Source organism: Rhinolophus ferrumequinum, chromosome 27 (assembly GCF_004115265.2).
Source record: "Rhinolophus ferrumequinum isolate MPI-CBG mRhiFer1 chromosome 27, mRhiFer1_v1.p, whole genome shotgun sequence".
NCBI classification, from domain to species: Eukaryota; Metazoa; Chordata; class Mammalia; order Chiroptera; family Rhinolophidae; genus Rhinolophus; species Rhinolophus ferrumequinum.
This window is the reverse complement of record NC_046310.1, coordinates 26,051,128-26,121,729: the sequence shown is the minus strand read 5'-3', so window position 1 is coordinate 26,121,729 and position 70,602 is coordinate 26,051,128. Positions and strand designations below refer to the sequence as shown.

The 70,602-nt window shown below is 47.2% G+C and overlaps 2 protein-coding genes across 2 annotated transcripts; one reads left to right on the top strand and one right to left on the bottom strand.

The window, feature by feature from the left end:
• The first annotated feature begins 12,046 nt into the window (after nt 1–12,046).
• Nucleotides 12,047–51,568, top strand: COG2 (component of oligomeric golgi complex 2). Its single transcript, XM_033099720.1, has 18 exons — nt 12,047–12,230; nt 18,731–18,892; nt 19,972–20,037; nt 22,195–22,275; nt 23,832–23,935; nt 26,346–26,454; nt 27,026–27,205; nt 29,035–29,159; nt 32,496–32,622; nt 35,981–36,115; nt 41,821–41,887; nt 42,922–43,073; nt 44,994–45,191; nt 45,986–46,058; nt 46,343–46,485; nt 47,922–48,061; nt 49,282–49,462; nt 50,965–51,568. The coding sequence occupies exons 1-18, from the start codon at nt 12,159–12,161 to the stop codon at nt 51,064–51,066; spliced, it is 2,217 nt and encodes a 738-aa protein (XP_032955611.1). The 5' UTR covers nt 12,047–12,158; the 3' UTR covers nt 51,067–51,568.
• A 7,011-nt stretch (nt 51,569–58,579) lies between these two features.
• On the bottom strand, nt 58,580–67,914 carry AGT (angiotensinogen). Its single transcript, XM_033099716.1, has 5 exons — nt 67,777–67,914; nt 64,973–65,830; nt 61,647–61,914; nt 59,797–59,941; nt 58,580–59,279 (listed from the first exon to the last, which is right to left on the bottom strand). Exons 2-5 carry the CDS (start codon nt 65,799–65,801, stop codon nt 59,088–59,090), a joined length of 1,434 nt encoding a protein of 477 aa, XP_032955607.1. The 5' UTR covers nt 65,802–65,830; nt 67,777–67,914; the 3' UTR covers nt 58,580–59,087.
• Nucleotides 67,915–70,602: the final 2,688 nt, after the last annotated feature.

Sequence of the window (70,602 nt, the reverse complement as noted above, 5' to 3'; positions counted from 1 at the left end):
TGACGTCTGAATTGGGGACAGCCTTGTCAGCTGAGCTAACTGCAGGTAGACAGCGTCGGGATTGGGTGAAACTGGAGCACACCCCACACATGTGGCAACCAGAATTAAGTGTCCTGAGTGTTAACAGATTATTGGGAGCAGAAAATTTTGTGAGTAGACAGAGAACAATGGAGCTTTTTCTTTACAGTGTGGTTACCAAGTCACAATTCTTACAATGGCCCTTGAGCATAACAGGAGTGATAACAGTGAAGGGACCACTCAGATGCAGCAGAATTGCCTAAAGGCGACTTGAAACTGCAGACATTTGAAACACAGCAGATGCAGAAAGCTTTTCTCAGCTTCCTGTGTCTGACTAAAGACAGAGCCTTCCCAGAATGAAGCTGCCATCAGAGCCCCTTCTATCCAAGGAGACTGACCGTTAGCGCTGGGATGAGAAACTGTGTAACAAACTTTACGGAAACTGTCATGCCTTCCCTCTGTGCCCCTAGAAGCCCATTTGTTCCCACAGAGCTCTGTCTCCCTGCCCCCTCTCCCCATTAAGCTGACATATAAACCCTTACTCCTGGCTGGTCAGTGAGTCACTCATTACTGAGTGCTCCTGTGTGCACAAAATGGAACTTTATCTCTTCTCCTGTTCATCTGTCAGTGAATTCATAGTCCCCCCCACCCACCCACCACCACCTGGATCTAAATTGGTAGAGCAAAAGCTTTCCTCCCAATAGTGATATAGCCGCTTTGAGGAAGACCACAGGTGGTAAACTAAATTAGAAGAAATGAAGAACCAGCCTCATTAAGTGGGATTCAGAGAACCTGAGCTCTGGATTCCATTTCATCAAATGCTGTGATGGCATAATGCAACTTCTATAGGATGCTGAGCAGGACCCTTCTGTCACCCTGAGAGAAGAACTGTCACATACATGCTTGATCCAATAAAAACTATTTCCTGTAACAAGAAAATTTTCAGAAAAATTCTTCTGAGCCAGCGTCTGCCTGCTGCCTGCTCTTACCTTTGATAGCAAACCAGCCCCTCTTGCTTCCAACTTGTGCAAAACCAGGTCATAAATCTATCACCACTCAAATCATAAGCACTCTGAATATCACCTGCCCAGACACAGCAAATTTAGTCTTTCTCGCTTTGTTCTCTGGTCTAGGTAGTCCCAAGGACCCCAGTGTGCCTACGCTGGTTCCAGGAATCTGCCCTTCTCGTCACCTTCCACCTGCTATTCCTGCTGGTGATCACAAAGCTTTCCTTGGGGTTGCCAGCCCTCCAGCCTAGAGCTTGAGAGAGGCCACAGCCCCAGGAGAGGCCCAGTCAGCACTGGAGCCATGTCTCTGGGCTGGAATGAGACCTGTGGAGCCTGAGGTAAGCATACTGGCTACAGCGTGGTTGGCAATGTGGAAGAGCCTAAGCGCCATGCTGGGAAAGACTCCCCACATTCCCTCCTTGGGAAAACAAAGTCCTGTTGTTATCAAGGGGCAAAAGTCCCCTTTGGAGGAGAGGACCCCAAACAGGGTTCTTTTCCCATTTGGTACCACAAAGCCAGTGACAAGACCAAAGATGAACATTAACAGTGCAAGCTTTTATTCTCTGGCCAGAGAATGGAGAAGTGGAAGCGCAGCTCTCAGATCCATGTCTTGTCCCTTAGTAGTCCAGACAAGGCCGAAATAGGATAGTAGAAGTGAAGGGGAGGTTTAGGTAAAAAGGTAGGAGGAATATTCATGGATTATTCTGAGAAAAGGGGTACCAGCTTTCTCCAGATCAGGGTTCCACCCTCTTTTTATTCATTTATGGTCTCTTCCAGCCATTGTCATGGTGATTGTCAAGTGTCAGAGCCCTGGTAGGTGTGCTATTTGGCATGCAAGTCTATTATAATGCTCTTTAAAATCTTTTGGAGGTCAGTTAGTCATCTTAGTTTCAAGTGGTTTCAGCCAGTCTTGACGAGTTCTTCACTGCTGACTACAGACCTCCCTGTTCTCAGAGACACTTGGAGTTAGAGCTGGAAAGAGGTTCAGTCAGGCCCCTTAAACCTTCAGGCAGGCCCTGCAGGCCTGTCATGGGGTAACACTATGCTTAATAAGACCCACCCTCTTTTTTTTCTTTCCTTTAAAAAAATGTGGAAAATGTACATATAGGTAGATCCAAGTTGGCAGAGTAGATGAACACTGTGCTTACCTCCTCCTGTGACCACATTAAAATAACAACTAAATTATAGACCAGTAAACCTGGAGAATCACATGAAGTCTAGCTGAACAGAAGTCCTATAATTAAGAAAATAAAGAAGAAGCCATGAGGAGACAGCAAGAAGGGGCAGAGATGTGAAACGGGCCGGTCCCACACCCATGTGTGGCAGTTGAGATGAAGAGGGATATTTCAGCCATGGAGATTCCCCCCAGAGGAGAGAGGGACCTCAGTCCTACACCAGGCTCCCCAGCCCGGAGTACTGTTGTGGAGGAGCCCCCACAACATCTGGCTGTGAAAAACAGAGGGGATTCTGGCCATCCAGGTGGGCTGGAAGGCTGCGGGAAACCTAGGTGTCCCCTTAAAGGGACTGCACACAGACTCACTCGCTCTCAAGCACTCACCTCGGGCTCCAATGGAGAGACAGTAACTTGGGGGTGTCAGAGACATACAAAGGACAGACTGAGTTGTGTGGCTTCCGGATGAGTCAGCATTTTCCCTGTGCGGGTTCCTGATCCTGTGCAGCTGACAGGCTGGCGCCATCTTTGCTGCATTGAACCCAAGCCCTCCCCCTATGCTTATAGCCAAATCTGAATCTAATCGGTCTGGTGAGCTCTGCAGCTCTGTTCTGCTGACTCACTGGGATCCTGACCCACCCAATTCCCCCAGTGTGGGAGGTACTTTCTCCAAGAGCAGCCAGCCCCACCCACATTGCACTCTTTCTTGGAAAACTATCAGAGTCCGACAGACCACAAGCAGGTGGCAACTGGCCTCAGTGTGCTCTGAGACTTTTGCTGAGTAGCTTCAGGCTCAGCACTGGCACCAAACCGCATTTACATTAACCTGGTGACCACAACTTTTCCCACTCTAGTGACTCCCTGAGAGGCTGTTTCACCCAACTTCCATGCTGCCTGAGGTTTTATCAGAGGCTGAACCTTAGGTTGCTGGCAGGTGGTAACAGGCCTCGGGATGTTCTGGCATTTTGTGAAGCTACCCCAGGTCCAGTACTAGTGGCAGACATCCTTGGTTTGCAGCATGGCCTCTCCCACGCACCTCCAGGGTTAGCACAGGTAGCAAACAACTGGTGATTGCTTTGTCGCTCTTACCAGGTAGTCCCCAACCGGTCACAGGCAGTGGGTGACCTAGGCCTGCACCGGAGCCCTCCCAAGAGGCCCCAGAACCAATGCTTGGAGGTTGGCTTCAGACCACAGCACAGCACTGCCCAATCAGCTCCATAAGCAGCACACCCAAAGGACAGTCTCAACAGGCACCAGAGCCCACTGGGGTGGATCCCACTCAGTGAGGTAAGCCCTCCACACAACAGCCATAAGCTGTGGACATGGCCAAATCCCACAGCCAGTCAACCTGAGAGTCAATCCCACCCACTGATATGCCAACAGCAATCAAGGCTCAAATCTAACAAGAGGGCACTCACAACCCACACAAAGGACACTTCTGGAACACCCAGTGCAGGTGACCAGGGAGACTGTACAACTAAACCTCACAGGGCACCAACTACATAAGCCCACCCAGCAAGACTGGGAGACATAGCAGATCTACCTAATACATAGAAACAAACATAGGGAGACAGACAAAGTGAGGAAAGAGAAATATGTCCTAAATTAAAGAACATGAGAAAACTCCAGAAAAAAACTAAATGGAGTGGAGGCAAGTAACCTACCAGTTACAGATTTCAGAACAATGGTTATAAGGATGTTCAAGGAACTTAGTGAGAACTTCAACAGAGAGATAGCAAGCATAAAAGAGGACATAGATACTATAAAAAGAATCAGTTAGAAATGAAGATTATAATAACTGAAATGAAGAATTCACTAGAAGGAATCACCAGCAGACTAGATGAAGCAGAGTATTGAATCAGTGATTTGGAAGACAAGGTAGCAGAAAACACCCAATCAGAATAGCAAAAAGAATACAAAAGAATACAGGATAGTTTGAGACCTATGGGACAACATCAAGCCTAACAACATTCGCATCATAGGGTTACCAGAAGGAGAAGAGAAAAAAGCAAGGGATTGAGAACCTATTTGAAGAAATAATGACAATAAACTTCCTTAACCTGGTGAAATAAATAGACATACAAGTCCAGAAAGCACAGAGAGTCTGAAACAAGATGAACCCAAAAAGACGCATGCCAAGACATGTTATAATTAAAATGCCAAAAGGGAAAGGCAAAGAGAGAATCCTAAAAGCAGCAAGAGAAAGGCAACTAGGTACTTACAAGGGAGCTCCCATAAGATTGTCAGTTGATTTCTCAACAGAAACTTTTCAGGGCAGAAAGGATTGGCAGGAAACATTCAAAATAATGAAAAGCAAGGACCTACACCCAAGACTACTCTACCTACTACTCTAAATGAAGGAAGGCTATCATTTAAAATTGAAGGAGAGATAAAGAGCTTCTCAGACAAGGAAAAGCTAAAAGAGATCATTACCAGAAAACCAGTATTACAAGAAATGTTAAAGAGAGATCTTTAAGAAGAAGAAGAGAGGGGGAAAAATAAATATGTATGTATCAATAATCACTTTAAATGTAAATGGATTAAACACTCCAATCAAAAGACATAGGGTAGCTGAATGAATAAGAAAACAAGACCCATACATACAAGGGACCCACTTCAGATTGAAAGACACACACAGACTGAAAGGAAAGGGATGGAAAAAGATATTTCATGTGAATGGAAACAAACAAACAAACAAAAAAAGCTGGGGTAGCAATACTTACATCAGACAAAATAGGCTTTAAACCAAAGGCTATAATAAGAGACAAAGAAGACATTACATAATGATAAAGGGATTAATCCAAGAGGATAAACCCTAGTAAACATCTATGCCCTCAACATAGCATCACCTAAATATATACAGCAAATACTGACTGACATAAAGGGGGAACTCAACAGTAATACAGTCACAGCAGGGGACTTCAACACTCCATTGGCATCAGTGGATAGATGTTCCAGACAGAAAATAAACAAGGAAACAATGGCCTTAAATAACACACTAGACTTAATTGATACTTATAGAGCATTTCACCCCAAAGCAGGAGAAAATACATTCCTTGCAATTGCCCATGCAATATTTGCCAAGAGAGACTACATGTTAGGCCACAAAACAAGTCTCAATAAATTTAAGAAGATTCAAATCATATCAAGTGTCTTCTCTGATCACCATGGTATGAAACTAGAAATCAATTAAAAGAAAAAAACTAAAAAACACACAAAGCCTAAATAGCATGCTACTAAATAATGAATGTGTCAATCATGAGATTAAGGAAGAAATCAAAGACACCTTGAGACAAATGAAAATGAAAACACAATGACCCATATTTATGGGACACAATGAAAGCAGTCCTAAGAGAGAAATTCATAGCGATGCAGGACTACCTCAAGAAACAAGAAAAATCTCAAATAAACAATCTAACCTTACATGTAAAGGATCTAAATAACAAATAAACAAAAAAACCCCAAAAATCAGCAAACAAAGCCCAAAGTGAGTAGAAGGAAGAAAATAATAACGATCAGAGTGGAAATAAATGGAATAAAGTCTTAAAAAAAACAATACTAAAGATCAATGAAACCAATGGCTGGTTCTTTGAAAAGATAAACAAAATTGATAAACCTTTAACCAGACTCATCAAGAAAAAAAGAGAAAGGACCCAAATAAATAAAATCAGAAATGAAAGAAGAGAAATGACAACTGGCACCACAGAAATACAAAGGTTTATTAAAAAAAAATACTACATACAATTATAACAATTATACGCTAAGAAATTGGACAATCTAAAGAAATAGATAAATTCCTAGAAACATACAATCTTTCAAGACTAAATCAAGCAGAAACAGAAAATCTGAACAGACTGATTACTACAAATGAAACTGAATCAATAACAATAATAATAATAATAACAATAGTAACAATAATAATAAAACTTTCAACAAACGAAAGTCCTGGAAAGGATGGCTTCACAGGTGAATTTTGCCAAACAAAGAATTAACACCTGTCTTTCTCAAACTATTCCAAAAAATTCAAGAGGAGGGAAAGCTCCCAAACTCATTTTGAATGGCCACCATTACTCTGATTCTTAAACCAGAGAAAGACATTACAAAATTAAAAAAAAAGAAAATTATAGGCCAATATTCCTGATGAACATAGATGCAAAAATCCTTAACAAAATATTAGCAAACCAAATTCAGCAATACATTAAAAAGCTCATATACCATGATCAAGAGGGATTTATTCCTTGGATGCAAACAGGGTTCAATATCCACAAATCAACATGATACATTACACAAACAAAATGAAAAATTATATGGCCATGGGGGGCCGGATGGCTCAGTTGGTTGGAGCATGAGCTCTGACCAACAGGGTTGCCAGTTCATTTCCCACATGGGCCAGTGAGCTGCACCCTCCACAACTATATTGAAGACAATGAGCTGCCGCTAAGCTTCCAGAGGGGCGGTTGGATGGCTCAGTTGGCTAGAGCGTGAGCTCTCAACAAGGTTGCCGGTTCAATTCCCGCATGGGATGGTGGGCTAAAATGGCAACTGGACTTGGAGCTGAGCTGCGCCCTCCACAACTAGATTAAAGGACAATGACTTGGAGCTGATGGGCCCTGGAGAAACACACTGTTCCCCAATATTCCCCAATAAAAAAGAAAAAAAAAACCTTAACGTTAAAAAAAAAATTATATGGTCATATCAATAGATGCAGAAAAAGTATTTGACAAAATCCAGCATCCATTTATGATAAATAATAGTTGAATAAATAATTTAAAAATTAATTAAAAAATTAATATAGATTTGATTTGATGGTGGGAAGATAAGGGAATTCATGCATAAATTTTCTTTTATTTTCTCAAAGGGTAACACTAGGGCACGAGCTGAGAGTGAGGGGATGTTGTTGGGAAGAGGTGGGGTGTTGAGACAAGTCTTGGAGGTGTGAAATGCTCATTTCCATCAGAAGGATTGCAACCCATTGAGAGACAAGCGAGTCTGCAGTCAGTGATGAGTATCCATTTGAGGTTTGCAGTACAGTGTTTTAAAATGTGACAAGTTGGCCCAGTTGTGATTGATTCCTGGGTTTCTGGCCTGTGCAACTGCAATTCGGTGGAGCCATTTATCAAGAAACAAAATGAAGGAGGATAAGCAGGTCTTTCAAAAAAGACGATGAATCATTTTGGACATGCTGAGTTTGGGGCACTGGGAGGCCATCAAACTGAAATAATACAACCAGGTGGTTGCTTACATGGTGGGGAGGAAAGAAGCGGATGGTGGAGATGCAGTGGGAGAGGTGTTAGCGCATGGATGGGAGCTGAAACCAAGGGCATTGTAGAGATCACTACAGGAGAGGGTAGCATGGAAGAGTAAGGTTAACTGAACCCTGAGGAACACGGATGAGTCACACATGTGTGTCATATGTAACAGTGTCTAAGCAGATTATGGCTTCTCAGAGCCAGATGTCAGGTCTGGAGCTCCATCCCTTCTCAGCCTCTGGTATAGTGCTGGCCACACCGAAGGTAATTCTAAAATTCGCTTTGACTTGATGTCGCTGCACTTTCATTCACTGGACTCCTACCATAATTTGTTAATTGAAGTACTGCTGGCAGGTAATTTATTTAAAAAATAAATTTTATTGGGGAATATTGGGGGACAGTGTGTTTCTCCAGGGCCCATCAGCTCCAAGCAGTTGCCCTTCAATAAAGTTGTAGAGGACGCAGCTCCACTCCAAGTCCAGTCTCCGTTTTCAATCTTTAGTTGTAGGGGACGCAGCCCACCATCCCATGGAGGGAATTGAATGGGCAAATCTTGTGGAGAGCTCGCTCTCTAACCAACGGAGCCATCCAGCCACCCCTGCAGAAGCTCAGCAGCAGCTCGTTGTCTTCAATCTAGTTGCGGAGGGTGCAGTTCACGGGCGCATGTGGGAATCGAACTGGCAACCCTATTGTTCAGAGCTTGAGCTCTAATCAACTGAGCCATCTGGCCGCCCCGCAGGTAATTTTTTAAACATGGTAAAATCATGACTTCATGCAACTACAAAATATTTTATTTAATTCATTAATTAATGAGGGAACCAGGAAGATGTTATCACCACTTCAAGGGAGAATCCAAAGAATAGACACATATGTGATCAGTAATGCACAAATGAATTTGGTTTTATAGATGCAAATAGATATGCAAATAAAATGTAGGTAGATGTACAACTGGCTTCTGCCAAAGGACAGAGGGGGTCAATTGTAGACAAAACTGCAGACAAAAATTCATTTCCATGTCTATAGACAAGAATCATTTGCATTGCTGTTAATTATCTATCCTTTACAGAATTGTAAGATAGCTCCAGACAAGAAAGGCACAAAATGCTCCTCAGAATCAGATAGCCCAGAGGATGCAAGACAACCTTTGAAGTCTCTGTAATCTTTTAGGTTCATTTCAAGGTCTTTCCCAATAAGGCTAAAAAAAAAAAAAAAAAAACCCTAAAAAAAAAACATCCCAGTTATCCCTAACTTTTCTACTCACTGGGTCTGTTAGAAAATATATATGAACATAATTCCTGTACTACCACACCGAATTCAAGGTCTAATTGATTAGGGACATGAGGCAGAATTTGGGACCCCTGAGGATTAATCTGCCTTCTAGGTGGAATGGGAAAAATATTTAAGAATTAAACCAAACCACCTCAAATCCACTCTAGAATGAAGCAGGGTATAAGTAAAATACTGAAGATGTTGAAATGGCCCTGTTGGCTCATTATGAGTTGGAATGGAGGCCTTGACCCTGATGCTTGCCCTCCCCTCCCCCATGTCTGCCTTCTTCTCAGGATGAAGAACTGGAAGCCTATATACACAGCCTTCAGTTCAAGCGCATGATCCACTTAAAAATGGAAACCCTCCTGTCCCGTGGTAGTGAACAGGGATAACTCTGATTGCCGTCGAGAGATTCGACTGTTTTAGTACAATAGTTCAGAAGGGGGACAGACAAAGAACCTATTGATAACTGGAGAAAATGCTCATATGAACTTCCTGAGCACAATATTTGTCTCTGCAATTTTTGAGCGTTCTGTAGGAAATCTGCCAAAAATGTGAAAACTATAAACAGGGAAGAATGGGAAGCAAAAATGGGGACCTGTCATAATGCCACTGAAAATAGGGAACTAAGAATTTTCCAGAAATTCAAAATGAAAGAGCGATTAATATTTACTGAGAAATGAAGCAGCAGGCACATGCTTTATAACAAAATGAAGGTAAGAAAGGGTGAAATTAGGGAACATACGTGTAAGAGAGACTTGTAGACACATGTTTCAGCTTAAAGTCTCATTTGTAAGAAATGTACAGATCAGAGCTCATGGGAAGATGATAAGGACATGGTGACCACTTACTGTCTTGCACTGTAAAAGAACTTCATGCTTACTTTTTAATTTAATCTACGAGCTCTTATTTCCTAGGAAATAGGTATTACCAAAGATGATGTTTGAATATATAGCAGTAGATAAATATTTAACAGCACAAACAACTAACCAACCAGAAGCCGGCCAGAGGACCCCTGCTGAGCCAGGCACTAACCCTCTAATGGCTGGGTGCTGAGACCACGGAGGTGACTGTGGGAGGGGGACGGGCAGCAGGTGCTGGGCAGAGGCTGCTCACCAACCTTCGCACGGCTGTTGGTGTGGACCAACTGAGCATCAGCTCCAAGTGGACAGCTGGGGAGGCTTAGGCTTACTCTCCCTCTTACCTCTGTCCTCTCCAGGCTGCTCCTCTAGTGTTGGGGGTCTTTTCTGCTGCTACTGGTCTGGGGGCTACACCCCTGCCACAGCCTTTGGCTCCAAGAGGCAGCCCGCTCTCTGGGGTCTTGGCTGCTGCCGGCTGACTCTAGGGAGGAGAGTAGGCAGCAGAGACCCTCCTTCTCTTTTGTCACCTAACCCCTTGATTAGCACACCAGGCTGTACAAATTTAGGTTTTTCTACACAAAAGGTCTGGAAACAATTTCAGAAGGGAATTATATATAATGAAGGAAGGAAAGAGTTCGAATTCTAGCTCATCTCAACTTGTAGAGAAGGCAGGGCTTCCCAGGCATCTTTGTTTGGACTCCCAACATTCTCACCACCTCCCGATCCCTTCATTCAGAGCATGGGCTTTGAAGTTTGTGCTGTGTGGCCTTGGGCTAAAAGCCATGCCGCTCAGAGCCAACGTGGATTGGTTATTAGAACTGGGTTTCCGTAGGTGTGATGGTGGTATTGCGGGTACCTAAGGAACCGTCTTTTTTTCTTCTTCTGTGGTGAGCAAACTGGAGGGCAGGGGACGCTGCAATGTTTGGGATTTGCTTTAAAATATATTCCAGAAAGAAAAGGGGTGGAGGTGCGGAGATAGGAAGAGGACAGATGAAGCAGGTACAGCAACATGTGGATGACTGTTGTTGAAATGGGGTGAGGAGTCCCTGGGGGGTAATCCTTGTGCTCTGCAGACTTTTACATATGTATGCTTGAAAATTTTCATAATAAGAGTCAACAAACAAAAACCAAATAACGAGGCTTTCATTCCCCGTATCCAAACAAGCATACCACGTACCAGGATGCACTCGTCATAACTGCTCCTCTGTAATTTATTTTGATTCTCGGGTGGATTCCAGTTTGCATCCTACCCACCATCTTCACTAGACACTGGCAAGGTGTACTCTCTTCAACAAGGCTTGCCAGGCCCAGTGCTAGGGAGTACATGGTTTCTGATTCTATACCCACACTTTTAAAGCGACCAGTTTCCTCTTTGGAGTGACCTGAATGCTGGAGTCTCATTTTAAGGTATTGCCTTCCTCTGTCCCACTCCTTGTGGGGGCTACTCGGGGTTAATGTTATTTCCAAGGGGAAAACAGCGTTGGGAGGAACAGCCTAGTCTGGTCTAGAGTCTGCAGGAATAAAAACGTGAAGAGTGTGAGTGTTCAGAGTCTCAAGGAGAAAAACAGAGAAATGGATCATCATCATTTGACCATGGTATTCACAGCTAGAGGAAGGAACAATGGGAGAAAGAGCATGGGAAGAAAAAAGAAAGAAAATCTGGGAATAAAATTGGGATGCGTAGGGGGAGGGGGAGGAAAAAAGTCTGAAAAATTGGGGAGGGGGCACTAATACAGGCCACAAATACAAAAATTTGCCTATTCCTGGTTTCAATTAAAAATAAGCATGCATGCACATATATTTGCCTGCTGTGTTTTGACTAAACAGGTAGTGAGGCACTCCTTTAAGAAGCTGGATACCCAAGGTGTGCCCCGAAGCTGCCCACCCTGGAGCTGAGCCCAAAGGTGAGCAGGTAGCTGCCCAGCTGACCACCTTCTTCCCTCCAGCTCCCGGAGCTCCCTGATGTGCCCCTGGGAGGAGACGCTACGCTCGCCTGTGGGTGCCAAGGCTAAGCGCGGACGCCCGACTCTCACACAAAGGCCTCAGCGCGCAGGCGGCAGCAGCGGCGGCAGCGCACCTGGAAGAGAGGAATGAGAAGGTGATGTGCCCGACCCTGGAATACGGGCCTGAGAACCGAAGGGCTGATATTCGGCCACGGCTATTCTTTCAGTGGAGCAATCTAGGGGGAAGACCGTGGAAGAGTGCTGCGGTAGATTTTTCCCAATGGAAACGGGGGGACCGGGAGGGAGCCCCACTGGCCTCTCTGGCGCGTCCCCAGCCCAGGGCTCAGCCTCAGCTCCCCGCAGCCCAGCAGGAGCGTGCGCGAGGATGCAGTGCCAGCCTCCGCCGCACGGGGGCAGCACCGCCTGCCGGCGAGGCGCGGAGACGCAGTTCGCGCGCCCCTCTTAGCGGCGGCAGGCGGAGGCCAGCCCGCGGCGCCCTCGCTCATTGGCCGCGGCCCGGGCGCTGCCATGTTGGCGGAAGCGGTGCCTCCTGTGCGGTGGAAACGGGCGCGTCTGTGGGCGCAGTCTCCTGCCTCTTTGCCTGGCTGGTGTCTCGGCGCTGGGAAGCAGCGGCCGACGGGATGGAGAAAAGTAGGATGAACCTGCCCAAGGGGCCGGACACGCTCTGCTTCGACAAGGACGAGTTCATGAAGGTGCGCGCCGGGGCTCCGCGCCCCGTGGGTGGCCTGCCCTCCGCCGCCCTCCGGGGCCTCTCCTCGGGCTTCTGCCCGCGTCCCCTCGGCGGGGACCTCGCTGCACTTCGCAGTGAGTCTCTTGGCCTCAGGTTTGGCAGGTGCAGCCTGGAGAAAGCACTTCTGTGAAATCGTGCGCATTGAGTTAAAAGGCCTGAAAGTTCCGGGCAAGTGGTTTTGAGCTGAATGGAAAAGCCCCTGTTATTACCCGACCCTGTTACCGTGCAGTGCTGGCAGGTGGCCTGGCCCCTTGCCGGACAGAAGCTTGTTGGCCAGTGTCTTGTACCTAAAGCTCAGTAAGTATGTGCGGAGCAAATCCCTGAACCCACGTACCTACCCGGGGATCAGGTCAGAAAAAAGGCCACTTACTCTACAGTTTGCCTAACGTTCGCCTAAAGCCTCTGGAATGAGATATGTAAAAAATTCGAATTTTTTTACTGGTTTTGCTGCAGTACAACAAAACAAACCATCCTCTTCTAAAGTTGCCCTGCTCGTTATAAGGTGAACTGGCAGTTGGTGTGCAGGTAATTGTAGGACATAAACTTAAACAGAATAGAAATATAAACCGAAAACGTTTTACTGATAATAAAGGTTCATCAAGTACAGCCTTGAAAATGCCCAAGATTTGAATCGGAGCTAGGAAGAACTTTGCCCATTTGGTGTGTTTCTCTGGGTCTGCGCGTCAACCATCAAAAAGTACATTTGTGTTTAATTTCTAAGGATTGAGATTTTTGGCACAACTTGGTAGCTGGTTTTAGTGTTAGAACGTTAAAAGTTTAGGCTCAGTAAAGAACTAAAATTTTGAGCAAGTGAGTTTAAATCTGTTAGCCTGTCTTTTTGATGATTTCAAGTCATATGTTTTTTCTTCCCTAGGGTAGTTAGCTTTTTTTTTTTTTTTGGTATTTACATTCAGATCACATCTCCAAAACTGTGGGTTGTTTTTTTTAAAAAAAGTATTTACATCTGGAGCCTCTCCAGTGTGGCCGTGTCAGTTTTAATGTGAGGGCTACCTAGACCCGGGAGTACTGTGCTCTTGTTCTTTCTTGTACAGCGATGTTCCTGCTAAACCGCTAATAAAACATGTAACTTGAAGGGGAATATCTGAAAGAGAGTACAGGGTGAAGTCACTATTCCAGAAACCCTTTGTTCCACTACCCTGATGCCAGGGTAGAAAGAAAGAACTAAGGATACATGATGGGGCGAGGAGCACTGGAAGAAGAAAAGGCACACGCAGAGATCAGGGCCTCTGACTTCAGGAATCTTGGAGTACAGGAAACTTAATTTGTCCATCTTTTGACTTCAGCTTTCTTCGAGCCCAGCACTGGTATCCTTTCTGAGTCACTAGCCCCACCGTCTTTCTCTAGAAAGATTCTGTACCTTCTAGATTCAGAAGGTAGAAATCTCAGAATATAAGTCCTAAAAGAGCAGGTAGAGGTAGGGAGAGGACAAACAGGGGAAGTGGCTGGAATGCCAGCCATTTCATATTCTTGCATGGCTCTCTTAAACCTCTGAGTATGCCATACACTTTGGAGTGCTAATAAGTGTGATCACTTCATATGTTGAAAAAATACATAGGACAGCTGTTCTGTGTAAAATATTGATTTTCTAGGTGGGGTCTGGAGATAAAGATTAATTGCAATTTGTGTTTCCTTTAAAGAGATGTTTTACAAGGGATAATTCTGTGGCACAGGATGGGTGGAGAACTTGCTGTCGGGGTTATAGTTCTACATTTGTGTCGCATTCAACACATTTTGTAATTGGGTAGGTTTTATGTATGTGGGAAACTTAGGGAATATCAGGTTTGCATTAGGAGTTGATGTTACTTGAAATCCAGTCAGTTGATTGGAAACATCTGCCAAGCATGATGGGACCTGGTAAGACGGTTGTAACAATTGCTCATTTAACTAACAGGCTTTCATTGGTCACCTGCCAGCCAGCAGTCTAAACATGATGGTACAAGGCTGGATAAGGTAAGGGCTGGCCCTTGAGCATGGTGACAGAAAGAATGTACGTGCTGAACAACTGCCCTTAGAACAGAGTGGTTGGAGTATGGCAGCATGGCCCGGAGCAAGACTAGGAGGGTAGAAAGGCAGATGAGGGCGCTACACAGTGGACTGGGCCTTGTTACCGTAGTGCGGGGTCTGTGCTTGGTGCCGGTGTTCATTGTGGAGTTACAGTCAAGTTTAAAGCAGGAAATTACATGGTCACGTGTGTTGCATTGGACCTGACTGGCCTCAGAGGCGACTCAAAATGTTCTTTCAATGGGCCTTTGAGATCTAATGAGAAATAGAGTGGAGCGGGACAGGTTTGTGAAAGATGTAGGTGATCAAAAGGCAGGAGTGACGGAAGGAATAATCATTTGGGGCAGAGGTGGTGGCAGCATACTGTTAGCTTTGTCAGCTTTAAAAGGTACGGAAATCCTCAGAGGGTTGACAGCCAACTAATAGATGAAATAGGACCTAAGGCAAGTACAGCAGAAGGGAGAAAGCGGCCCGCTAGGATCAGTGAGACCCGTTGCCATAATGTGCCGGTGCAGTCACCGTCCTGTGTCAGCACGTGACTTCATCTCCTGCTTCACAGGAAAGTAGAGGCCATCGAAGGGGAACGCCGTCCGCCTGCTGGTCCCCAGCCCGTTCTCTGTCTCCTCCTCACCCCGTGTAGAGGGCCTTACCTCCTCCCGGGTGAACCCTTCCCCCTGGGCTTGGAGCGCGTGCCCCTTGTCTTCTCAGGACGCTGTGATTGTCGTCCTTCCCTGTGCTTCTCCCCGTGCCTGTCCCACACTCCTCTTTCAGTCTCCTGCTTCTTCCTCCCACCTTTCGTTGGTGCCCAGTCACATGCTCTCACCTTTCACTGGGAAACACATTCCGTTCTGTCTTCTGGCGCCGTCATTCCACTAATGCGTCGGCAGCAGAGTTAATCGAGCGGACCTTTTCCTGCCTCCTTACTTGACCTTAGCAGACCAAATGCTCTCGTCACTGCTTTCTGGTTTCCTTCTTACCCCTCTGGTCTCTCTGTGTCTTGTACACAATCATTGCCCTCCTTGCAGCCATTAAATGGCTGGTTATGGGCTCAGTCACATGTCCTCTGTTTTCCCTAGATAACCCATGCAGCTCCAGTGACCACCTGGAGGCGGGTGACACAGATTCATATCTCTGGCCCCAAAATCTCCTGAGCTCCACTCCCATGTACCGAACTTGTCCTTGACATCTCTTGTTGGATATCTTCGTGGCACTCATGTTTACAGCTGAATTCGTGAGTGCTTTCTCCTCTGCAAACCAGCTCTTGTGTCACCTGTGTCGGCCAGTGTCCCACTGTCCACCTGGCTGTGAGTGAGAGCACCGGGGTCACGTCCTCTCCGTCACCTTTCCAAAATGCCATCTGTTACCAAGTTCGAGGGATCTCGCTTCCTGATATGCCTCCCTCTGCCTCTCCACCTGCTGCCTTGCAGGCCGTCCTCACGCCATCTACCACGGTGGTTTCTCACCCAGTGTCCTGCACCTTCTTTCCTTGTCCAGCCCGTGTTCCCCACGCAGGCAGCGGGCTGTGCTCAGAACGCACATCGCTGCAGTAACAGGCGGCGGATTGTCCGCCTGGTCATGAAGAAGCACTTTCCAGAACATTTGAAGTGTTTCAAAGTGGTGCATTCCACTGTTGGGTAGTTTTTACTGGTGGACAGTTTTTTTCTGTGCTGAGCCAGACCTGCCTCCATTGAACTTCTGTTCGTCAGTTCCTTTCTGAACCTCTGCCTTAGTGGCTCGTTCGGCAACTGGTAGGCGCCTTGCTTCAGAGAAATCAGCCCCCTCCTTGTGGTGACTGAGCGTCGGCAGTATGTTAAAGAACTAGTAGAAGGTAAACAAGTCACGGAGGTCCCTTTCTGTTCTCGTTGGATGAATCATGAGTGTTGAAACAGGAAGGGTGTTCCAGGGCGTCGCAGTTCTCAAGGAGCGTGTATTCTGATGGAGAGATGAGAAGGCGAAATGGCTAGCTGCTCAGATCTGGGTCATGCTGGAGATGGCGGTGGCCCGGAGAGGTGGGTCCCTGTTTCAGTTCTGCTACCCCCAAGTATGCACGTGGGGCAAACCCTGGTCTCGGGGCTTCAGTCCCTCCTCGGGGTAACGGGTGGTGCTTGTCTGAATAACTTTGCAGCTCTTGGCATTTTATGTTTCTGAAAAAACACACTGGTCAGTTTCTCTGGTTTGCAGTTAAGGAAACTGAGGACAGAGGTGTCATGACTTCCCTAAAGTCACCCAACTAATTGGGGAACATCGTGGCCCTTCTCTCCTGACTCAGCCTTCAGTCCTAGGAAAAGAATGTAACACTTTGCTTTCCAGAGGCCACAGCTGGAAACTGGGAAGTGGGATCATCGGAACATAAGAACAGCCCAGAAGAGGGCACCAGGTCTGTCCGCCAGAGCTCCAGCGTCCTACCAGTGGGCAAGAGATTGAGGGCGCTGTGATTTCAGCAGAAATTCTAACAAGTCGACGCAGTGAGCGGGGCTCTGCTCTGTATATTCAGTACAGGAAGTAGGACGAGAGGGAGGTGGGGGACTTTCGGTAGTCATTGCACGTTATGGTTGGTGTTAAATAGGAGCAAGCAGTCAGAAAGGAGAAGTCAGCCGCTGGCACAGCATATTTGCGTACACCCATACTTGTTAGATGGATGAATTCATTTGCAGAAGAGAGGTTTTCTTTGCCTTTTCACGAATATGTCAAACACAGGAGTGATAGTTCACAAAGGAGTTGGCTGTAAAACGATGGCTCCGTTAGAACATAAGCTCCTCCGAGTTTACGTCTTACGACCTCATCGTCCTTTTCAGAGCCGCTGTCCGTGGTGGTGCACAAAACTTTGTATACATTGCTGATCCTGAAGCTGGAATAATGTGCTAACCACATAAACATTTGGAATGGGCTTTGGGAGACTTCAGTTCCAGACTGACTATGGCACGTGCCATGGGGTCCCCTGCCTCAGTGACAGGACTGGATTTGAGGGCGGGGACTGCAGGGAGGTCCAGGGACATACTTGCACACGTGGCGTCCCCTCGGGCGGAAACCCTCTTCCCTCACCCTTTCCATGGCCAGAGAGCTCCTTATGTCCTTTGGATGTCAGCTCAGCGGTCGCTGTTCTGTAGGGTCCTCCCTGTCATCTGAGTAAAGCACCTCCCCTCTGCCAGCCCCCTCTTCAAGTCCCGTTGTATTTTCTTTTTAGCATTTATCACTATTCACTGATATCACACTTATTTGTTTACATGTTTATTTGCTCCTTTTCCCATTAGAACATATGCTCCGTGAGAGCAGAGACTTTGTCTTCCTTTTCATGGCTATGCCTATGTCCCTAGTACTTAGAACAGAGCCTGAGTCACATGATAGATATTTAAGGTGTATTTATTGAATATAAAGGACATTTATTCATCTCTGCTGTCCACTGGTCTTTAAGAATGGTTCAAAACACACACGAGCTCATGCTAATCTCTTAACGTTTTCCAACCCTTATTTAGTGCACAGTTTAGCACTTACTGTTTTGTATGAGTTTTTGTCTCAGTAAAATTGAGCATGTTTTGAGGACAGAGTCCTATCTTGAACTTCTTGTCCCCTCTTATTATGTACATCCCATGATTATGAATAAAGAATGATGATGCTTGAGGAATTTGCAGGGGGGGGGCGGGGGAAGACGGGTGCAATGGGTGCAGGGTCAGATGGTACAAACTTCCAGTTAGTAAGAAGTCCAGGGATCTAATACACAGCACGGTGACTCGAGTAAACAATACTGGCTTGTATATTTGAAAGTTGCTGAGAGTAGATCACAAGTGAAAAGAACTTTGTAACTGTGTGATGGATGTTAACTAGACTTCTTATGGTGATCATTTCACAATCTGTACAAATATTGAATCATGTTGCACACCTGAAACTAGTACCGTGTTATATCGTATGTCAATTACATCTCGATTTTTTTTAAAAAGTAATTTATATTTTAAAGGGAGAGAGTAAAAAGTCTGGAAGGATGTGAACCATAATGCTAAACAGTGAAAAAAGATTGACAGTGCTTTTCTGTAGCACGTCACAGTGTGGGTGAGTTTTTACTCTATTGTGTAATCCTTTGTTGGTTGAAGGTTTTAGTTTGAACATTTGTTTTCAAATGAAGGGAAAAGTTATTTCTATTTTGAGAAGAGCCTATTTAAAATGTGTAGTAAAAAAATAGAATCCCTTGTAGAATTTAGGGAACAGGAGAGGATGCTTTTGGTGTGTGGGGGGAGGGGTGCCCTTCAGGCACCTTTTTGAAGTGAGTGGCAGGCCCCATGGTGTCATCGTGTCACCGTGTCATCTTGTGTTCCCAGAGGTACTTTTCCCTGCAGCGATACAGCCATTAAATGAACAGAGTGGCGCTTCCTTTTCATGCTTCCTGGCATTTTAAGTGTAAAATGAGATGCCATTGCAACAATGTTTGCCTTTCTGTTTTGTTTTCAGGAAGATTTCGATGTGGATCATTTCGTGTCGGACTGCAGGAAGCGAGTCCAGCTGGAGGAGCTGAGAGATGACCTGGAGCTCTACTATAAGCTTCTGAAAACTGCCATGGTGGAGCTCATCAACAAGGATTATGCAGATTTCGTCAACCTGTCAACCAATTTGGTAAACTTTAATCCAGCAGTTATACCCACACCCACACTTCTCACTCAGATTTATTCGGAAAAGTGCTGAGTGTTTTTAGAAACCTATTAGTTGATTTTCCCCTCAGAGACCTGAAGAGATTACTAATCTCATTAATTAATAAAAGAACTAAATTTTCCTGGTGTACATTTTTTGGTTTTAGTTTTTACTTATTTAAGACTGTTCTAGCTTGATTATTTTTTAATTAGTTATTAAGAAATAGTGAAAAGTAAAGGATAATACTATCAGAGTGGTTGTTTTTGCTAGTGCTAAGTGACTTCGCTGAAATCTCCCTGGTTTAGACTAATTTGCAAGAGCAAACATCAACTATTCTTAAGGAAATGCTTCATTTACTTTGGGGCAGCTTTAGGGTGAAGGACCCTTGGCCTGTGTTGCTCTGTAGGTAGGCGGCTGGCTTTGTAAGAATGTGAGACTGGTTTGTAAGGAGCATACCAGTTTTTTTGTGAAAGTCATTTAGAAGTGCCTGAGGTTTAATACTTGCAAAAATGTTGTTTTGTTCATATTTTATTTTGTTTTTAAATCTATTTGTCCAAAGCAGTACAGAAAGTAGTTATCTCTGTGGGAATTTCAAAAGACATGACAGTTCATAAGCCATACTTGCTTTGGGGGAATACACCACTAAGAATGTTTCGGGGGGATTATAACCCCCCCACCTCCAAATTTGATTTCCTCTCTAATTTGGATTTTTCTCAAGTCTTATAAGTATGTTTAGGGGAAATAGAACCCATCCATCCGGCTAGCAATATTCACCTCCCATTAAAATTTTTCAAATTCATAAAAAGTTTCATCCAAGGGTAAATTGTACATAAGAAAGCTTTTATTTAATATGACTTCCTTGATTTTTATTGTTTCATGTGTAGCAACAGATTTTTTTGGTTCTACGAGCAGTATTTATGGCAAAACAACATTTCTGCTATTTAGTTATGTAGCACTACGTGGCTGTGCAGAAAGAACAGCCCCTGGTGCTGCTTTGATCCTTAAACCGGTACTTCACTGTTCTTCCTGGTCGTGATGTTTGTGCCACATGATTGTGCCTTTAGGTTGGCATGGACAAAGCCCTCAACCAGCTTTCCGTGCCTTTGGGACAACTGCGAGAAGAGGTTCTGGTAAGTCCCTAAATCGTATTAAACAATCTGCCATAAGCCATGTTATGTTTGTTTGCCTTCTCCTGGAATCCCTGTTATCTGGTTGGTTGGTGGTTGTTCAGTGGTCCATAATTACAGCACTCACCTTCAGAAAAGTCATAAATGAGTCTCTTTTTTTTGCATGTGATATTACAACCTAAAAAATATGTTTGAGTTGAAGGTGACAGATTCTCAGTATACAGCTTTAAAATGTCAGAGGAGGGGAAGGAGGTTATTTCAAAACTTCACGTGTTAGTGCCACCTCACTCCTATGTAAGTGGTCTCCAACTTAGGGATAGCTTATATTTTTAAAATTTGTAGAAATGTTACAAGTAATTTCCCAGACAGTATTTTACACGTGGGTAGGTTCCTGGAGCAGTGCATGTTAGGGGATAAATAGGATAATATAAACGTAATGTACTACCTAAGGAGCGCTGCATTTTAATGCTTCTCAGAGAAAATCTCTGCTGTGGGAATAGGGCTCCCACCCCTAAGCCACTGGGCTCAGGGACCCCACCTGGATGAGCAGCGGAGAGAGCTTTGGCTTCGCTTCCAACAGAAGACGGTGCCGCCCAGTCGTCCCCGGCCCCCAGTCTGTGCGTGGCGCCCTGACTTCCAGGCTCCCCTAAACCTGGTGCACTACACTTCCGGTGTGTGTCACCACTAGACCGTGCCCATTGAGTGGCCCCAAGCACCTAGCCGCTCAGACGGTACCTGGCACCTTTGAGGCTCTCGGTACATAACTAAGTAAAGACAAAATGCATGGAAAGAGCTGACAAAGTACAGACTAACAGACTGGCAGTGCTGAGAAGTCCACAGGGCGGACAGGCAAGAAAGAACTCATAAAGGAGAGACATTTTGAGCTGTGCCTTGAGCTGGCAGACATTTCTGGCTGTTTCTTTCTGTCTCGTTTGGATACAAAAGCTCGGGATGGGGGAGAAGTGTTTGTGGTCCACTCCTGGTCCCACATCCACCCCTGTGAGGTTGGCCTGCCCGCCCGCTGTCCCTCCCCGCCCGCAGCTCCGGTGTTTCCTGGGCCTCGGCCTTTGTTAGCTTTCCACTGCGTCCTCTGAACACTGCCTGTGGAGGTACATTCGCTCCGGACCTGGAGGACCGCTGTCACACGCAGGCTCTAGTCCCGTCCTGCCACGCGCCCACCCTCCGGCAGCTGTCTGCAGCTGCCTCTTTCCCCAGCAGCCCAGACCTTACCTCCCTTTTTGAGCTCAAGTCATGAGGCTGCTGTGAATTCCAGGGTCACTGAGGGATAAGTGTTTCTGTCGTGCTCATTGTCGTGTCCTCACTGGCTGCCTCAACAGCTGACATTTAATAGGGGTTTTGTACTGTTTACTGGATGGACGAATTCATTTTCCTGTAGAGTGTGTGTGATGTGTCCGGTTTGTTGTAGTTCTTCCTTACCCTCGCTTGGCCCCCATTCCGGACAGTCTCGTACTTGGCTCAGTGCATGAGCTCCCGGACACGCTCCTTCACCGACAGCCTCTCCCTTTGCCCGGCCATTCTGTTCTTCATTTCTTGGTTCCTAGTATTCCCAAAACAACATCGCATTATGAGAGATCAGCACTTAAAAATCTCTAGATTTCCAAATAGGTAGGATCTAGTCTGAAGACCTTGTTGGAGTCAAGTCCCCTGAATCAAGCACTCCCTTTTTTCCTACTTCTCTCCGAAACGAACCCTGCAGTGTACCAGGTGTATACCTTTCCACCCTGAGTGTGTCGTACTCGGTCACAGCTTCCTAGCTTTCGTCTTCTCAGTCTCCCCTCTGCCCTGTCAGCCTGCACCCATGTCCGAGTTGAACTCGAGTCCCATCCGGTCAGCCAGAGTCTCCTTTCTCTACCCTGACCACCTGTGACATATTCGTATTGCATATTCGTATGTATTAGCATTCCTTTGGCCATTAATCCTGTGTGACCTTGGCTTTCTGCATCATTTTGCCCCCAAATCAACAGCAGTTGTGTCTGATACTTTGTATTTTTTGTCAATATCTGCAAAATACTGGCCTGTAGTACTGGAATTGAATTAAATATATGAATTTAATTCAGTTCTGTGGAATTGAATTAAATGTGTAAATTTCATAATGTTACCAAACAACTTTTGCAATACATGTTCTTTATTCTTTTAAAGAGTCTTAGGTCATCTGTGAGTGAAGGAATCCGGGCAGTAGATGAACGAATGTCTAAACAAGAGGACATTAGGAAAAAAAAGGTAAAGTGTCATCCTATTAAAACATGGATCGCGCTAGCACCTTGCAGTTAGTTAGGGCGCTTTTGTGCATGTGGTCTGGGTCCCTCTGGGCACCTTAGCGGAGAGAAATGTGAGGCCTCTTATCTTTAGAGACCGGTGTCCAAGCAGGGCTGGTGAGGACAGAGCAGCGGTGGCTCAGGCTTCTCACTCCTGGTCTGATTCAAGTCCTATTAATAAGACGGGTGGGGTAAAGGAAATAGTTTTTTTTAAAAAAGACAAAGTTGTGTATTCTCCTTGTGCTTTAATTTATTCATGGTAGCATTAACATTTTTAAAGAAAACTGGATTTCGTATGCTGCATGCCAGGTAACAGCCCTCTCCCATGTCTTCTCATACTTTTGAGTCTTATGAAACTGACTTTTCCAAAGCTCATTTGCATGTATGTATGTATGTATTATAATGTCATGTTATCTGTTTGAAATGATAAGACAGAATTTTAGAGGCATCCGCGTGGACACAATTAAAATTCCTCATTTTCTCCAGAACAAGAAATAGTAATAGCTGACCTCAGTGAAGCACTTTACAGTTTCATAGGCATGTGACTTTGTAGCACACCTATAAAGGTGTTCATACTCTAGAGATTAGGGAGTAAGCAGGCTTCCTAAAGCAAACTCTTTCCATATTCTTGTGTGGGTTTATTACTTTAGGAAGAGGAGTGTGTTGCTGTCATTCTGCCACGCTTATTTCTTCCTTTGTTTTCCCTTTAAATATACCTGTCGTGCACTGCCTTTACTTTTTAGTAGTCCTGTGTTGTAATTTTATTTACAATCGTAATGATTTAATGGCAGAGTTGGAATTAGGATCAAAAAAGACTTCTGATTCTAATCTGGTGCTCCATCTAGTAATTTCTAAATTTATTTATTAACATACATCTTTAAATGTCAATGGAGAGAAGATTATTTTAGAAACCTTCTGTTTAATTCTTTAGATCTCCCCTCAGCTGTTGTCTAAAGATGTCGAGACTGGAGTGCAGGAAATTTTTCTTGTTTTATTCATCCATGATGTCCCACTGTCTAGAAGAATGTCTAGCTCATAATAGATGCGCAGTAACTATTTGTTTGGTGAATGACCTTATATCTTCTTGTTCTTTTCAGGATGAGAGTTTTTATAATACTCCTCAACCTCTTTGCTAATGTTTGTCACAGTGTCTTTAATGAATTGACACATTAAAACATGAAAAGAAGGGTTGTAAGAAAATAAATGTGGTATCAATACAGAGGTTCACTTAAGATGGGGAAAAGAAGGAAGGAATAAGAGTACAGAATATGAGAAAGCAAAAAAGCCCAGTTTTGTTTTAACTATAAACTTGCAGTAGAATATTGAAATATGCTTGTACTAGAAAACCAAAATTAAGGTTTGCATTCTTGGGAATTCAGTGTTAATGTAGATATTCAAAATGTAGGGTGCTCCAAATATTCTGAGTTGACTTTTGGCTTTGTATTTTCCTGCATTAGGCACAGGGAAATAAGATCATTAAGATTAAACATCATGATAACTTTTTTTGCTTGCTTTTTATAGATGTGTGTGTTGAGGCTTATCCAAGTTATTCGATCAGTTGAGAAAATTGAAAAGATCTTAAATTCTCAAAGTTCTAAAGAAACACATGCGCTAGAAGTACGCAGGTAAGTGTTTTTTACTGAATAGTACATCAATTCACACCTAGGCTAACAACACTTTTTTAGTTAGAACTCATGTCTGCAAAAGAAGAAGATCCCAGTGTGTGGCTTAGTGTTTGTGAATGTAGCTCAGGAAAGGGGAGTGCATGGAGCGCCAGCGTGTATGCTGTGCCGTCACAAACCGTTGTGGTCATAGCCTCAGTTAACAGTCACCTTCCCGGGAAGCAGAGGAGTGTGCGGTCAGCGGAACTGCCTTACTTGTGGACCTTCACGGTGCGGCGTGGCGTAGGTCGTCTTTCTTAGGCGTCTTAGGCATGCCGGGAGCCTTCCCATTGCTGGACCTTGCAGCAGCCTTACGTCAGTAGGAAACCGTGTAGGCACATTTAAGTTACAGTTGATAAACAGGAAAGAAAAAGCTGGGAAATAAGAAAAGATGACCATTTCCTCAGCCGTACGTACTGTGACTATCATTCCTTCCTAGCCTGAGTTGTAAATCACCAGGTGATGAGTGACTCAGAAAGGGAGTTGAGTAGATTGTAGCAGCAGCAGTGGACGCGCCTTAGAACAGTGGAGGGAACAGAGGTTTGGGCCGCGTGTCCTGCTGGGCAGGGTGTTTCAGCTCCGTGGCATCCGTAGCATAATGCTAATCATGACCCCTACAAGTGCATGCTCGCCTGACAGTCACTGAGATGCTGGCAGCCAGTGCCTGGCATGTAGCCGGCCCTCAGACGTGTGTAATTTGGGTCTGACCCCCGCTTTTCTTAAAGTCACATTGATAGCCCTGACATTTTTCCATGCGTGATACTGGATAATCTGCAAAACCAACTGAAGCCAAGTTGAATATACCTGTAGTTCAAAGTCTTCGTCATACTATAAAGGCATGTGGGATTTCTGCCCAAAATTTGAGATTTGGAAGGGGCCTCAGAGACAATATGCTCCATATCTCTCCTATGGAGATTAAGAAATGAGGCATCCAGAAAGGAGGCGATTCTCATGTCCTGGGCCTCCACTTCCTTTCATAGCCCAGATGTAGAAGCAGAGCGGCCGTCCCCGCCGTGTTGGTTCTTCAGCCCACCGCACTCTGCTGCGCCTGGCACCCCCGCCCCCAGCCGAGCTGGCCATCACCATTCGCGACCACCCTGACCAGCACGGCACAGTCCACTGGGTTGCACTGCCCGGCAGCCCCGTCGAGCTGCGTCCTCACTCAGCGGCCATGATGTCTGCCTCCCCATTTTCTGCCCGTCTGCCCGCTCCTACCCGTTCCTTTGGTAGAAATACCTCGGTGACCTCCATTTCTCTAGTACTAGTTCTTCACAGTGTTCCGTCTGTAACGTAATAGGCACTCTGCTCTTTCCCGCTCAGAATCACCTCGTAAGGACCTTTTCTCTCATTCAGGTCCACAACGTTGAGCTGTAGAGAAGGGAAAACCCGGCAATGTGAGTGAGTAGTAAATAAATGTATCATACTTGTTAGGGCAAGAAATGTTTAGATAATGTATAATGAGTCCACATTAGGTTGTTCAGGAAAGAGTGAGGGACTAACCTTTTGGGTTGGTCATGCTGGGCCATCACGTTCCGTCTAAACTACTTTGGAAGCTACGTGTTCAGGACTGGGTAGCCCACTGCCGGTCTCAGCATGCGTTTCCTGTTTCCTTATGGTGTGCCTCTTCCCCCACTGACTGACTCGTCGTTACCAGAGGTAGGCTGCCCCAGATAAGCCCAGCCGGTGCTTCAGTGCCTTCTGGGTTTTTTCTTCTGCTATTTAACTTCCTTCTGAATGGTAGTGATGCTTTATAATGTGTGTTAGAAAAAAGAAGGGCATTTATTAGACTGGAAGATGCACAGTGAATGTCGTGTCACTAGGACCCAGAGCACATCAGCCGGCTGCTCTTTCGGCTATCTGATAAACGTAAATTTAAAGGAAGCGGTGTTGAGCTATTTCCTTTATTGCTGTTAGAGGTCCAGTTTCATTTTCTTGAGGAGACAACACTATTTGGTATTTGAGAAATCTTAGAGGTATTTCAGAAGAGGTGTGAAAAATAGGATAGGGTGAGAGAGAGAAGGGAGGTTAGAGGTGAAGAAGGTCGTGAATGGAAGAGCCTGGAGAAGATGGTGGAAATGGGGAACTGCAGAATGAGGACTGACCTGGCCCAGCTCCTGCCCCCTGTCTGGGCCTGTGGCCCAAGGCCAGGCTGTACCAGTAGCTTATGTAAGGTCCCCACTGTGCTTAGAATAGGCTGTGCATATGACTGGTGTGAAAATTGATGGCATGAAGGACACTTTTGCTTTCACCTTGTAACAAGGAAGGCATGGAAAAACACTCTCGGAGAAAGTGACAACAGATCTCATCACATGATGCTTTCTCTTGGAAATTGAAAGAACTTTAGGAATGAAATTTCTGTCATTGTGTCTCCTAGCCCACTTCTGACTGGACAGATTTTGGAGAGAATTGCCACGGAATTTAACCAGTTACAGTTTCATGCTGTTCAGAGCAAAGGCCTGCCTCTTCTCGACAAAGTGAGACCAGTAAGTGTTTCCTTTTCACTTGGGTATTTAGGGATCTGCTAGATAATTTTGGTTTTACCTAGTCAAGCCTCTGGTAATTGATCTACAGGATTTTGAAGGTAGCTTTGACGTGCGTCTTTCAGTTTTTGTTTTTTGGACCCCTGCTTCCTAAGGGTCACACATTGTAGATTTTGTATAAAGACACAGGCCTAGTCTCTGAATTATAACAGTAAAATTAATTTGGGAATTTCATGTAACTTGACACATGATATGATGTAGTCAGAGTTAATTTATCCGTAGCCCTTGACTGGGCTTTAAATTCACGTTTGTCAGATTTACTCTGTAGCTTAAGAGGAAAATAACTTTTTTTCTTATCCTGTAATTCTGTCTACACTCTCCTTTGATGAAGCAAAGGTTTACTTCTAAAGAGATTGTACGGAGGAGGAGGTTCATTGTTCCTCTCCAGGAAATGTTAATATTTTGATTTTACATATATTACCTCCTATTAGAACGAAAGCTTTGTTGTTACCTGTTTGTATCTTCAGCAGTCATTCCACCTGGAGCTTTGTTTACTTGCTGTTTTCCCTTGCAGCGCATAGCAGGCATTACGGCCGTGTTACAGCGGTCGCTGGAGGGCCTCCTGTTAGAAGGGCTTCAGACTTCTGATGTCGACATAATACGGCATTGCCTCCGGACTTATGCCACAATAGACAAGACGCGGGACGCAGAGGCATTAGTGGGTCAAGTGCTCGTGAAACCCTACATGGATCAGGTGTGTGCACTCCAGGATTTATTCAGCAGCCATTCATAGAGCGTGTGCTCTGTCTTCCATACTCCACTGGCTGTGAGGGGCAGATCAAAGGTGTTTCTGGAAAGGTTTTCATAGTCACTACAGTGTCAGTTGGAAGAAAGTGTTGGTTAAAATCAGCGTGCTGGGAACCGGGCTTGCTCGCTAATCTTTTCTAATGATGCTGTAGCCCTGGGATCATCATAATTTAGTGGGGTGAGGGTCTCACCTAGGAAGAAGGTATGTATCAAAACATTTTTAGGTCAGTTTTATGGTATGTAAATTACATGTCAGTGAAGTTGTGTTTTTTAACTGCTGGTCTAGTGGGTGGAATAGAACAGTTAAGCAGATAACGACACTGCACTGCGTGTGCATGGTGCAGGAGGGTGCGTGTGCGTGGTGCGGTGTGTGTGTGTGGGGCACAGAAGCGTGCGTGGTGCGGTGCGGTGCGTGGTGCGGTGCGTGTGCGTGGTGCGGTGTGTGTGTGGGGCACAGAAGCGTGCGTGGTGCGGTGCGTGTGCGTGGTGCGGTGCGTGTGTATGGCACAGAAGCGTGTGTGGCGCAGTAGCGTGCATGGCACAGGAGTGTGCTGAAAACTCTGAGCATGTGAAGGCGTGAGGAGCAAGGTCTTCACAGAACAGATTGGGCCTGAGTCATCAGAAATGTGGAGGAGTTGGCCCAGCCCGGAAGGTCGGGGCGAGCATTCAAAGCCCGGGGCCTTGTATGGGCAACTGCAGAGTGATAGCATCAACCTGGAACTTGGCCATGCATTGTCCCTCTCCTGTTCGGATGCAGTGAAAATACCCGACATAAGTATATTCTGCCTTGAGTAGCCAGGATGTAGATTGTACCACATGAAGTTGCCAGTACTCAACTATTTCTGACATACAAAGATGGCAGTTTCATCTGGTTCAAACTGGTAGAAGTCACAGAGCCCATCCTCAGCAGGGGCAGACCTCCTTCCAGGCACCGGTCAGGGTGGAAGTCCCCTCTGTCAGCAAGCGCCAAGCGTCTACTCGCGTGACTTCAGGGTGAAAGTCTCTTGCTTCTAAAAGGGGAAAATTGAATCCCATTGATAATGAAATTTAAGGATTAATTTCACTAACCCTGTGAGCTCTTTTACGGTTACTAAAAATGATATATCCATTCCCTCTTTGTGTTGCGTTGTATTTCAGTAGCTGTCTTGATTGGGCTGAAAAAGACAAATTATCTAGATTGTTTCTTATGAAGTGAAAATATTTGTTACAAATTTTTGCCTTTGTTTTTCATTGAATTGAATCTAACGAAGTTTCAGTGGCATAGTAAATAAACCATGGCCACATTTTTATTTTGTTTTGCTTGTCATCTTGTTATTCACCCCTTGACTCTCATCCTTACCACAAAAATAAAATAATGAAGAAAATAAAATGTATTTTTTCATCTTTCTCTGTCTCAAACCTTCCCCTAATCTGAATGACGGCAGAAGAGATGACCAAGGCAATAGGAAGCTATTGTCATGTGGGCTCAGTGTTTTTCAAACTCAGAGGGATGTACATGGATGGGCCTGGTTTTTCAGCTTCAGGCCAGTCTCCATCGCCACCCTGTGTCCCCACGGGGTCAGAACTGTCTTGTCCTAGGAAGTATCATAGTTTTAAGTGAGACTATTATTTACCTACTGTGTAGAAAACATGTCAGTTTTCTGTTTCATGTCAGTTCAGGGAGGAGGGTGGATACAAGGAAGTATTTTTTTAAGGTTTTCTTTATTCTTTTCTCTGTAGTATGTTGTTCATACTTTTAGGTGCTTTTTTAAAAAAATGATATTCGTTTTTTACCAGGTGATTATAGAGCAGGTTGTTGAATCTCGTCCAGATGGCCTTCAGACCATGTATAAGAAGCTCCTGGAGTTTGTCCCTCACCATTGCCGCCTTCTTCGAGAAGTCACAGGTGGAGCCATCTCCAGGTACTTTACACTGCAGTGCCCAGAGCACGCCTCGGCTTAATGGTGGCACCTGTCGCCTGGAGTGCCCGCTGCTATAGGCTGCCTGTGTCAGCTGGGTACACACACACCTCGGAGACACTGCGGGTTCGGTTCCAGGCCGCCGCAGTGAAGCCGGTATCACAGTAAAGTGAGCCACATGAATGTTTTGGTTTCCCAGTGCACATGAGTTATGTTTATACTATCCTGTAGTCTATTAAGTGTGCAATAGCCTTGTGTCTAAAATAACAACATGCTTAGTTAAAAATTGCTTCATTGCGAATAATGCTGACCATCATCTGAGCCTTCAACGAGTCTTAGTCTGTTTGCTTGTGGAGGGTCTCACCTTCAATTTGTAAAAAACGTGAAGGGTACCCTCCTACTTATAACTGTTGCCACATGCTGCGGGGCGGTGTCATCAGCCCCGGTTTACAGAGAAGAAGCTAGTAGGTGGAGCTAAGCTGACTCACCTCTCTGAATCCTACCTAAGCACATGCTTCTTCCCTCTACATTCTTACCTGAATCAGTTTGAAATCAAAATTGGTTTCCTTCCGTTTTTCTAGAGTCATAATACCAATTCAGTTACATTCAACAAGCTTTATACTAATCATGATTGAATTCATCTTCAGTTTTCCCTCCTTCTTTTATTTAATTTCCATGGCTTTCCAGTTCTGTTCATAAACATCCCATTACCTTTGACCATTGCCATTGTCCCAGCCCAGGCTTTTGTCCTCTTCGCTCCAAAGTAACGGGCTCTCCCCACATGCCCTCCCTGCCTCCTTCCTCTTGCTCTCAGTCCAGCCTTCAGCATTACTTTATCCAGAAGGCCAAGTTTCAGACACTCTGCCTTCTTCCTGAGTCTTTGTGGCTTCTCATGGCTTCATGAGGGAGGTCCAGGCGTCGTGATGCAGCGTGGACGGCCCCGTGTGCCCTGCCGGTGCCTCTCCACTCCAGAGCTCTCCGCCGTGGTACTTGCCCTGTACCACTTGGTCTCTGGCCACACGGTACCTCTTGCTCTTTCGTAACACACCCTATATGGTGTGTGTCTGTGTTTTGCCTCCCCCTTCCCTGCCCTTCCAGTTCCCTTTGTCTTTCTATTTGCTGTCACTCCATAGGAAGCTCCACCTCCAATACCACTTCCTGCAAGAGACCATCTTTTATCTTGACATTCGGCATTAACCGTGTCCTCTGGATTCCACCACATGTCGCTTTCACTGCCACTGAGGACTGATTTCCATGTCAACAGTGTGCTCACCTCCTGTGCCATGTCCCACACCTCCCCCTCCTGCACAGTGTCCTGAAGGTAGCAACTGCTCAGTGTTTGCAGAATTAAAGAATGAATTTATATGCAGCATTAGAAAGGCAAATAAGGTCCTGTCTTCATGTGAGCAATACATTTGGTCTTGAATTTTTGTTCTTTGAAAAGAAAAATACCTGGGATAATAAAACACTGCTTAACCTTTGAAGTACCCTCTCTGTTTTCAGTACACGAGTTCAGATGAAGCCTGGCTTTGCCACTTTTGTTTAGTAATCATTTGGATTAGGGGTAAGAATTTAGTAGGAGTTAGGATGTAAATTTTAAAAAGCTACAGTTAGGAAACAACCAGTCATTAGATTTGACGGGGCTAGTCTTCGTCCTGAAGTGTTAAGTTTCAAAGCTCCACAAGTTCTTGTCCACAGTGGTCAGCGTGGCAGAATTCACATGGCAGCCTCAGGAATGGGAATCACATTGTCCCTCGGTAGGTCATCATTATTTGCTCCAGGCCCTGTCACTGAGCTGGCCCTGCCCCTCCCGGGCTCAGGTTCTGCTTTTCCGTTGCCTCAGGGCCTCCCTGTCCATCACCCTTGGTGCCCTTTATAACTGGCAGTGCCAGCAGCATTCAGGATTTACCTTCCAAAGAATATGGTTCCTCTTCTAATTAGCGTCTGCTTCATGTTAATCTTGCAGATTCATGTTTTCTCTTTGGGGCTTTCGTTAGGTACTTTGGGGATGAGGAGGTCTTATTTAATATTGCTTATGCTATGGGCACTTATGGTTTTAAAATCCATAGTTTTGTCCTTTCTTTCTCCAGATACCTTAGCAGATCTAGCTCTTCCATGATTAAGTCTGTGATAGGCTGTATGCCGGAAAAGTGGCATCTTCTCTACCCTCCTCCAGCCCCACCACTAATTTCTTATCAGTACTTAACGATGATAAGACTATTTGATCGCTCTTTCTGGACAGTAAAGCATAGCTTCCTTGATAACCTATCTTTCTGGGTAATTTTCGCTGAGCAGGAAAATGATGTAAATTTTTTTGTTTGTTTTTGACACTTACCATGATGTTAAGTCCCATTTGATATTGATGATTTTACAACTTAAAACTCTCAGTTTTAGTAAAATAAGACCACATATTGAATGGCTCACCATTTTTAAAGAAAATTATCTTAAAATAGAGCATATTATTTTATATACAATCAAAGTGGGTAGGTAGATCAGTGATATTTACAGGTCTTTCCGTTCAAGAGACATTTACGGAATCTGCCTTATTTATTTACTTCTGTAGTTAGTCATTACTCACACAGCACTTACTATATGCTAGGCGCCATGCTAAATGTTTTACAAATATTAATGCACTTAGTGATCCTATGAGGTAGATGTTATTGGCATCTCCATTTTAAAGATGCAGAAACCAAAACAAATTAAAATGACCCAAGGTTTGAACTCAGAGTGCATGCTTTTATCTCAGTGTTGCCTCTGAGTTTGTGAATTAGAAATCCAAAGTCCAACCTTTTGGTAAAAGATGCAAAATAAAGCTGCATACACACAAAACATTAATGTGATCAGTTTTTTGTATCAAGATTTTACATTAGCTGAAGGTAATCTTAGAGTTAGCTTAATCACAAAGCTGTTGGTAATTGGTAAATTAGCATAATTTACAATGCTTTAGGGTTTAGAGGTGTTCAGGTTGAATGCAAAGATTGCTATTCTTGTGGTATTAGACTGCTGCTTCTCTAGGACAGAGTGTAAATGTGTTACCCCATTTTAGGGGAGAAAATTGTGTCAGGCAGTTTGAAGTAGTAATTTTGCCTGTCCTCACCACCAGCTTGTTATGGGAGTGGATACAGAGGACATGTCAGGTTCAAGGTGAGGCTGAGATCAAGGAGTGAAGTAGAAGTTTGGGTTTGAAACAAATTAATTGACAAATAGTTTTTTGGTTTTTTTTTTAAGTTGTAATAATTTTTAGGCTGAGGAACTTTCAGTAAAAACACCGCAGAGGAATTTTGGTCTTGTGAGTAGTAGATTATGTGTATTTGACTGCAATTTTGCTCTTATCTACAGTGAAAAAGGTAATACTGTTCCTGGATATGATTTTTTGGTGAATTCTGTCTGGCCAGAAATAGTACGAGGATTAGAAGAGAACTTGCCCTCACTTTTCAACCCTGGGGACCCAGATGCATTTCACAAGGTACCTTTCACTCCTTTGTCTTGATTCTTGTAGATGTTAACCTGAGGTTTTAGAACAATCATGTTCTCTGCACGGTCTTGGTTCTGTGGTTTATTAAAAATAAAAATTTGAGCTGCCGAGTGAGCCTTTACCTTAAAATACACTGGTTGTTTTATCCTAGTGACAGTTCCCGATACCTTTGGGAATAAGAATATTTTAATTTTAGAATGTAAAGTAAAAGTTAGTGTAGACACAATTGTGACTAGATACGTACATTGTTTTCTAACTTTTTAAAAAGATCCTGGGACCATTAGAAGCTAGTCTCGTTACAGGTGTTTTTCATGACACATCAAGTTTGTGTTATTTCTACTGTATAATTTTGAAGAAAAACAAAAAGTATTGGTTGGATTTTAAAATGTAGTCTATAAACATCCTATATAATTTAAAGATTAGGAGGCCCAATTTGTTTTTTTAAATCATGTTATCATTTAAAAGAGTTCATGGTTATTTCAAAAGTAAATTCAACTTGTTTATTTTTTGTTCTATCATGTTTTAAAGGCGATACATAGTGTCTCAGTGAAGAATAAAGTCTTGGGCCAGTGACCTGAGTTCTTGTCCCAGCTCACCACTCATGTTGCTCAGCCTCTTATGCCTGTCTTCCTTCTTCCCTGGATTTTGTTTTTTTAATTCAATATGACAGTCTTTGTCTTTTATAGCTAATTTATTAAGTTTATAATGACTGTAATCACTGATACTTTGGGTCTTACTTTGTACTTCCTCTTTGTCCCACTTTTCTTCCTCCCTTCTTTCCTTCCTTCCTTACCACCTTCTTTGTATTTTGGACTTTTGGGAATCTGGTTTCCTCCTGTAATCTGTGTTTTCTTCTCCACTAATTTAGAAGTTCTGCCCTTATGTCTGTGTATATTAATGAACCTTAGTAGTTACTTAACAGAATCTAAAGTTCACTGGTGTTCTTCAGCCTCTAGAACAGGAAGGAAACTTAGAGTACTTTAAAGCTAATCACTCCACTCCATAGTACATATTATTGTTTCCAGGGCAGGGTCTTATTTCTATTTTGACTTTTTTAATCCTCCCAAATATGCATTATTTTATTGTTGTTTTATATGGTCATTATCCTCTCAGGATTATCCCCCAAGTTTATCATTTCCTTTGCATGTTATTCCTTCTTGGCTGTTAGAACTATCTTCTTGGATCATTTCCTTCTTCCTGAAATTCATCTGTTAGAATATTTTTTAGTATAAACTTCATTTTTTATAATAAACCCTGAGTTTGTGTTTGTCTGAAAATTACTATTGCTTTCATGTTTTAAAGGTAGTTTTGCTGGAAATAGAATTTTCTACACTTTGAACATTGTTTTTTGACTTCTGTTACGAAATTAACTGTTAACTTAATTGTTGTTTCTTTGTAGGTTAATGCCTTTTTTCCTCTGGCTACTTTTAAAATCTCTGTGACTTTCGTGCTGTTTTATTATAATATATTTAGTATGAGCTTCTTTTTATTTATTGTATTTGGGATTTAATGGGTTTCCTGAATGTAAGGATTGGTGTCTTTTATCAGTTGCGGAACATTTTAATCTATTATCTCATCAATTGTGCTATTCTCTCATTCTTACGTTACTTCCTTCTAGAACTCTTGATTAGATCGCCTCATTTTATCCTTTATGTTTCTTAAATGTACTTTTATATTTTTCATGTCTTTGCTTCTGTGCTCCATTCTGGGTAATTTCTCAGGACCTGTCTTCTAGTTTATTAATTCCTTCTTCAGTTGTGTCTAAACTGTTTTTTTAACCTGTATATTATTTCCAATTTTAGTTATTCTAATTCATTTCTAGACGTTCTATTTGCTGCTTTTTCTAATCTGCCTGGTAAATTTGATTGTTAATTTTTAAAGTGTAGAGAGACACAAGGTAAGTGTGGTGTGAGCCTGGGGCCTGGCAGACTTCAAAACAGATAAGGCAACAAATTTGTAGCTTATTGTCCCAGAAATATCATTTATCTGGGCTAATTGTCCCATGTTACAGTATGTTGACAGTGACTTTTGTGATTTTTAAAACTAGGATTTTTAAAAATAGATATCATAAACAGAATAATAGTCTTTAGCATTTACAATTTAAGACTCTTTACATTTTGCTGTACTCCTTAGAAAATCATATTGATTATGTTAGGCTAGGAGATGTTTCAGCTCAGAAATGAAGTTTTCTGATAGAACTTTGACTTCAGAATTTCAAACCAATACTTAATGTTGGTGGGTACAGTTTCCAGCAAGCGTCTATGTCTTTCAAGAAATGCTTTCCGCTTCAGCTTTAATGTAACATGCTTCTTGTGAAGAGGGAAATAGTCTTGTACTCCGTTAGCATCCATTATATGCAGAGGTATAATTGTATCCCAAAAGGAATAAATAATACCTTTCTTTGTCTCAACTCCACACACCTGACCATACTCAGATGATTCCATAACTGTGGCTCAAAACTAATTGAAAGGAATTTAAAACCTGTAATGTTTATTGCACTGAAATTCCTTTTGAAGCACAGACATCAGTATATTTAGGTGAATGGTTTCGTTATCGGGAATTGAGCCCCTCTGAATTGCGAAGTATGTGGAAAGTGCAGCGGTATTTTCCCGAGAGCCTGAGGGCCTGGGGAATAGAGTGCCCTTCACAACAGCTGCAGTTTTGCTCTACTGACTGACCAGGGTTCTGTTTCCTCTATTTCCTAGCTTTGTCTTCAGGTACATTCTCTCTGAACCTAAACAGAAGAGGAAACATCATCTGTAAAATGGGGAATGATAATAATTGTAGTTACCTAATAGGGTAGTTTTGTGGGTTAAATTAAATAGTACAATTTTAAGCACAATCTGTAGGTGATAAGTGTTAAGTGTTAACTGCTGCTCTTAATGGTGCTGTTAGATCCCCATCAGTTTTGTGCTGCCTCATCTATAAAAATGATGTAATAACTCACGTGGTTTGAGTCTTTCTTTCCTTCTTAAACATGTTCTCCTCCTTCTGGAGAGGCAATGAAAATCGTAGCACTTAAACTACCATCACATCCAATTGCAGTGGACTGGGTTAGGGGTGCCCCAGAATATGAGAGCTGTCCCTTCAAGAGTGCTGGATTTAGAGTCCCTAGGTTTCCGAATGGACTCACTGTGTAAGACCTTGAGCATGTCACAGAAATACTTGGGACATTACCTGATGTTAAAGTGGGGACGTTGGAAGGAAGCTCCCTGAAGGTCCCTATCAGCTCTAGAAACTTTGATTCTGTGTGTTGACCTTTTTATCTTGATTACAGTTTCCAGTATATGCTCCCAATTCCGGTTAGTTTGCTTACAATGAAAATGCCATGTGTGTGTTCTTATTTTAGAAATATACCATAAGTATGAATTTTTTAAGAACATTTGAACGGCAGTGTGGATCCCAGGCCAGTGTAAAAAGATTAAGAGCACATCCTGCCTATCACAGCTTCAACAATAAGTGGAACTTGCCTGTTTATTTTCAATAAGGTCAGTAATTTGTTCACCTCCCTCCTCCACCTTTCTAAAATAGAATTTGAAACGGGGATAATGATGTTGTCCCCAGTTAACAGCCCCTCCTTTGTGATCACCATACTGTCTTTGGGAAACAAAATTTAAAGTGGAAATGTACAAGAAATATCATGATGCCAAAGTTGTGGCTTGCATGGACAAAGGGATAAGATTTATTTTTTGATAATTAGAGAGCTGAGAACACTGAATGAGTAGGACTCCAAGCCTTGCTTCATTTCCACGCTCATGTTCTCTCATTCATTGGGGAAGAGACAGAGGGAAGCAGGAGTTACGAAGTAGCTCTTTCTTGCCTTTTTCCCTGTCCATCACCTGCCTCAAATAGAGGGACCTGTCCACATCTGTTGTCTTTGCTCATCTGTAACATTGTTTCCCTCAGGGAGTGCAGAGAGCATCACTTTAAGTATTCTTTGCACCTCATTCAATCCACCAGTTTATCAGAATGCTGGTTACTATTTTTGCTTCATTTATAGTCTTCTGACATTTGTTTTCTATTCTGGAAAATGGTACCACATTTAGACACTATGATGCTATCACCTGTGTCAGTAGGTGATTTTATTAACTACTTGAGGAATTTTATGATAAATCCATTACAATATATATGTTCCTTAAGAAAAATAGGTGATAATAGCCATTTTTGCAGATTCTCATGAATGAGGGCATGGTAAGGTCCTCTGTAGAGTGGCATTAATGAGAGCGTTTTAACTGAAATGCTCTGTAAAGAATCAGGGGTTTTTGTTTAAATTTCTGGGTGCTTTCGTGAATTGTGATGCAGTCCTTTTCCTTAGAGTGCTCTGAGGGAAAAGTATAGCAAGGAATACAGTAAGAATCAGGTTCTGTGATCATGGTATCGTGCGTGATTGAGAATGTATGTAGTCACCTTTGGTAATGAAATCACAGTTTTCCAAAGATTAGTCAGGCGCCCTTTCACACGTACAATGCTGTGGTTTATGCTTCATTTCCCGGGGTAACATCATTATGTATCTTGTCCTTTAGTAGGAAATTAAGGACTTGTTCATCTAACAGATTCATGGATTGCACTGGGGACGTGATCAAGATCAAGCCAGGGCAAGAAGCCCTTTTGATTCATGATCAGAATTTAAACTAGTGAAAGACTGCAGGAGAGAAAACAATGTTTACGTTTTACCATTTCTTTTGTGTCCAAATTGGGAATTAGATTATCTTCGCTATCTGATGCCATCCCAGCACCTGCTGCTTCCTCCCGCCTCCACACTGCTCTGCGGGACCGGGCCCCACCGCGGTGGCCCAGCTTTCCGCAGCCAGCGCCCCTCATCCCCGGTCCTCCCAAAGCTAGCACTGGAGCCTTACCAGGTGCTGAAACTCGGCCAGTTTCCTGACTTTTTTCCTTCCCCAGATTTTAGACTTAAGCATTCAAGGGGTTGGTTAACTTTATAAACTGTTTTATTTCGATTAATGAATTTTTTAAAAATTATATTTGAGTTATAAAGTATGGGACTTGTTCTCAATATGTTTGTTTTTCCATTTAAAAAATAAACTCAAATAATACTTTGTAGGACTCACCTATTGATTTTTGTCAGGCGTTGGATGTTTGCCTTGAGCCATGACAAAAGTTCTGCCCACACGGCTGAGTCAGGGTTGCACTGTTTGTTACCTGTCACTTCAGGTCATTTAAGTAAGCCTAAAACCGCTGGGGTGGGAATGTTGACATGTTTCTAAGGAGAAATATTAACATTGCACTGTTAGTAACGGGTCTGCGCTGGAGCTGACTATGCCTACATCCCAGGCACCTTCAGGATAGAGGGCAGCTGCGCACCCCCCTCCGCCCCTCCCACAACTCTGTGAACACATTGGTCCCCTCACTGCCCCTAATACCCTATTGTGTCTGCATTTCTTTTGTTCTTACAGGAGTATTGGAAGTAGGTTTAGGACTCCGTTTCTCATAGGAACAAAATAAATGCAAATGTGATAAAAAAAAAAAAAAAGCAGCCTCAAATTGTAGTGAGTCAGTGGCTACCTGGAAACTGGTATTAACTCCTTAAATGCCGAAGTCTATGTTTTAGGTCTTTTTTAATTGACATCTTTCTGGAATTTATATCTTTCCAGAACATTTGTATGTGTATTCTGTATGTGTTTTCTTCAGTACGTGCTGAACATACCTCCTTTGTGATGTAGAATTCATAGTGTTAACACGTTTCCCTTCCCCTCTGCCCTCCTTAATTAATTATTGCGTGCGCAGTGGAGACGCACATGCGCAGAGTGGACATGCACGCCACAGGGTTTCCGAAACTGCAGGGCAGTTCCTTGCTCGCCAGCCACAGCCTCAACTATCATTATTACCCTTTTCATTTTTTGATAAGTACTTTTATATTATTGTAGGCCTGTGGCATGCATGGAGTAATATGTCTAGGACACCTTATCCAAACCCAAATTTAAGAATTTAGAAATGTTTGTATTTGGAGTTGGCGTTCTTATAAATATCTATCAAGAGTAGAATGACATTCCGTATACATGTGAAACTACAGCACTTTTCAAGTTCACCAAGGTATCTATCCTCTCTCATTTTTTCCATTTTCCAAAAAGAAACATGACTAATGTAACCTTCATTCCTGGAAGTGACTGCCCAGGAAAGTTACATGAGGCTGTGCTGGGCTCCTGGCTGGGGAGGCACAGCTCTGTCAAGTGAAGGAGGCAATTCAACTTTCATGGATCTTTCTACTTGGTCAGAGTCAGGACGTCTCTGTGAACTACCCATGCCAGGGCCTGCTGCATCTGTTTTCTGTATTTTTTCAGAATTATCATAATACGTAAGATTTCGTCTCCCATGTCTTTACTTACTACTAAATCTCATCTACTTCTCCTTATCGTTGTATAGCTTCGAGCTGACTGCTTGTCATACTGCATTCCAGTGTGACAGTGCCATATGTTATGGAACCATTTCCTGCTTGGGACCATTTAGGTGGCTCTTCCAGTTTTTCCCCTTGTAGGAAGCAATGCTGTTTAGCTGTCAGACTGTTCTTTGTTGGAGGTTACTTCCTATACTTTGCAGAGATTTTGAAAAAAGGTGGAGTTAGGGGCCTGGGTTGAGAGCTCGGTGCTGGTTTGCTCTCCCAGCTGCAGAGCTGTCCTTGTCCCATCTTTTCATTGTGCTTACGGTCACTGCCTCCTTTTGCTGCCATTCTGGGGCTATTGTCCAGTGCTCTCGTCTCTTGTCCCACTTTTCTATCTGTCACTTGTTCTTCTGTGCCTCATTGCCACAGGGAGTGACTAGCATTACATGAGCTTCATTAGGCAGTCATAGAATTCCTTTTTTCCATGGAGCATATAGGAAGCTGCGGGAAAGGAGCCAGCTCCAGCGGTCCCAGGTGCTCTTAGAGGCTCCTGCTCTCAGCTGCAGTGCATCCCATGGAGGGCAGGGCTTGCTGCTTTTTGTCTGAAGTGCTGTTTCTTTTATTCTTCAGACAATTTCCTTAAACTCAGTCTGAAACTGCTTTTTAAAAGCATCTATGTACCATCAAAACACCAAAATTATCAATTAGGGTAAATGGATCTTAAGCATGTATCAGAACTTACTGCTAGCAAGGGACTAGTAGGTGATAAAAGAATGTGCTGGTGCAGAGGTTTGAAGATGGAAGAGTTGTATAGTTGGGAAACAGAATGCTACATAAGCACTTAAATAAAAAATGTGCAGTCGTGTGCTGCACAGCAATATTTTCAGCCATTGACAAATCACATATATGACGGTGGTCCCATAAGATTATAAAGGAGCTGAATTTCCTGTAAAAGATGGAAGGAAGGGTATGTGGTTCGGGGGGATTTTTCTCTCTCTCTGAGGGAACAATATCTGTGCTTAGCAGTAGATTCCCTCTCAGAGCACCTCAATATTGGGTGCATGGATGACACCGCAATCAGCCAGCCCTGACCTGTCTCAGCCAGAGGAGCCCCACCCCCACCCTGAGTGCTACATATGCAGAGGGTGCCACAGCCCTCCCAGGTCCAGCTCGACAGTCTTCAGGACACTGCTGTAACTTCTTTGTGAGGACCCAAGATGCTGCATGAGGACACAGGTCCCCAGGAGCCTCCTTAAGTAGTAAGTGCCACAGCCACTTGAGTGAAAGCTTCCTGTGGTGGTGTGAGCCAACTTGTCCCTGTGCTTGGGAAATAGTTCAGGTCACAATGATATAAAGCATAGGTACGTTTTTATTTCTCCCATCAATTCAATGCTAGAAAGAGCCCTTTGTGCCAGATTTCGTCAATGGAATTGAAAAATTTCCAAAGTCAAAATATTGAGTTCTCGGTTCTACACTCTCTTCCATGTTCAACACCTCTTTTTTTTTTTTTTTATGAATATCACAAAGTTTCTTAATCTCACCAACTGCTCCAACATGCAGTAGCCAAAGCCACATTGCCATGAGAGTTCCCTGTGTGTCTTTATCTCTCCTTCTTGATGTGTGATTCGTACTGGTGCTCAGCCAGTTTCTCCTCAATCTTTCCCATCAGTCCAGCCCACATCTCTGTTCATGGAGCAGCATGGACTGCTTCCACGTCCTGTTTCTAACCTTTCAGAAGGAAGCAGGGGCGGGGCTGGTGGGACAATGTTTAAAAGTCTCCAGGAGTGGGCGGTTTTGTCCTAGGTCTCACGACACTCACGCTCACTCTCCGACTCACCCAGAGCAGCTTCCGGTCCTACAGGCTGCATCCAGGCTGAGTGCCCAGTGCAGGTGGACCATTTGGTGTCTTTTATACCGTATTTTTGCTGTGCCTTTTGTAAGTTTAGATGTACAAATACTTACAGTTGGCGACAGTACCCAGTACAGGCACGTGCCGTCCATACAGGTTTGTAGCCCGGGAGCAATGGGCTGTACCACCCCTGAGGTGTCCAGTGGGTGCTAGCCCAGGTGTGTGCATGTGTGCCTCTGTGATGTTCGCGCAGCTACGAGGCGCCTAATGACGCACGTCTCAATGTATGCCCTCGTTAAGTAGAACATGACTGTATATATTTATAAAGTTTCATTTCACAAAGTCATAAATGTGTCCACCTCAGTTATTAAAACAGGAGTATGTACAAGGTGATCTCAGATGCCGTGTGGGCCAGCTGTCAACAGGAAAAGCAGAAGCTCGCTTAGGAGCAGTGGTGCAAACACTGAGCAGCTGCCTACAACAGGGCAGCAGAAACTCAAGCACCAGGCACCGAGCCGTTCTGACTTTAACTGGCTACTGCAGTGTTTTTTTCAAGCTGCAAACAAAGCTACAGAATACAGCTTTCCCATTTCTTAGTTTGGGGCCATTTCCCTTCCTGCTGATACGGGTGGATTGGAGAAACCACAGTCTCACGGCCTTGAGGTGATCACGTTATTATGATCACAGGGAACTTGCCAGAAATGACTTCTTGGTGGAGACAACTGGACAGTTTGTTTGGTATGAAAAACATCCGGTTTGTTGGGATTCATATCGGCTACAAATAACTGACAGACTCTATATGACAGCTTAATCAAGATAAGTTTATTTCTTTCTCGGTAAAAAGAAGGCTGGGAGAACAGGCATTCCAGGGCTTGCTGGGCACCTCTGAGCGTTGGCTTTATCGACAAGCCAGTGCCAGAAGTTCCTGGTACTTAGCGAGGGAGGAGAGCAGATGCGAAAGGCGTCTAGTGGCAGCGTCAACACTAATTGGCACTCTTGTTTTCTCAGATTCAGAGAAATAGCGGTGTCCTTAGAAGCGGCACTTACAGATGTACTGGAAGACGCTCCAGGTAACTTCCCCAAAGTGGTAAATGACAGGCTATCACTGAATGTGTAATTAAGCTCACCAAGTCATGTAGACCTAATGCCCGAAGTACTTTCACCCTTTCCTGTCATATAGTAAGTTAGACCTTCAAGACTTAGTTCAACTTCTTTTTTTAAGAGGCAAAAAGAAATCCAACTTGTTGCTGTTTAGTTTCTTGTTTAATAAAGGTGATAGAAGATGCTTTAAGAATATAGGACGCAGAGTTCATTTTCACTCCTGAATATCAAATATCAAGGGAACATAGCCCCTGGTGTGCTTAAGGGATCTGCCCTTTGTATAGCAGACTGGCCACGAGCTGCCTTTCCCCACACGGCCCTTCGTCCCTGCAGATGGCTCAGCTGGGGCTTGGGCCTCCAGGACATTGGGCACCAGTCCTGGGACACAGGGCAGGCAGATGACAGTGGTCAGTGTGCAGACTTTCTGAACATGTTTTCATCTTTTACAGCCTGGGCAGTCTCTTGTCATGTTGTAGTCATTTCTAGTGGCTAGTCACGTAATTTGTGGCTGTTTCTATAGCCACGTAGGTCTCTGGGCTGCTGCACTTACATACGTGCCCCCTTTCCTGCAGCTATGTCAATCTGAGTGCATCTTGTAGCCTGAAAGTTTTCATCTGTCTTTGCCCAAAATGGTCATACGAGTATGTGATTGACTTCTTACTTATAAATAGTATATTCAGGTCGGGGAGGAGTAAACACATGAAAGAGGACAAGTTCAAACCCAAAGTTTAAACTCCTGCAAGTGACTGCCACTCTGACCCATGTTTGTTGATTTGGTGTAAAATACTTATTAACAAATTACTGGAATCATGTGAAGTCAGAAAATGCATTGCCGTGAGAGGTGCTGTAGTGACGGGATACAGCCACCTGGTCATCCCTGTCACCTCCACTCACAGCTCTGCTGGCCAGAATGCCACTTTCTTCACTCCTGAATGTCACCTGGAGAACGTTAGGGTGTAGCCTTAATTCACTGAGATGCCTTCAGTGTGTGTGTTTTCTCTAGCCGGAAGTTCGTTTTGCCTCTTGGCTTCTCACAGAACATGGAGCAGCCTTCAGAGGTGCTGGTCAGACGCCATGTTCCTGCCATCACTCGCGCATCGTCTGTGGAGACTCACGCTGCAGATTTTGGCGCGGTACTCCGTGTTTGTCAATGAGGTGAGGTCCGGCGCGAATTAGTACCTTAGGTTAGATGCGCTAAGCTTTTCAAAGGCCACATTGTCCTGAGAGGTTAGATTGGAGGACAGCAACAGGCTGTTCTCAGGTCTGCGTCTGTCTCTGTCTGGGCATTCCTTTTCCCTCTAGAAGTTGCCTTCAGGCCTATTTACCGTCTCATATTCAGTGGAAAGCACCACACTGACGGAGTCATTTTCCCTGCTCAAAACAAGAGTCTTTGAGGTGCTTCCAAATTAAAATAAAGATGCTCGTTTTAATGAAAATGATTAGAAATAAAAATACACATATATTAATAGTTAATGTTTGGAAATTTAAAAGTCATATGATCATTGAGATTAAAAGGTAGTAAAATGAACCTTTCCTTGATTTCACTATATCCTGCTTTTCCCCCTCTTCATGTGGTTGATTTTATTAAACGTCCACATGCCTGTGATGACTTATTAGATACTATGCTAAAGCCATGAGACTCCCACACGTCATTGCTGAGCACAAGCCTCTGCTAGGGCCTGCACCAGCCTTTCAGCCTCACAGATGCCCTGTCTCCATGGACAGTCTCAAGGGACACACATGTACCTGGCCATTGCAATGTGATGAGTGTGAAAGTAGAGATGTGTGTGTGTGTGTGTGTGTGTGTGTTTTAAGGAACGGCACTGTGAAGACAGGGCATCCACTGAAAGGAAGACCGTCCTTGTTAACTGGACCACGAGGGAGCTGGTCTTCTTGCACATGCTCCCAAGTCAGGCAAAAATCAGACCTGCCTCTGCCACCTTTTAATTTGTGGCCTTGGGAAAATTAGCTCCACGAGTCTCAGGTTCTTCATGTGTGATATAGGGAAACAGCTTCTACACGTTTGTCCTGGGGAGTAGAGATGCTTGTTGACCGACAGACTGTTGACTTAAAGTACCTGGCAGATAATGGGAGCTCAGAGGAAGTTAGTTCCCTCCCATCCTTTTGGCTTCTCTCTGCTCAGAGGGGTCCTAGCAGACCAGCCTGGTCCATCAGCTGTTTCTGAAGACTAGGCGGAGTTGGACGATTCTTCAGCCAGGCATGGGTCTGCTACGCCATGCATTCTTGCCAGCCAGTAGTACCTCTTATAGCTCTAATTAAACTGTTTTACCTTGAACATGCAGTATTTCATTCTTCTCTTTTTTTACATAATTTTTATTGGGGAATATTGGGGAGCAGTGTTTTTCCAGGGGCCATCAGTTCCAAGTCATTGGACTTCAGTCTAGTTGTGGAGGGCGCAGCTCAGCTCCAAGTCCAGTCGCTGTTTTTGATCTTTAGTTGTAGGGGGCGCAGCCCACCATCCCATGTGGGAATTGAACCGGCGACCTTGTTGAAAGCTTGTGCTCTAACCAACTGAGCCATCTGGCCGCCCCCATTCTTCTCTTGATACCAGTGTACTTCTCTTTGGTTATTCCTTTGTAACAATCCATTGTGCAAAGAACACTTTTGTTTGTGTCATTTGAAGCATAGTGAGGTTTGAATTTTGATTTTTCCACCCTTATTATAATGATAAATATTATTAAGTAAACTCAGTAAATTACCTAATATAGTTAATTATATGTTATGATAAATTCGGGTAAATGCAGTAAATTATTTACCTAATATAGCTAATCTTTAAAAACCTGTGATGTTCCAGAAATTAATTTGCCTTTGGTTTAGTGACCTGTTGTTTTACTTGGCCTCGTGTGAGTTTTTCTCACGAGGAATCAGCTGCGAGTTCGGTGAGCGTCACGTGGAGGGGTCGTGGCTCGTGCTTGTCTCTCAGGGCTTCACGCCGCCTGGAGAGATGTGTCGTGTTTTTTCATTACGAGCATCTTAGCTGACTTGTTGACCCGCATATAAATGCTTGTGAATCTTGCTCGTGGGAAGTATTTAATCACTGAGACCCTTTTTCAGCTTATACTCAGGCCCATCTCTAATGAAAGTGCCAAGGATATTAAAAATCCTGTGGTAACTGGTAGCAAAGACCCTTCTGTTACCCAAGGAAATAGTGAAGACCAGGGCGGTGGCCCCTCTGAAAGCAAGCCAGCGGCCTCCGTTTCCAGCACTCAGCTCGTGTATGTGGTCGCAGACCTGGACAGGCTCCAGGAGCAGGTAAGCTCTGTCCCGGAAGCATGCCGAGTGCTCGCTTCAGTGTCTTCTCCAAAAGGAATTTGTGCAGAGATGACGCCATCGCCCCGTGGGGCTTATATTTGTGGCCCAGGGTTCCTCCAGAGAACATCTCGTCCATCTCCCCGTCTTGGTGCTTCTCCCACTTTCCCTGCTGGTCTGGTATTGTGTCAGCCTGAAGCCTCTGCCACTTTTCCGGTGGTGACGTTCCAGACTCAGCTCAAGCTGTGGGCCACTTGCTTTTTCCATTAGCTCAGTGCACTGTGCAGGCACACTCATTAGTGGACTGGATTTTAATTATTTCTCATTCACTTATCAAGTATTTCCTGGTAGCATTCACTCTGCATCTATACTTTGAAAGTACTGAGCTATTAAAGTTTCTTCCTGTTTTCTGCATATGAGTCCCATGTTTTTGCTTTTACCATTAAGAGAACTTTGTAGGATAAATTTCTGTTTAAGTGCTCTGCTACACAATTGTGTTTTCCTCAAGTTTAAATATTCTGTGGTACTTAAACAAATAAAAGCATGGTCTTTATCGGAGCTTTTCCGGTACTGGGAGAGCCCCAGAATAGAAAACATGTTGCTTATTCTCTGGCCTGCGATGTCGGAGTCTCTCGTGGAGGCATTCATTGAGAATTGTGCTTTTTTCTGATGAAAGTCACTGCAAGTCCTGCGTTTAGTTTCATCATTCATTAACAGTGTTCTAGAGTTTGTAGATGCAAATTGCCTCTTCCTTTGATTTATAAAAAGTAACAATATATAACGTGCATATTTTTCAGCTTCCAGAACTCTTGGAAACAATCAAGCCAAAACTTGAAATGATTGGCTTTAAGAATTTTTCTTCTGTCTCAGGTAAAAACAAATCTTTAGACTTAGCAAATCTTTGAATAAGAAAAAATTTGAATAAAATTTTAGAGACTTGGATATATTTAAGCTGTCATTCTCTTCTATAGTTGTAAATCCTTGGTTGTTTCTGTATTCTGTTCTATGATTATAACTTTCCTAAATGAGATACTGTGTTTAATTCTAATTGATTTGATGTATTGTAGTACACGCTCTAGATACTCTGACAGCGTTTACACTAAAACGCATGCCTGGATCCGAATACAGGCTAAGCACAATGTGTGTGTCTGCAGCGGCCCTGGCGGACTCCCAGCTGTCCCTGTCGGCCTGTGTGCCGCCCTTGAGTAGCAGAATTGTCCGAGACTTGAGTGAGTCTTGCTTCAGTTACCTGAAAAGTGCCCTGGAGGTTCCCCGGCTCTACCGAAGAACCAATAAGGTCAGTGCCGGCGGCCATTGGAAGGAGTTGGGGGGGGGGGGTGGAGGGAGCCAGGATGCCACTGGCTGGGGGTAGCTGGGTGACAGACGCAGGGCAGGTCGGCTCAGGGTGTACCCCTGCCCAAGACAGACGGAATCTGTCTCATCAGAGAAACCGGTTTGAGAGGCGGCATCCACACTGGGTGTTCGGGTGCTTTGGTAGTTGAACCTGGGCAGTCTGAACTGTTTCTGGATTCTCTTGGCCATACGAAAGAGTGTATTTTCAGAAGAGGCATTTTAATAGATTATTTTGAGTCCTATTCTTTTTTTATCTTCATATCTTGTATTTGAAGAAATTAGAATTGACCTGTTCCCTTCTGTTTTCATTGGAAGTACCTGCTTTTCTCCTGTCCCTTTACTGGATGCATGTGGAGAAGCTGCATCAGAAATACTGAAGGCATTTGTAGCGTGAAAAGTTCAACGCACACTGGTGTTTTCTCGTTTTATAGACTGGTGATTTGGGAATTCAGTCTTACCGGTGTTTTAGTTTCCCTATTGAACTCTCATTTTCACAAATTTACACTTACTTCATTCTTGCTAGGTCTCACTTAATTTTCCCTCAGATTTTCTTCTTTCCCAGTTGTGGATTTGGATTTTAGGTAGTTTACAACTAAAATTTTTCTCGGGAACTGTGAAGGTCTGCAAGACGCAGTGCTGTTTTGGAATTTCCCTGGAGCTTCTACGGACATGCCTGGTGTAGGGCCAGCCTGTGCAGGGCCCTCGTCTGCTGTGTGTGTGTCACTGCCCCCCGCCTCAGGGCTCTGGATGAGTGCTCTTCACTGTTGGCTGAGATTGAACTAATCTCTGTGCTGTTCTCTTCCTTTTAAAATCTGGACACGCGGTAGAATTACCACTTCTAGCAAGAGTACCTTGTCATCTGATTTTTCTCTTTCTGGTCTGACTCAAAGCACCCACATACAAGTGGGACAGACAGACCTATTTTATGTTGCCGAATGCATTTTTCTTTAATCTGCCAACTTTCCCTTCTGTTCGATAGGATGTTATATTTACCAAGTGCTTGCACTGTAGGTCGGACAGTATCCCAGGCTCACTCCACCCATATCACTGAGTCAGACCTGGAATTTAATGAGATTGCCTGTGACCTGTGTGCACGTTGAAAAGATGGGAGCAGCCCCCAGGGTATGGAGTGGTCAGTGACTGGCCCAGCACCTGAATCCAGTTGGGCTCCAATTGCGTCCTCCGCTCTGTCCTCTTCCAGACCTGCTCCTGTTCTCCAGGCGTCTTTCTGTAGACAACACTAGTGTTATTTTTTTCAAGGAAGGGAGATTGTACAGGTCTCAAAACTGGAACAGTACTGGTGTCCTTTTGAAATTGAGGTTCAAATAACTTTCTCTCTTTTTTCCTATGCATCCTTCACTCCTACCAACATTACTCCAGGAGGTGCCAACGACAGCTTCCTCGTATGTGGACAGTGCCCTGAAGCCGTTTTACCAGCTTCAGAGTGGGCACAAGGATAAGCTCAAACAAGCACTAATTCAGCAGTGGTTAGAAGACGCTCTCTCTGAGAGTACTCAGAAGTAAGTACCCTGAAAGCAGACTGTTCTGGACTTTCAGAGGGTGGCCTGATCAGATGATCAGAGCATCACATCGCTTTGTCACTGGACAAATCGGGGAGGCACGCAGTCCCTTCCCCTCTGTGAACAGTTGATCTGTGCCCGCTCCACTGGCCTCACCCAAGGCTCCACCTGGGCTTCAGCCAACCTGGCAGGGTTCACACTGGGCCTGGCGTCTCCCAGGTCACGCACCTGTCAGGGGGCCGGGCATATTCCACTCCCCTGGGCACACCTGCCTTTGCTGTCCTGATGCCATCTCATACAGTCATCGGTCTGCGAGTCATGTCACAGTTTTTGTTTTAAGATCCTTTTGCTCCTGGCTCTCTCAGGCCAAAATGGTTCTAATCATGTTAGATAATCAGAGGAGTTACAGTGGGGAGACCATCGTAATCAAGGAGGAAACAATGTAATTACATCTGGTAAAGGATCGGTATCTAAAACCCTCCAACCCTTGAAAATACAAGAAATCTTCAGAATCACCGTGGTTGAATGTCTCCTTTCTAATTCAATGTACTTTTCCCCAAATGCCAGCACTGGGTTATGTCAAAGAGTATATTTATTATTCAGTTTTATTGTTGAGTTTTGTTTAATTATTAATTTTGCAACAGTGTTTCATTTCAGTTAGGAGTTAAGTGGCATTTGTGGGTTAATTTAGAACATAAAAATGAATTATAATATTGTTTCTGTGGGCATATGTATTTTAAATGCCAAGTAATCAGTTTATAAACAAAGTTTTTAAATGTAACTCATTTATAATTTAGACAGCATATTGAGAATGTTTTGAAGACAATGAGATTTATTTAAAATTTTGAAATGCTTTTATTCTTTAAAAGATGAACTGTGCCTAGAACTGATTGTAAATCAGTTCTTATTAACTTGCATTTGGGGAAGAGGCGCAGATGTCCATCCACCACGTAAGAAGACACTTTGCCCGAGGTTTTCTCTTAGTGTCCAGAACTACAATTTTAAACAAAGTCCAGGTACATATTTCTGAAGTTCTGAGGGACTGCAGTGCTAAAGAGTCAAGACCCTGTTTTTCTTTCAATCTTAAGAAACGTTAAATATTTACCATGGCTGATTTTTTATTGGAAGTGAATTTTTATCTTAAAAATTTCTTTTTTCGGTCCACAAAGCCAGTTAGTGTATTGTGTGTTACACACGCCCCGGTGTGTTTTGTGCTCCAGGTACTGTGAGACTGTGTCTGACATCCTGCACTCCGTGAGGAAGATGGAGGAGAGCCTGAAAAGGCTCAAACAAGCCCGGAAAACCACCTCCCCCAACCCCGGCGGGTCCGGCGGCGGCATGAGTGATGATGACAAAATCAGGCTGCAGCTGGCCTTGGATGTTGAGTACTTAGGAGAACAGGTAACCGGGAGCCATCATCAATTTCAGGGACTCTGAAACTGCGTTCTGTGGGTCCCTGGTGGTTTCTATGCGCCCAGAGATGCGGCTGAGGGCCCGTTCCCTGTGCTAGAAAAAAGATCTGGGCCGCATAATACTTGGAGGTAAAGGATTCGCACCTGGAAATTAGGAGAAAATAGAGAAGAACATGGGCCTTTGAAGTCCCATGGATTGATCTTTGGTGCAGTGACATCTGCTTGGTCACCAACGTTCATGTTTGCGAAGCCCATAGAGTGGGTGCTCAGAGTTGGTGTCCTTCTGGCCACTGCCGGGAGAGTGACGGGTGCCATCTCGGTGCCACATCGGATCTTCTAAAATATTGGTTAGTTGGCTCAGAGTAAGTAGGAAAGCTTTAGCCCATGGAGTCCGCAGGAGGCCACGGGAGAAACCCTCTGAGCTCAGCCTTGTTTCCTGCCTGGGCTCGTAGGTTTTCTGGGAAACACATTGTGTAGTAACGGTGTGTGGATGCATACTAAGGTGTGTATTGTCACTTAGGAGGCAGATACGCGTTACATAGAGGGCCTTTCATTCTGTCACTGAGGTGACTTCCTTGAGTATCGTAAGACTTTCAGACGCTCAGAAAGTGGCTATACACTGTTCAGGTTTTCTTTATCATGGTCGTTCCTCAGGGAAGGCCTTTTTGCTAGAGAAAGAGAAATAAAATTGTAACATTTCCAATTAGAAGATGCTTGGTTTTCTAGCTCACTAATAATCTGCTTTTACACATCAGGGTCGTCACTGAAAATCTCAATTTTTCTGCTTTGAGGTGAATTTAGACATACTCCCTGGCAAAAGTCCATTGTCATGTTTGTTTCACAAGAGAAACAAAGTATTTTTATAAGCAAGAAAGTTTGTACAAAAACAAGAACAAAGAAGCACAAGAAAGAAAAGGCGGATGGCAGGGAAGAAGGAAGGGGGTTGGGGGGTCCTCATCCCAGGCCCCAGAACGAACCACGACACACAAATACTGAATACTTGAAGCAGATTTTCCAGTACTTCCTGTGCTTGTGTGTGCGTGTGCATGCATACGTGTGTGTACGTGCGTGCCTGTGTGTGTGGGTGTTTGGATGTTGTCACACTGAAGTAGAACACGGAGTGCTGAATCTCAGTAACCCAGTAACCTGCAGCATTTGCTCTGCCAAAGTGTTTCCCATTAATCAGATTTAGTGTGAATTTTCTTTTCCAGTCCACAAAGGAGGCTCTCGCTGTGTTAGATTCTCATTAGATGGACCAAAATAAATTAACATACTTGCTTCTAGAATGCTAAGTGTTTGACCCAAAAAGTAAAGTAAAATAAGTAAATCCTTTGTTCTGAAAGGAAAAAATGTTCTGCCAGTCTTGAAGGAACTGTTTTTATCTTATTTAGTAGAGGGTGGGGTTGGATATTTTGTTGTATTTTTTATAAAGGTCTTTTTTCATAGTCAGTTTCAATTGCAATAACTGAATTGTCCTCTTGGCCGTTGCAGATACAGAAGCTGGGCCTGCAAAGCAAGGACATAAAGAGCTTCCCGGCTCTCACCGCGCTTGTTGCTGCCGCCAAGGACCAGGCAACAGCAGAGCAGCCATAGGCGTCTCTGCGGGAGAAGACGGCTCTCCTGTCACCAGCCTCAGCCTCTGCAGCAGAGAGCTTGCACCAAATCTCAGCCACACGCATTGCGGCCTGCCCAGCGCGCCTGGGGCTCCTCCCCCAGAAACACAAAGGCCTTTTCCGTTGTATGGAAGATCGTTTTTAAGACATGTGAAACTTTCTACTATAGTTTACAGAGCAAATTATTTTATTTTTATCGTAAATCTTAGTGAGGAAGAGGTGATTTCTAAAATATTGAAGTAACTATGTGTACGCATATGAAGTGCCCTCTGACCCTGCAGCTAGGAGCCACTGACTGCAGGGGGGGACCCGTGTGTGCACCACGCTTCTCCAGACAAATGTCTGCACATTGACCACCTTCAAAAGAGGCTGTAAAACGGCAGCCCTCCCTTCTCCCACGGGATTTAAAAACAGGTCGTGCTCATCACCCGGATCTCCATCAGGAGCTGGGACCGCTCTGGAGGATTATTTTCTAAATAAAGGAGTGTTCCGCCAAGTTGTGTGCTTTCCTTTGTAAATTCAGCACACGTTGAATACCCTTCCTCACTCGTGCCCTGGGATTGACACATTTCTTTTCGGGCCAGGCAGGCCCCTCTCACGCCCCTTGGGAGGGTCCTGTCCATCCTTGAAGTTCCTTTTAGACCTGTGGAGTCGTGGAAGCCAGCAGCCCCTGTTCTTCCCGGTAGCAAGTCCTGGGTGTAGAGGAGACGGAAGAGCTGGGAAGGGAGAGGAGTTCAGGGCACGCGGGGGGATCAGTAACGCAGCCAGCACAGGCCTGCCAGCCCTCGCGCTTGTGTGAAGTCTGCCCTCAGCTCCACGATGACAGGACAGCAGGTGTGCTATCCCCCTCGCTTCGCATTTCCTTGCATCTCGGCCTCCTCTTGGTTCCAAGGTTAGCTATGGGGAGAGGAAGGAACAGTGATGGAATTGAAGCAGATGTGGGAGTACCCAGTAATGATTTTGGGGGTGCGGATGAGGCAGAGCCCGAGGAATGAGGGAACATGAGAGCCGCCCCAGTAACAGCACTGGGAGCAGCAACGTGGGGTGCTGGGCTCACAGCTGGAGCAGCTCCCACTGTCCACGCACTCGGGGCCTCTCCTGCTCCTGTGGACAGCACATGCTCTGGTCTAGCTGTGGAGGACCCGCCCTTGGACAGATAGGTATCTGATGGCGGTTAGTACTGAGAACTTGGTAGAACCAGAACCGTGTCAGGGGATGGCAGGAGGGGTTGTCACGGGTTTGGCCACCCTTGGCTGGGGGAGCCGGCTTCTCTGGTGCAGCTGGGGGCAGGGACGGGAGGGCAATGGAGAAGAAGGACGGGAGGCAATGGGAAGAAGGACGGACGAGAAGCGGGAGCGGTGAGCAAGGCCAGCTGGTACCCCAGGGGTGACCTGGCATCGGCAGGGGCAGGGTGGAGCCTGCATCGGTCTCCTGCTGCCTCCAGGTCTCCCAGGCTTGGTGACGGGTGACCCGCAGAGGTGGTGCCTTCCTGAAAACGCACACGCCTGGCCCGGACTGGAGGATGTGCAGGAGGACGCCCAGCAGGACCTACTGCCCCAGGCCACACCGGCCTGCTCCGCCCTCCAAGTGCCACAGGTGCTCTGGCCAGCGTGAACCTGGCACCAGCCGGAGCAGCCTGTGGGGCGTCCCCGCCCCACCCGGGGACCCAGCACAGCTCTGTCCTGCAGCCACATGGCTGAGCTGGTCCCTGCAGCCCAGCCGCGGTCAACGGTCAACGGCAGACTCTCCCACCTCCCCCTGCCTTGCCTTTCTCATTCGTTTCAAAACACGGGGAGAAGGATGTAAGCCGTTATCCCTGTCCAGCTCAGCACTCATGTCCGTTCTGCAGATGAGGGAAGTGAGACTGAATTAAGGTGTAGTGATGACTGACGGGTGGAATCGAAACCAGGCAAGACGGTTCCGGAGCCGTTAATTCACTGCCAGGTAGTCCTCTTCCATCACGAGCGTCACAATGGAGGGGCTGGTCCTGCAGGATGGAACCCCACTTGTTGGTTTCTTTGGGTCCCGTCAAGCCCCGGGCTCATCCTGGATTCAGTGACACGTGGTCCAAAGCTTGTTTCACAACAGGAATGTCCTCGATGTCACAATGTCTGTTTCTAGCTTAAGAAATAACTTACAGAAGGCGTGTCCCTGGCTTTCCCAGAATGCCTCTTTCATTTAACGTGTAATTACTTTGCTTTGGAGAATCCTAACTGAATAATTTAAAGATGAAGTGGTACTTTTTTTTTTACTGCAAAGCTATAATTTAAAAAAATTTTATTAGAATCAAAAAGAGGTCACAATCACGAGTTGATTCCTTGCCAGTGCAGTGCCCTGGCTCCAGGGTGGCAGTGCCAGGGTGGGGGTGCCGTGCATCTTTTGGGGACCCAGGCTGACGCAGGTCCATGCCATCCTGAGGCTCCCATGCTCACCCCGGAGGGTGACTCCCTCTGTTAGTTTCCTAGGGCTGTCACCACAAATGTGGTGGCTTAAAACAATAGACCTTTTTCTTCTCATGGTTCCGAAGGCTGAAGTGCAAGTTCAGGGTGTGAGCGGGGCTGCTGCCTCCCAGGGCTCCAGGGTCGACCCTGCCTCCTCCAGCTTCTCAGGGCTGCAGGCGTCTCTTGGCTGACGACAGCACACGTCCAGCCTCTGCCTTCATCTTCACACAGCCTCCTCTTCTGTGTCTCCTTGTCTGTGTCCTATAGGACTCGTGGCTCGTCCAGCGTGGTCTCATCTTGAAATTCCTAACAGTTACACCTGCAAAGATCCTTTTTCTAAATAAGGTCTCATGTACAGGTTCCCGTGTTAGGATGTAAACAAATCCTTTGGGGGCCACCATTCAGCCCACTCCCCCTTGGCTACAGCCAACCAGAAAAGGAAAAGAGGGCAAAGGTCACCCCGAGTGGGGCTGCTGTGCCCCTGGGGTAGTAGTGACACCTTCCTTCTGAGGATGTCATTGTCCCATCCCCTTTCGTAAACACCCTTTGCTGTGGTCTCCTGTTCGGAACACTGTTTGGGCTTCTGCCTGGATTGATGATTCCCGAGTGGCTGTTCCCACTGATCTCAGTAAACACTTGCTGCCACTTGCTTTGAAAGGCCCTTTATTTTCATGGAGCAGGTCCTAGGGTGGTTCTCGGCAGCAAGGACAGAGGCCCCTTGTTGGTACAGAATCAGCACTGACATTGTCCCCTTTGAGACTGCAAAGCCCTGCGGGCCGTGTTCAGGCTTCAGAACTCGAGAATGCTGGCAAACTTCAGACACTGAACAAATTTAATTCCTCGGCAAGACTCGTCGAAGATCTTACTTGAAGGCACTGTGTATTTTCACTGTTGGTGGCACCTTAATGCGTCTGAGTGATCTCCTGATCAGGAGCCCAGCATTGCAGACGAAGGTTTCACCACATGAAGAGCAGGCCTGCCTCAGTTGGTGGTCCCCTGTCCCCAACACACCTCAGTTTCAGCAGCTCTAAAGGAAACACTGTCACTTGGGATGTGCAAACCTCCCTGGCACTGCCCAGCCTCAGTTGCCCTGAAAGGGTCCTGTCCTGATTGACTGCTGAGCGTCATGTTGGATGGCGGCAAAATCTGTGAATAATGAGTGACAAACCCCACCTTCATTTGACTTCAGAAGTACCCTCCCGGTCCACCTATTCTCCATCAGTAGTTTTCACTTTCAGACTAAATTTCAGGTCGGTCAGGAGTCCTTTATCTTTTCTTGGGTCTCCTTCATGTTGAGTTGAAATGCATTGTTAACCTTTCAGATGGCATTTTAATTGTTGAAGTTTCCTGTGTGACCCGGCTTGATGGAGTCATGAGGACCTATTTATGCTCCCATCTTAAACAGGTAGAAAACAAGACAAATGTACGAAACTGCACTGTTCACACTTTGGGTGACATGGCCTGGGTCCCAGGGAGAAGGGACACAGGCCAGGCAAGTCCTGTGACTGCCCAGTGTCCTGGAGGACACAGAGCCTGGCTGATGCCCTGACGTGTGACACTTTGGAGCTGGGGAGGCCGAGGACGCTAGGACGTGGGGGCAGAGTAACGGAGAGGAGGGGCCTGCAGACGGCAGCTCGGTTTCTGTAGCCAATTAGCACCTGGCTGAGGAGGCTCTCGGGGCCAGGACGGGACGCCCAGGAAGCAGCAGGCAGGACAACCTCAGAGCTGTATGGACCCAGAAGCAGCATGTGTTCCCACCAGCCTGGACAGCCAGGCTCTGACATGGGCCACAAGTAAATCCTCAGAAGGACACACCTCAGTAGTGGAGCCAAATTCGCCCCGATCAGCTGGTCTGGGCCCACTTAACAAAATGTAAAAGCAAGCCTTAGACAATGCATCTCCTTCCAGGTAACTCAAGGGCAGAATGGGGCAACCTGAATCCAGGGACGTGGGCCATGACACCCCTGTCCCGGAAGCGATGGAGTCACTGACGCTCAACACACATGGTTTTGTGAGCTTCTGCTCATTCTGTAACTATAAAAATTACACGGAGAACTTGAATTACAAAAAAAAGTTGGAAGCAATCAAGATGCCCTCCAGTAGGTGATGGGTACATAACCGTGGTCCATCCAGACAGTGGAATATTATTCAGCACTAAAAAGAAATGAGCTATCGAGTCACAAAAAGAGATGGAGGAACCTTAAATGCATGTTACTAAGTGAAAGACGCCCATCTGAAAAGGCCACGCACTGTGTGATTCCAACTCTAGACATTCAGGAAAAGGCAAAACCATGGAGACAGTGAAAGGGTCTGAGGGAGAACGGAGATAAACAGGTGGATCACGGGGACGTTTAGGGAAGTAGTCTGTACGACACTGTGATGGTGGGTACATGCCATTCGACATTTGCCGACAGAATGTTCTCCACCACCAAGTAAGAAGCCTAATGTAGACGATGGGCTCTGGGTGACAATGACGTGTCTGTGCAGGTTCACGGCAACAAGTGTCCCACCTGATGGAGATGCTGACAATGGGGTGACTGTGCCCGGCTGGGAACACGGGACCTCCCTGTACTTCTGCTCAGTTTTGCTGAGCCTAAAACTGCATTAGAAAATGAAGCCTGTTAGAAAAGAACTCACATGCGGTGATGTTCAAATCCATAGTCTACTGTCCCAAAGCTTCAGTCCATGTTTCATGATCAGAATTTTTCAGAGTTTAGGAAGGTGACATGGTTTCTAGCCTGTGTATCATGTGACACCCCAGGGGCTCTGGAATGGCACCTGGTCATCGCACACACATCTGGGGGCAACACATTTAAACTGTCCCCATGAGAACGTCTATAATGAGAAGAGTTCAAAGAGCCTGACGTATGTTCAGACTGGGTTTTGCTGCCAAACAAGTAACAAAGATCCTTCACTTTTCTAAAGTCAGTGAAGGATTTGAGGTCCAGTGACTTTGCTCAGTGGGCCGTCCCTGCTCCAGGCCTGGAGCCGCCCGCCCCCCAGAACCTGGGGCTGACGGTGTGTTTAGTTGCTGGTGAATTGTCTTGTCCGCTGGATGAGCCCTCAGCAACCCAGGAAGACTTAGAATTCAATGAAGAATGCTTAAGATAAACAACCCCTAGAATTAATATTTTCGTGTTAAGTAATCTATGAAATGTTGGTATTTTGTATTCTTGTAACATCCTGACCCAAATCCCCATTTATAAAGGCTCCGGAACAGAACAGCAATTGTCAGTGTGCGACGTTTCACTCCTAGCAACGGCTGGAGCCCAGGCAGCCTGCTGAGTTGGAAAACCCGTTAGTCTACTGCTAGTTGCTTTTAAAAGGAAGTTACAAACACAAATATTTTCTTCCTGTAGCTGCACTGTGGCAGTGCTGTCTTGTGTCATTAAGGGCGACCCCAGGATGACATCGCAGGCAGTGACGGCTCCCTGCTGTGTCCCCACGCACAAGCCAGCACTCAGCTGGCACCTCCCGAATATTTGTCTAATGAAGGAAGGTATGTGCTGGGGTCGGGGAGCAGCTCCGAGTCTCACAGCCAATAACGATTTTGTGGGCACTTGCTATAGGAATCACGAAGGCAGCTGCCCCAAGGTGTGGTTCTGACTGAAGAAGCCTCATCTACCTGAAAGCATGAACCCAAGGTGACAGAGGCTGTGGCGGGCTTTTCCTTCCTTTCCCAGTCTCCTGGGTGGTCCTTATTTCTTGGCCAGCAGCTCCATGTCACATCACCTTTTCTCCCCGTTTTCAACATGACATCACCTTTCTCTTCTTGGGTCTTCCATTCCCCTCTGCCTTCCTCTTATAAGGAATTTGTTATGGCACCAGATAACCCAGGACCATTTCTTCACCCCAAGGTCTTTCATTGAATCCCACCTGCAAAGCCCCATGTGACCTTGTGCTGTACAAGGTCACAGTCACAGATCCCAGGGATTAGGGCCTGGGTATCTTCAGGGCTGTTATTCAGCCTCCCACTGTGGCCCACAGGTAAACACTCCATTCCTGCTCTACCTTTTGGAACAGGACTTCTAGAGAGGGTGGAGGTCATGCTCCTGTCATGGGCTGGGTGCCAGTGACATAATGGTGGTTACTATTCACTTAGTCATTCAAGCCTCTCCCATTTTATAAATAAGGGCGGAGGGCCCAGAGAGGTGAAGTGACTTGCTCTGGGTCACACAGCAGCAAGTGTTGGAGCTGGGCTTCCTGCCAGCCCGTCCATCTCTGAAACCACCATGCTGCCCCCTCATGTGCCTGGCACAGCGGGGCACGAGCCTCCTCGTCAGACCCAGTGACACCCCAGAGGTGGGAAGGACCAGATGTGCCCTTTGACCCCAAAGCCAGGGGGGTGCTTCCAGGCTAGACAGCCCGAGCTGAGGTATGGAGAATGTCGTTGCTGTTCTGTGCACCCCTGGGAGTATGGCCACGATGGCCCAGCAGGGGGGTGGGTGAGGCCTGGGCACCGTGACAGTAGGACACTGTGGCCTGCAAGACCATGAAACCATGAAGAGAAAGCACTCCCAGCTCTGCAGCGCCCATCCCCACTCCCACGCTGCCTCCCAGCCCCTCCCTGTTGTCCCCTACTTATGGGAGTGGGGGAGGGAAGGAGCAAGTGCTGTCTGCACCTCAGCAGCCCGGGCCTGCTGGGGCCCCAGACGGGGACAGGCAGGGACACTCAACCTGTAGGAAGAAGTGTGCAAGTGTGAGGATTTCTTTCTCTACCTCCGCTCCTGGGCGTGTGAGTGGCAGCGTCACCCTGTGTCCCCGAGTGAGTAAGTGCCTGTCTGCCCACTCCTTGCCAGCTGCAGGGGGACACTGGGCCTCCCCCACGCCCACCCGTCCGACAAAGTCACTGCTGCTTAGGAGTGGAAGTGTCCAGAGAAACACATCACCTCCAGCTTCTCCAAATGCTGGCTGAGTGACGGCCTGTGCTCTCCACGAAGCACTGTCCACATTTGGCTCTAAGACCTGGAAAGCACTCTGTGTGCACCGTCTGCGGCGCGGTGGTGTTACCTGTTTTGCTGCTAAGTGAAAGATAGAATTTTTCTTTTTTGGTTTTTGTTGCAAGACATTTATTAATAACACAGGATAATCAGACGTGATATTTATTACATCCTAACATACATTCAGATTCTAGTGTTTTTCAAAAATCACAAGTATCATGGGAAAGAAATAGTGAGAAAGCAGGAAGAACTCCGAGGTGGTGGAGACTGCATGCAGCTGACAGGTTCACATTCAATAAGCTAAATATAAACCCAGGGCAATGAAAAGTGTGTATTTTAATTTAAAACCCAATGTCTGCTCTCAATTAAAAAGGAAACAATTGTTGGTTTCACAGACACACTGTCCCTGCAAACTCTTTCCAGAACAGTCGTCCTGTACTAACGGCTGGTCCTTAGTGCCCCCCACGGCCCCCGAGGCCGGCTTCTACCTCTCATTATACACAGCCCCGCTGACCCAGGAGAACCGGCTTCTTTCCCGCTCCTCATCTGAAGAACAAGTGGGAGACAGTGGTGACCATTGGGCGATGCCGTGTGCTGCGGCCGCGCCGTGGTGGCCGGCCTTACGCCACGCTCAGGGGGCTGTCCACACGGCCCAGGAAGTGGAGGGCGGTGGAGTCTCGCTCACAGACGGCAAACAGGAATGGGCTGTTGAGGGTCACCTCCAAGGCCTCGGGTCCGGCCGGCTGCTGGGCGGGCTCTCTGGGCTGCTGCCCCTCCGCGGCTTTGAGTTCAAATAGGATGCTGTTGAGCACCTGTGAAGGTGAGGTGGGGAGGGGTGCGCTGGCCCTCATCAGCCCTCACACAGTCCCTCAGACCCCCCCGCGCCCCCGTGCACCTGGCTGCCCCCCCGCAGTGGTCTCTGAGTGGCCTCACTTAGCACGCGCCCCCTTCCCCGCAGTGGTGTCTGAGGCCAGGACTGGGAGTGACCCCATTTCTCCCCAGCGCAGAGCACAGTGCCCATAGCACCCAGGCCCCTTCTCATTGCTGAGGTGCGTTGTCCCGTGACAGCAGACAGTCTGTCCACTGTGGGCATTTCTCTGAAGCCAGTAGCCCAGGGGACGGGGCGGGGAGGGGTTTGCTGCTCTCCACTGTCTCTGGAAAGCCTCAGAGCTCCTGTCACTTTCCTCCTAGTCTGGCTGCACACCCACCAGGCCATGCCCTCCTTGCCTTCCTGCCTTACCCCACGTGCCGGAAGCTTCCTCTGTGTCCCACCCATCTATGCCTCCTACCCAGAAACACACAGACCCAATGGCACAGGCCACACGGTACCTGTCCGACGCTGAGGTTGGCATCGCTGATTTTGCCCAGGTTCGCCTCGGCACCCAGCAAGGTGGGCAGCTTGGCCTGGGCTAGCAGGTCCTGCAGGTCGTAGGAGCCTCGCAGCACCAGCTGGGGCAAGGTCAGGCGGATGGTCCTGGGGACATGAGCCACAGTTAGGAAGCCTCAGCTCGCTCCCACCGCGAGGACTGGGCCACACAGAGAGCATTGGCCAAAGACCTGGGGAGCCAGATGCACGTGTCGTGCGAGAGGGGACCTTGACCCTCACCCAGCTAGGTTGTCTTGGGAAAGCTTCAGCAACACATGTCATGCCCTGTGAGGAGGACGCACAACAGTTAGCAGCACGCTCTCTGGGCGACTACCTGGGTCATCACCTCTCCAGGTTGGCGTAGCTGGGTGGGCTGCATTGGACGTGTGTGACTTGGATTATTTAAAATGCTGCTCTCTAAAACAATGCATCGGGACGAACTGGCCACCATCAGTTCCTGACACAGAAACCCAGGGAGGGAGGGAGGTAGGAGGACAGCCCAGTGTTAGCCTCTGTGCCGCGCACGTCACTGGAAGCACTGCCCCTTTCAGGGTCCCGAGAACCCACACGTGTCCCCAGGGACACACCAAACCCTTACAAGAGCTGACAGCACACCGTGCCCACAGCCATACTTCTCACAGTAGCCAAAATGTGGAGGTGACCCAAGTGCCCATTGATGGATGAATGGACAAGCAAAGTGCATTCCATCCACACACGGCTATATTATGCTTAAAAAGGAAGGACATTCTGACACCGGCGACCACATGGATGAACCTGGAGGACACGATGCTCAGGGAAACAAGCCAGTGACCAAAGGGCAAATGCTGTGTGATTCCACTCATATGAGGCCCCTAAAATGGTCACACTCATAGAGAAAGAAAGTAGAAGGGCGGGGGGGGGGGTGGGGGAGTTGTTTAATGGGGACAGAGTGTCAGTTTGGGAAGATGGAAAGGTTCTGGAGATGAACGTGAGGACTGACGGCCGCTCCGCAGTGAGGCTGTGCTCAATGCCGTACAGCTGTGCACACTTACAAACGGTCACTTACCACAGTGAAAACAGTTTTAAAAAGGGCTGAGCCAAGGAGGCCATCTGTGCCCCTTAGTGCAGATTTCTGGACGCCCTGCCCTGGGCCTGGCATGGAGTCACATCCCGTGCCCAGGGAGGAAACTGCTTTATTCCCATCACAGTCGGGAAGAGGAGCAAACGGGCAGCAAACCAGGGGGTTCTGGAGTCAAGGGCAGTTCCCCGAGAAAGCCCTCCCAGGTATCTCAGAGGTATCTAACCCTTGGGGGACATCTTGGAATGCAGCAGGTTGTGTGCATATCTGGGTCCCCACACTCCAAACCAGGAGTAAAGATAAGTCCAGGGAGAAGCAGCCCAACCCCACCCAGAAAGAGCCAACAAACCGAGCACTGGATTGATAGACAGATGGACACAAGCCTTCTGCTCCTCAGCCCCACCCACGACAGGGCTCCCACACCAGTGCCTGTGCCCCCCACCCCACTCTCCAGGGGCCGCTCCCCACTCTCCCAGGGGCCGATCCCCACTCTCCAGCAGCGGCTCCCCACATTCCCAGGGGCAGATCCCCTCACTCCAGGGGCAGATCCCCACACTCCAGGGGCAGATCCCCTCACTCCAGGGGCAGATCCCCACACTCTCCAGGGGCAGATCCCCTCACTCCAGGGGCAGATCCCCACTCTCCAGGGGCAGATCCCCTCACTCCAGGGGCAGATCCCCACACACTCCAGGGGCGGCTCCCCACCCTCTAGGGGCAGCTCCCCACTTTCCAGGGACGGTTCCCCGGGAGCCCTACTGGGGAGACAGCTTCTTTGTCCACATCAGGAAGTCGTGCTGGAAGGTGAGGGCTTCCACCTCCCGCAGGTCTGAGGGGCTGTGGGGCTGGATCAGCAGCAGGCAGGCGTTCTCGCTGAGGTCCACCCGGGTCATGGACAGGTTGTTCTGGGGGTCGCTCCAGTGCTGGAAGGTGCCCGTGCCCGAGAGCATGGGGACGGACACAGATGTGGTGTTGTCCACCCAGAATTCCCGGAGCCCCGCGAGCAGGGAGAAGCCCTTCATTTGCCCTGGAGACCCAGACAGAGACACAAGGGGACAGTCACTGGATGGGCAGACCCTGTGGTCCCACATCTTACTCTTTTAAAAATAAAGTTTACTTTTTAGAGCAGTTTTAGGTTCACAGCAAAATTAAGAGGAAAGTCCAAAGATCCCCAAGCACCCAGTCCCAACTCCCCTCGCTGTGAACACCCCCGCCCCCCGGAGTGAGCAGGGTCTGTGAACCCGTGAGCTGACATGGACACACGGTTGCCCAGAGTCCACTCGGGGTAGTACATTCTCTGGGTCCACGCCCGATGACACGTCCATGGGGTAGTTTCACGGCCCTAAACATGGTCGGTGCTGGCTCACTTTTAACCTGCGCACAGCCCCGGCTGTGACAGACTGTGGTCCAGGGTCCATTCCCCTTCAGTCAGAACCAGAGCTGGGCACGCCCCTCCAGGAATGAAGGCCACACTTCTCAGGACCCCTGGCTGCTAGGGACAGACATACCACTTTTCTGTGACCAGTGGACTCGAGCTGGGCTGTCTGGGTACCCTCTGTGCTGCAAGCCCCCTCTGCCCCTCCCAGCAGCTGGCTGGGGCAGGTGCTCACAGAGGTGAGCTGCCAGCGGCTTGCCTGTCCTGGAGGTAAGCAAACTTTTGTTGACGGCACTGTCACTTGCAGTCTCTCCCGGCAGCCGCCAAACCTCTGCCCTGATGGCTGCACAGCCATCCCTCTGCAGCCCTTCCACTTGCCTTGAAAGGACCACTTTGTAACTGTTTCTGGGATATAAGCTGAAGTTGAGGTTGAGTCTGTCACAGAGCAGCCCCCTGGGCACCTGGCACTGGGAGTCTGAGTAGAGGTGGCTTAAAAAGTCTTGGGGATCCCTTAGTCCTGAATCAGAAGTCTCCAGAGGGAAGGGGGCGGGGAGCTGGAAGGGCAGGCCTCCTGGCAAGGGCACTGGGCCTGCTCAGCCTTCTCAGGGTCCTGAAGGGGGAGCAGACTGGCGTCTCCTTGTTGTTTATCCCCAGAGGCGTTGTTGGTTGACAAGAGCAGCTAGAGCAAGGGGTGCGACCAAGAAGCTGTGGGTCCTGGGCGCTGGCTGGAGGCTTTTCAGTTTAGAGGGTAAAAAGGACTAAATTCTTTCTACTAGCAAACTACGGCAAACAGATGCTGGAATGTGAACCGAGGGGCTGCCCTCTCCCCCTGCTCATCTGAAAAGCATGGTCAGCATGCGGAGGTTAAGTAAATCTCTCAAGGTTAAGTCAACGGATGTGGCGGAAACTGCCAGAGCCAGCGCCGGCCTCAGGGTGACTGCAGCGCTGGGCAAAGGGCGCCCAGAGCTCAGGGGCTCCCAAGTCCCAGCTGTGTGCTGACGCCGTCGTAACCGGACATTAGTACTGAAAGGGACTTAGAGCTCATGACACAGCTGCTCATTTCATAGATGGGCACGCCGAGGTGGGCAGAAAGGGTGTGCGTGTCCATCGGACGGAAACTGAGGCAGGGCTGGTTAGGCAGCGAGGTCAGAGGCTGGGCCACGGCCGGCCTGGGGTGCCCTGGGACGTCCGTCCAGTCCTGAGCGGGGTTTGCCTTTCTCCACGTCGCCCCCTCTGCCTGTCCGGCTCTGCCACACGGGATCACGGGGACAGGCACTTTCCTGAAGTGAGGCCCCTTTTCTGACACCAGGGGCTCTCTGGCTTGGCCGCTGGGGACACGGCCTCCTCAGAGAGCTCTCCTCCCGGGGCCCCTCTTAGGGACGGCAGCATGGCCCGTGCTGCCTCTGCTCCCATGTGCTGCAGTGCTGGGAACTGAGCAAACCTGGTCCTCTCCCTGTGCAGTTTATAGACTTCCAGCATTTTCTCAGAGTGAAAAAATGACTATGCACCGTAACGTCTCTCTCCACAGCGCTACCTTTCAGCCACTGGCTTTCTGTTCCCCGGGCGCCTGCACATCTTGACGGAACCTCATCAACGTCCCCAGCCCACCCATCAGTCCCGGGGCCACTACCTCAGTGTGTGCTCCCTGGAGAGGTGCCTGGACTGTCGCAAAACCTTCCAAGGGCCCTCCCGCCTCCGACCCACACGGCGCAGGCCTCCAGGACGACCTGCACTCGGACACCTGCCACCACAGAGTTCCAACCTTCCCAGCAGCACATTCAAAGCCCCACCTTTGCAGCTCTGTCCCCCACGGCCCCCCTTCTCTCACCCTTCACTCTAGCCAAGCAAAGCTGCCCCTGTTCTAGACGTGGCAACCTTGGCTCACTCGCTTCTCTTCACCGAAGCCCTGCTCCCCTTGCTGTCCCCAGGTCTTCCGTCCACTCCCCAGTGAGCCCCTCTTTCGAGCGTCCTGAGCCTCCTGGACGTGGATCACTTTTGCCTGCAGCACTGTGGCCCAGGCATTTGCTCTCGGGCTCTGTCCACTATTAAACTTTGACAACCTGTGGGGCGGCCTGTGCAGTCTTCCTCCTTGACCCCTCTGAGACGCCCAATTCAGAGTCCTGCGTATAGTAAACCGTCAATGAATGAACAACCTGTGTAGTCGGGACTTCTGGGTAATAACCCTCCCAACATGAAAATGATTTAAGCAAACAAATTGGTTGTTTTTACAGGGGATAGTGACCTTCTCAAGAGACAGTAACCCAGCCCATCTGAGCGTGGAGCTGGGCAGTGGAGCCAGGAGATGCAGGTTTGGATCCCAGGACCCCCACTTGGGGCTGGGCCATCCTGAGCAAGTCACTTTGTTTTTCTGACTCTATTTCTTTACAGGTAATAAAGACAATAAAACCTCTTCACTGCATCATGGGATTACAGGATGAGACTGCAAACATGCAGCAGAGTAGCTGCATACAGTGGGCAGCAGGTGGGGAGGCAAAGCCCAGCCAGCTCTCATCCAAGGAGCCCAGGGGGCAGCGGCTCCTGTCCTCCTGGAGGGTGGTCTCCAGGTACTCCCTCACGTCTGCCGCCATGCCCACCCCCGAGGCCTGGCTCTGCCCAGCTGAGACGGTGGGCACTAAGTTTCTGGACACAGAGAACTGCTGCCCTTTGGCACTGGCCTGGGGGCAGAGCCCCCCCGGAGGGCTGGCCTTACCTTGGAAGTGGACGTAGGTGTGGAAGAGCAGGGTGCTGTCTGGGCTGACCCCCGTCGGGGGGCTGTTCATTTCCCACCCCGTCACAGCCTGCATGAACCTGGTGATCTTCTCCACAGCGAGATCTGGGTCCGTGGACAAGTCTAGAGAGCGCGGGAGGGTGACGGGGGCGAAGGGAGCCAGGCCCTGCACAAACGACTGCTTCAGGCGCAGGCCGGGGGCAGTGAACAGGCCCACCACCGTGGACAGGAGCAGTTTGGGCTGGCGGCTCGCTCCGCCCTGGGCCACCAGCAGGCCCTGGATGGTCTGCAGGGTAGAGAGGACCTTGTGACCATCCAGCCGGGAGGTGCAGCTCTGATCCTCCCCGGGCACGCCCAGGAACGCCTGCAGTCCGTTGGCCGTGGGGTCCAAGGCTCCTAGGTAGAAGGAGGCCAGGGTGCCAAAGAGAGCCGGTGGGGAGAGCACGGCGCCTGTGGCTGCGCTCCACGTCTCGCTCAGCGTCTTGTACATGCGGAAACCCATGAAGTTGACCAGCATCCCCAGCACGGCAGCCCTCGTCCTGTCTTCACCGTCGAGCTTCTGGGCGGCCAGCACCAGCTGTCTCCACAGGGCCTCCTCGTCCACTGGGGACGTCTTGGCCTGAATCGGGGCAGGTGTGAAGGTCGGGTCCTTGGGCGTCTCTGCCGTGGGCTTCTCCAGCTGGTCACAGCTGCTCTTGCTGTAGACGAGCATGTGGAAGGGGTGTATGTACACCCGGTCTCCAGCAGCCAGGCCAGCGCAGGCCAGGAGACAAAGGACGGCGGCCCTCAGGCTCACGCTGGCAAGAGTCATCTCTGATGGGGGAGCTCGCTTCCTCGCACCTGGAATGTTTTATGAAGGGTGAAAGGTGATTAAGTGCTCTCTCGCCAGTTTCAGTGGTTCTACGACTCCCTGCAACCATGTAGCCCAGGAGAAATCCATCCACGTCTACACATTTCAGTGAAAAAAAATGGACTCCCACTCCACAGAACACGTTTATATGACCCATGTGCAAAGCACACGGTTATGGGCTGAGGCGTGCTTTTGTAAGGTTTTATTTTGGGCTGGGTTTTGATTTTTTGTTTTGTATAACGTTTATAATAGTGGGAATGTGCCTTTCTGTCTACACAGGCCTCATGTAAAAGGTCCAGTCAGGGCAGAGTCATCAGGGGAAAGCTGTGGGCCTGAGAGCTGGGGAGCCTGCAGGAACAGGTGCCCACCGGCCCAGGTGTGGGCCGTGCAGGTAAACAAGCCCCGCTCCACTCAGCCCCACCGCAGGGCACAGGCAGTCAGGTGAAGCAATCTCATGGATCGTTTTCAAGGCAGGGCTGCTGTTTGCTCTCAGTTGTGGTCAGCTGCCGCCCGGCTGGCTCTCAGTCAGCACACAGCGGGGCCTGAGAATAAGCTGGCAGTGCAGGGCGGTGAGCGCTCCCAGAAGGGTGGGTTTGCTGCCCGCGCCTGCCTCACCCCTCCTTGGGCTCCCTCTCACCAGCCCCTCATTCTCGGGGTCCCTCCTCCTTGTGGCTCGGTGGCGTAAAGAAAATGGTGAGGGTGGCAGCTAACACACGATGCTTATTGCCAGGCACGATTCCAGGCTTGTCACGTATCAGCTCACCTAATCTTCACAACAACCCTTCCTGCTGAGGCATCCCTGACACCATGTTCCACACTGCAACTGTCCCCCGACGCCTGGCACTCTGAGCCCTTTTATCCTGCCCTACTCGACTTTTCCCATAGCCCTGGATCACCTCGGAACACTCCGGATCGTGTATTCATTTCATTTGTCTGTTTATTATCGTGTTCATTTCCTATCTCCGCCTATGTGAAAGCAAACCTTATGAAAGCAGGCTTTTAGCTCTGTTTTGTTCTCCAAAAAATGCCTGGGACCTACTAGCTACTTGATAAGTAGTTGTTAAATGAATTTGTCAGTGTTGTTGTACAAAGGAACAGAGAGGTTCAGTGACTTGCTCAAGGTCACGCAGCTAGTAAGAGACAGAGCTAGGATTTAAACAAAGACCCCCGAAGCTGCTGCCCGCCCACTTAAGCACTGATTTAAATTTCCTCTTGAATAAAATAATAAGAATGTACATTTTTCGTTTATCTGAAATTTTAGAAAGCATTTTCACGTTGTATTGGCTCTCTTAATTTACACCACAGGCCATGAGCAAGGGAGGCCAGGCATGGTTATTTGTCCCATCTTATGGATGAGCAAATTGAGGCTCAGGGAGACAGTGATGACCTTGACTGCACAGACCCAAGCCTTGCGCCCACGGAAATGTGGGCCACCCCTCACCTGCGTCCTGGGGGACCCAGAGCCTGCCCCTCCCCCAGCCCCACTACCTGCACAGCCAGCCTCGCAGCCCCTTCTGACTGAAGAAGGACTCGGTGGGCTCTTGGCCACCAAGACCCTGCTTCCGGGAGGACCCAGCCCTACTCAGAGGGAGCGGGAGGACCCAGCCACGCTGCCTGCTGCTGAGGACGAGCAGGTCCCCTGGAAGGACCCGGGGGGCCAAATGGAAGACAGCCCAGGGCTAGACGTCTGGCCCGATGGGAGGCGAGCGGCATCTTCTGAGGCTTCAGTAGTAAGGTCCCCTGTGGCACAGGTCACCACTGTCCCCTGACTTCTGGCTCCTGGGTGCCCTTTAGCCACCGCCTTCCAGCAGCCCTTCCCCCCCTTCCCACAGAGCACCCCGGCTTTCTAAGCCCAGCAGACAACTCAGCTGCCTAGAGAGAGACAGGAGGGGGCAGGGGCAGGGAAGGGTGGTGTGGGGAGGGGCTCCCCGCTTACCTTCTGCTTCAGTCCCCACGAGAAGGGTGGCCTCTTCCTCTGGCTGGGCCACTGAGGCCCTATTTATATCTGAGGGGTGGGGATGGAGCCGTTCCCAGACTGTCCTGTGCCCAAGCTGGAGAGGGGGTTATATCACCAATGGGGGTGGGGCCTCAGGCGGCCAGGGCTGACTGGGGGACGGACGCCAGAGGGACTGTCACGCTGGGACTACTGCCAGGAGGTCAGGATGATCGACGCACACTTTGCTGTTGAACAGAACGAGCTGGTACATGGCTGAGTTACACATTTACTGAGTCCCCCCAAGCTGGGCCTGCGTTTACCGGATGTAGGAGCGTCCCACGTGGGAGTGCGATGTGTCTCTGTCCAGATGTGTGATGGCTGAGGCCAGCCACCCAGCCTCTGACCGAGTCCCCTTGGGGTGTCTGTCAGAGAGACCCCGAGAATGTGCATGCCCAGGTGGCCTGGGACACCTGTGACCCTATGGCCTTGAGAGGCTTAGCAGTTGTCCAAACAGCGATGTGAGGCCCCTGAGAGCCGCAGGGAGAAACAACAACCCAGCAAACGCACCTTCTAGAGACTTGTGATTTAGCTGGTTGACGGTTAGATGACATTCTGCCCCATTCTGACAGTTCCATTAGTATAGCCAGTGGAAAGGTGCCAACAAAACGCTTTCAGACCGTGAGAAGCCACACTCCATTAAAGCTGGGGAAGGTTTTGGGGAGAAATGTCCTTTCAGTCAAACCTTGAAGGAAAACTAAGTTGGACTTAGAAGCTGAAGAAAGGCTTTTAGAGGTAGTGGCTTATATGAGAGGAACAAAGAGGTGGGAAAGCGTGGGGCTGGTTGGGGGACCCCAGCAGGCCCTGATGCTGGAAGGGTGGGCAGTGAGAGCAACCAGATTGCCACTGCTCCCTGGGCCTAGCCCCATGGATGATGACGGGACTCAGCCTTTCCCACTGGGTCCCCTGGACAGAGCTTTGGCCAAACTGCATGAATCAGAGTTGACGTGCAAGATGAAACCCGACTGCCACTCGAACCTGGGGAGTTATGTGAGTGATGTGGAAGGAAAGACGCTGGCTGGAGCCTGAACACCACGCGTGGAGGTCGATGTCGGGGCCTCAGAAGAGAGACTGGAGAGGTCTGAGCACGGGGTGGCAGGGGTGACATGATGCTGGTCTTCTGATTCAAAGATTTGCTCTCGTGGTGACACTGTGGTACGAAAGCAGGAGGAAAGGGGGAGAAGGGTTCTCAAGATCCGGCGACTGAGGCTGGTGAAACCAATAACCAAAAGGGGCACATGGGAGGCACAGGGCTTTGAGGAAGGAACGTGAAGAGTTTGATTTTAGACGGTTTTCTTCTGAAGCCTCTGTTGCAATCCAGTGGTGAATACGTGAGTGGACAGTTCTGAAGCTCAGAGGGCGGATTTGGGCCGGAGACGCAGGTGTGGGTGGCAGACACTTGAGGAATAACCCAAGGCCTGCGGGTGGAGACGTTTCATTGGAGGAGAGTTAACAGGAGAGACGATAAGAGGAAAAACTAGGGAGATTGGCGATGGCAAAGGAGTCGCAGCAGGGGGTCCAAGGGCCAGTGCAAGAAGCAGGAGGAGGTGTTCCAGAAGCCAGGGTGGGGACTGGGGAGGTTGAGAAGTGAGGAGTTAAGGCCTGAATGTCATAATGGCTTCAAGTCATTGGTGCGGAAATGTCCCCCCCCAAAGCATTCTTGATCAATCATCCAACCCTTTATTGGTCACCAAAGGCCCAGAGGAAGTGGATGGAGGTGCAGGCTGAGTTGGGGCCTCAGGGAAGGATGAGGGAGGGGCCAGGCTGAGGTGGTTTGAGAAGCCAATGGAAGAAGGGGCACATTGAACTGTGAGTCCTGCTTTAGGAAATGTGCTAAGGAAAAGAAGAGATTCTCAACTCTAAGACAGAGGAAGAAAGGATTAGCACTCATTGAGCAGCTGCTACATGCCAGGTGCATATATCTTCTCACCACATCTGCAACACAAATTTTACTATCCCCACTGTGTAGGGAGAGAAAACCAAGGACCACAAAGGTTCATTTGTTAAATGTCACCCAGAAAGAAAATGGTGAATCCAGAGCTGTGTGACCCCATCACCCATTCTTTTCCTACCATATCCATTCATTTGTTCAACAACTATTTATTGAAAACCTACCACATGCCAAGAAAGAAATTTGTCTCTGAGGTGACAACTGAAAATGAATCAGGCACCGTCCCCACCCTCATGAAGCCTACAGCTTTGCGAGGTGTCAGAATTAAGCAATTATTGCACAGATAATATCTTGGCAGCTGGAATAATTGTTAGGAAGGAAAACAGCTGTGAGTGACATGAGTCTATGACAGGAAGCTTGGTCTAACCTCAAGGGTCAGGAAGACTCGCCTGGAGACAGGAGCAGGCAGAGCCGGACCTTGAGGACGAGTGGGGGTGGCCCCTGGAGCAGTCTTGGTGGGGACCCCACCCACCTTTAACAGTCCACAGGGACGCCACTCTCCACCAGGCAGATCTCTGTCCTGCAGGGCGGGGGCTTCCTTCAGCTTCCTCTCTCTGACAGGGCCATTCAGCTGTCCAGAGAGAACCTGAGCACTCTTCCGGCCCTGCAGATTTCCTGGCACTGAGAAGAAGATGTGTCCAGCTCAGGGGAAGGTCTTGGCTGAGGCAGGACCTCTCCTTACGCCCACTTGGCAGCCGCTTCTCAGGCAATGGGTTTGAGCGTTACAAATAAAACTTAGGTTGTGCTTGTTGATGTGGAATTGAAGTTTAATTTCTGACAATGAGTCTTAGCCCAGCCCTCGAAGGACTGCAAAGGCT

Excerpts from the sequence above, each read along its gene's own strand:
- COG2 (XM_033099720.1), top strand. The coding sequence starts at position 12,159 with ATGGAGAAAAGTAGGATGAACCTGCCCAAGGGGCCGGACACGCTCTGC. Across the intron at positions 32,623-35,980 it reads ACCCAGATGCATTTCACAAG|AAATATACCATAAGTATGAA; the intron begins GTACCTTTCACT and ends TTCTTATTTTAG. Across the intron at positions 49,463-50,964 it reads TTGAGTACTTAGGAGAACAG|ATACAGAAGCTGGGCCTGCA; the intron begins GTAACCGGGAGC and ends TGGCCGTTGCAG.
- AGT (XM_033099716.1), bottom strand. The coding sequence starts at position 65,801 with ATGACTCTTGCCAGCGTGAGCCTGAGGGCCGCCGTCCTTTGTCTCCTG. Across the intron at positions 61,915-64,972 it reads CACCTACGTCCACTTCCAAG|GGCAAATGAAGGGCTTCTCC; the intron begins GTAAGGCCAGCC and ends CTGGGTCTCCAG. Across the intron at positions 59,280-59,796 it reads CCAACCTCAGCGTCGGACAG|GTGCTCAACAGCATCCTATT; the intron begins GTACCGTGTGGC and ends TCACCTTCACAG.